Genomic DNA, 72089 nt, shown 5'->3' with positions numbered 1-72089 from the left:
GGAAGCTATTCCTGAGAAACAAAACACATGGCTGACTGTGGAAGCAGCAGGGCCTTGACAAGAAGGGAGGGGGTAGGAAGAACAATGGAATATGAAGTATTTTATATTTCTAGGTTCTTGAACCTTGTACATGTATTATAAGTTTCTCAGAAATGCCAAGACAGTACAAAAAATTTAAACCTCTAAAGAATAAAACTCACAGCGTTATTTCTACAAACTGAATGAAAGTCAAGTTTGTTTTATCAGATTATCTGGCTTCTCTAAAACATCTTCTCGGGCTTTTCCCACGCTACCCAGACAGTGGTCCATACGGCACTGTCTGGATTCTTGTCATAACGGGAAGTGAATCTTTTACACTATCCTGGGTCCTTGCTGTCCGGCAAATGAAGGATGACGGCATCACGTTCCTTGCAGCAGGGGCCCACTTAGGTAGCACGGACCTTTACTTCCCAACGGAGCAGTACATCTACAGAAGGAAAAGTGGTGGCGTCTACACTAGGAATCCGAAGAGAACCTGGGAGAAGCTTCTGTAGGCAGCTCATGCCATCGTTGCCACTGAAAACCCAGCTGCTGTCCCTGCTGCGTCTTCCAGGAACCCTCGCCAGCGAGCTGAGCTGCAGTTTGCTGCCACCGCTCCTCTGGTCAGCCGCTTCGCTCCTGGAGCCTCCACTAACCAGACCCAGGCAGCTTCCAGGAGCCAAGACTCCTGGTGGTTACGAGGCCAGGGCTGACCGCCAGCCTCTCCCAGAGGCATGTATGTGAACTTCTTACCATCAGTCTGTGTGACACGGAGTCTCCTCTGCACTCTGGAGATGACATCAAGTCGGTGGGTCTGACTTGGCGGATGCTCACCGGGGAAGTTCTGCCTGTGCGCGGCATCCTTTCCTGTGAACACTCTTGGGAGGTCATGCATGATCTCCACATCTGCAGATTCTGAAGAGATTAAAAGGGAAGAGCAGGTGGCAGCTGAGCAAGCTCTGACCAAGGAGGACTTCACCGTGAATGGGTCACTTCAGCACCTGAGTGCAACGCTACTGGATCTGAGGTGCTGGCCTAGTCCACAGGCGGGCAGGCGAGCTCGCTGCCTACTCCGCAGTTCCGCCGAAGGCTGGCCTGCAGCGCCCACTGCTCAGGCCACTGGATGGGTAGGCACAGCACTGGGTGGGCTTCAGCTGTTCTTTCACAGGCTCTTTTCTTGGGTGGGGGCTGTGCTGGGTCCTTGCTGCTGCACAGGTTTGCTCTGGTTGCGGTGAGTGGGGAGCACTCTGGTTGTGGTGCCTGGCCTTCTCGTTGCAGCAGCTTCTCTTGTTATGGAGCGTGGGCCCCAGGGCCCCCAGGCTTCAGTGGTAGCAGAGCATGGGATCAGGAGCTGTGGCCCTCAGGCTGTGGAGCACAGGCTTGATGGTTGGGGTTCACAGGCTTAGTTCCTCTGAAGGCATGTGGTATCTTCCTGGACCAGGGATTGAACTCATGTCTCCTGCATTGGCAGGATTCTTTACCATGAGCCATTATGGAAACCCCACAAACTCTTAAAATGGAAATTGGTTCACACAAAATAAGCAGTTTCTAAATAAATAAATATGTCTACTCATGAGAATGTTCTGTGACTTTTGCTGTTTTCCTTTCACATAAGAGGAAAATTTCATAATTCATTATGTTCTTCCCTCAAACAACATTTGCAACCGCTAATTTTATTAGCTAAGCTTGTCCAATTTTTAAAATACTTTTCTCCCACTTTCTCTTATGCACTGTACATTCATTATCAATTGAGATAATATTTTATCATTGTTCAGTCACTCAGTCACGTCCAACTCTTTCCGACCCCATGGACTGCAGCACACCAGGCTTCCCTGTCCTTCACCATCTCCCAGAGATTATATTTATACTTCATATGGATAGGAGGATAATCAGTTGGCTTCATCCTTGAATTATTTCTCTGAATCTGACATATTAATATGCTAGTAAGATATAAGACACTTGACTGACTTCAGCATAATAAAAAATAACAGAATCAGGTGACCATATCTGAAGACTGATTATAAAAGCAGCAGCCATGTTGATGAGGAGCAGTGACACACGGGGGGACATTTTATGTGGTGAGAGAGGGGCGCTGGCCTCAGGGATTTAAAGGGCTGCTTGGAAACAGAGTGGAACTCGGCTCAGTGGATGGACCTCCTGGGAGTCACTTCCCAGGGACACATAAGACAGAGTCCTGAGCATCCTGAGTGCCCACAAGTGGTCTGAAGCAGTGGCCAGGGCACCCCTCTGTGTATCAGTGGAGATGGTAGCTGTATTGTGTGTCTGTACGAGTCTGTATAAGGTGACCCTGCATGCAGAAAAGCAAATTTGACTAAATGGCAGATGGCCTCAGCTCTAATAGTAAGATCTTTTCTTAAATCAATTTCTTTCTCCTCTCAGCTTCTCCGTCTGAAAGGAGTTACTCTTCATGAGACCCATTCTCTTTTAATTCCCTTCTTCAAAGCCTCAGATTTTGTAGCTTTTTTTCAGTAAGTATCTTTCCGTGTTTATTCCTCAGACAAGACAAGCAAGAGTAAATGTTTCTTATTGGACTTTAAAGATAAACAAGTACTTTTAAAATCAGACTTTCCAAACGTTCTAAATTCATTCATGTTCTCACTTTAGTGTCTTCAATTCTAAGCCTGTAATGAGCGTTTTTACTTCATTCAGACACAGCTCTGGGGAGTGAATTGGTGGCGGGACTCCACAGACCCCTGGAATTTTGAACTCTCGACAGTTAGATCTCCCTTTACAGAAGTGTTAGCAGCCAATGGAGCAAGGTGCATCTAGTGCCAGATTACAGGGCTGACAGGGGGGAAAAGACAGTTTATTGATGGTAGAAAAGATCTGCCTTCTGACAAGCAGCCGCTGCTCACGGTGAGGCAAACTGGAAGTGCCTGCAGACCCAGAGACCCGTGGGGAGGGAGCGGGAAGCTTCAGCCTCATCCATTATCAGTGCAGCCTTCAGAAAGGGGTCCTTCCTTGACCTGACTCGTGCTTCTTGTTTCTTTAACTCCCTGTGCTTCGGGGCTGCTCTGCTGAGTTGGACTCCCCTTTGCTTTTCCTAGATCTCCTTGGGGCCTTCTCACAAGGCCCGGCAGCAGGCAGGAAGCAGAGGCACCATTGGGCAGGTCTGCTCCTGTAACTCCTCTGGCAGCCCTGCGGCTGGGACAGCATGCTGAGCGTCCACCTTCCCTCTCATGGGACCAGAGGTCGGAATGGGGAAGAGGGAAGGGCTGCCTTTGCTTTCTTTCACTCCCAGGCCAGGAGCTCTTCACCTGAGGGATTTGGAGAGCCCAGGGAGCCTGTGCCCTCCCTGAAGTGATGCATAAAATGTGTCTGTGCACCAGCTTTTGTTCAGATAAGAGTAAATGCCCTGGATTTACCCCTTCAGAATATTTTATCTTTGTTCCTAGTCTGTACAGATCCTGTGCTTTGAAGCACAACACCGCTACAGTGATTTCATCACACTTCCACTGCTGCCGGTCCCTAGTAAACCTAGCTTTCAGAATCAAGAGAAGCTGGTGGCTGACAAGGCTTAAAAACATCCTTTGAAGTTTCTAGAATCAAGAGCACCTGACTGTACTCTACTGGAACATTTTAACGTCTAGTAGTTTGTTTTTCGCTTGTGAGCAGCTAGGTCAAATTGTTTCCAAACAAGAAAACCGAACTAAAGTCTATGTGTCTGACCAGGGTCACAGGACACAAACTGCTTTAGGGCGGGTCCCCGGTCGGCCTGAGATTCTGTCATTACCAGGAATCAAAGTAGCAAAGAGCATCTGTGACACAAACCCTAAAGTGTTTTATTACCGGATAATTTGAGTTGGGACGGTTCCCTAGAGAAGAGAATGGCAACTCACTCCAGTGTTCTTGCCTGGAGAATTCCATGGGCAGAGGAGCCTGGCGGGCTACAGCCTAAGGGATCGCAGAGTCGGACAGGACTGAGTGACTTTCACTTTCTGTTTTCAGTTTGGATCTACGTAGAGGTAAAGTCTTTTCTGTGGATATTTGTAAATGCTTCCTGCAGATCCAGTTATATGGCTTTGTGTTCTTCTGGAATTGCTCCCATGACATTGATCTGGACTTCACACACTTATGTACCAAATTACTCTGTTTTCTGTACAATGGTGGTAAAACAGTTAAAAAGCAAGTAAACAAGCCAAAGCCCGGGAACTGTTTCAAACAGGCTGAAAGCGCCACCTACTGTGCAGTCTGCAGAGGTGCCCGAGGAATGTAGTCTGAGCCTTATGGACTGAGAGCCACAGGAACTAGGATATTAAGGTAACTTAGACTCACATCTGACTACACTTCCTACTTATATGCTATTTATAACGAGTATGTAGTTATATTTACGCTCTCTCCTGAGCATTCTCAATCTTTGGTTACAGAAAGTAAGATATTGAAAATCACTGAGCTGTGGCAGATGTAAGAAACAGTATCAGGCTTTCATATGCTTTCCACGGGTCCCGATTATCCCACACCAAAATGCCTTGAGAGTTCTGGAGCAAAACTGCTCTTTGCCACTTTTATTCCTAGGAACGACTGAGGCCCAGAGCTCCCTGAGTGGCCCCTCCTGCAGGGGACTGAACTGTATTTATTTTACATGTTTAAGAGATGACAGCAAAAGAGAAAGCTCTAAAATGGCAAAAGCTTTCAGGTACACCAAAAGGGTGGTTTTTAATGTTGGTTTGAGTGTTTTGTTTTTACTGGAACAATCCATTATGGAACAGGCCAAAATAAGTTTAGAGAATAACATTTTCTACCTCTGAGAGCTGCTAATTAAAACTTGTCTTCACTATGGGCCTGGCATCAATTCAGACGTGCCTTGGACAGGTGACTGACTTCCAGGCTGCCTTAAACCCAGCCAGTGTTCAGGGAATGACCCAGTGACTGGAGGGGACAGCAGTGTGCAGCCAGCATTTCACTGTTTGTGCTGCTCATGTGCTCTTTCTGTCTCTAGCCCTTCAGCAGATATTCACTCTCTTCTATGCAGCTTATCATTTGTTTGACTCTGAAATACATTGATTCAGTTTTTATGATAAGCTGGTTCTGTACAATCATATGTACTGTTTATTTAAATGCAAACAATATACACTCTCGTTCAAGTTCCTCCTGAGTTAAAAGTACACCCAAAAAGAAACTGGATAATTTAGAGTAAAAGTAGAATTTCTCTTTCATCCTTATCAAAGTATCTGTGGTTCACTTGTATATATTCCTCCAGCTTTTTAGAAAACATTTTCAAATATATATTTATTTACACGCAGATAATATAGGTTCATTTTTAGTTCAGTTAATCAAATAATGTGTGTTGTTTTACAACTTGCTTTTGTCATGTAACAGTATGACTTTGAGGTGTCACCATTTCCTGTTTGGAGCTTTTCCAGTGGTTTTCAATACGAATATGAAAATCTTTCTTTAGAACAACACGATTCTGCTATAAGCAAACTAGGTTCATCTAGCATCCACATTCGGGGAAATTCAGAAATGTCTTCAGTTGCCCTGCGCATCCCACCATCAGGAATGGAGGAAATTGGGAGCAAGAAAAGTCTCAGCAATGAACACCAGGCACCCCGTTAACCCAGCGCTAAAGGAGGAGGGCGGGGCGAGGACAGCTCACGGGCTGCGGGGAAGGTCTTGTGATGCCTGTGTCTCCAGCCTGGCCGGTAGCAGTCGAGAGAATCCAGGAAAGAGAGATGGTAGGAGAAAAGTGGAGGGCAGGAAACGGGCCTCCTGGAGGCAAAGCACACAGGTCGCAGCAGAGCCTGGGGAGGAAGAGCGGGTCCTCAGAGGAGCCAGTGGAGAGACTCCCGGAGGAGGCGCCCTCCCGCTCACCCCACCCCAGAAGGTGCCCACCGGCCAGGCCAGGTACGGGGTCGCATCCAGTCCCCTCACCTCAGGCTGGTCTCCGGAAGACACTTCTTGTTGCACTTGAGTGATTCAATTATGCCTCCCTGTAATTTCAGGTTGGGTCTTCTCTGCCTGCCTTCCCCTCACTTTTCACTCTGGCCTCAGTCTTCATTTTTTTCTGGCAAACAAAATGTGGTCAGCAGGCAGAGTTGACTGCATAAAAGGCAAAGGTCTGCCTCTGAGGAGTAATATATACTCATATCGCTATGCTAGTTTATTTATATTTATTAATTTAATTTAGTACAACATAATGCTACATAAATACATGCATATAATGTAAATAAATATTAAATGTTATGTACTATCATTATTTTAATATAATATGTATATATCCATGATATATGTTAATATTAATAATATATAGGCTGATTTAGTTAACGACACCCCTGGTGAGAAGACTAATGAAGACTAAAGAAGTCAGGAAAAAACAGAAATTTGAAGATCTTTGTGCAAACTCCATGCTCACGATGTAAATGGCGAGACGTGCATGAAGGTTCTTGGCCAGGGCTCCTCACAGGCTTCTCCAGGCCCCTGTTATGATCAGCAGTGAGAGAGGGAGTGAGGGTCCGGGCAAAGCCCCCAGGCCTAGGCCGGGCCAAGCCCCCGCCAGTCTCCTTCCTTCTGTCACCGTGCGTCACCTCCTCACTTACACTAGTGTAAACGAGTGTTATCACTTCTCCCACAGAATGAAGGGTGTGTGTTGCAGGAGAGCTGGAGCGAGCTCACTGGTGACACAAATCTTAAAACTGTAGAGAGAGGGAGTTGGAGGGAGGGAGACAGATAAGTAGACTTATGTGCCCTGGCTTTAGACTGTAGTGTGAAATTAATGATATTAAAACTGCTTAGCCTTTAGCTTGTATTTTTGTCAGTGCCTGTATTAAACAATTGATCAGTCACCTAAATATCATAGACTCTAAATCATAAACTAGGATTTAAAAATACTGTAGTTTTCTGTGTTACCAAAATGCACTTTTGAAGCCAATGTTCAGATCATCCAGTGTCTTCTCTTTGTGTTTGGTCACACGTTCTCTCTTTTAACTTTTGCTTTGTATTTGGGGTGTAGCCCCTTAACAAACAGTGTTGTGACAGTTTCAAGTGACACCAAGGGGAACAGTTCACCCAAACACACACATGCATCCTTTCTCCCCCAAATTCCCCTCCCTTCGAGGCTGCTACATAGCATTGACATCCATGTGCCAGACTTGACTCCTTGTTGATTCCTAACCAAAGCGGACATTTGTTGCTTCATCAGAGACTCTGTCAGAATCTTTCCCAGAGGTTAGTGAGGAGTTTCCTGGAAAACACTCAGCCCACCCCCTGTTGCCAGAGGAAGAGTGTTTATATACGGGCGTTAGTTTTGGGAGAACTTGGTGAACTGGACCAGCTCGTACAGAGATGGAAACAGCTTGTCACCATCAACATTGTCACCACTCCCCAGTAGGTTCAGCCTCCCCCGAATGCACCCTGAGTCCTGACTGCTGAGCAGGCTAAGCCCGCTCTCAGCCCCCAGCACCTCCTCCCGCAGGGCCCGGCCCGCAGGAGTCGGAGGGACTGACCGCTCGTCCCCTCCTACCCCTACTCAGGGGCCTGCCTGAGCCAGCTCCCTGCTCTGGCTCAAGGAGGAAGAAGGCCCAGCAGCAGCCCCAAAAGAAGCACACAGGGGCCCCTGCATTCCCAGGAGTGCGGGCTCATCATTTAGGGCCGAGGGGACACGGGGGCGGGAGTAGCTTCAGCCCTGGACACTGTGGGAGCCTGCCCGCTGAACAGACTCAGGGACTCTCTGTTGGCCATGGGATCTGAGGAACAGGAGAGATTTGGATGGACTGGGCTAGCTGGGAGGGTTTGCCATGGTCTAAAGCACAGGCTGTGTCTCTCTGGGCTGAAAATGTTAACTGCTGAGCACTAGCTCCCATCAAAAGAGGGTATTGGTTAGAGGTGTCCTGAGATGTAAGAGCTTCTTAGGGAGACAAGAGGAGATACTAGGAGGATGTGAAATGCCTTGTAGAGCCTGAACCACATGCCCAGCCTTCTGACCCCAGTTTTGGGAGGTAACAGTTTCTTATGCATGTCCCTGGTGGTTCAGATGGTAAAGAATACACCTGTAATGTAGGAGACCTGGGTTCCATCTCTGAGTCGAGAAGATCCCCTGGAGAAGGAAATGACAACCCACTCCAGTATTCTTACCTGGAAAATCCCATGGACAAAGGAGCCTGGTGGGCTGCAGTCCATGGGGTCACAGGGACATGATTGAGAGACTAACACCCTTTCAGGTGAGGGCAGCTGGTTTGCTTGTGCCTGATCAGGGAGGGGCACAGGTGAGTGTTGCCTCTGACCAGTGAAAGAGGCTTTGGGCCTAGAAAAGGAAACAGCAGTCTCAGAGGCCCTTGCTGAGTCATCTAACTTTGGGGAAAACAAAACCAAACTTTAAGTCCCGCCCTGATGCTCCAGGCTGGTTGCATCCACCTGGGACTTGTCACCCCTTGTCCAGAGGATTTATCACCCTCTGCCCAGCTACAAATGCCATCTCAACTAAAGAATCCCGCCTAACTAACATTTCCCTTATCGCTTCCACAAACCTCCCTTTAAATATGAAGCCTCCCTGATCCCTCTCATGCTCAGCCTGGTCGTTAGGCAGTCTGCTGCCCCTCCTTGCCTGAATAAAGGTCACCTACTTCTGTTTAGGTCCTCTCTCCTTTTCTGCCACAGCGCAATCTATACATGACAACAGCACTGTCGGAGAGAAGAGGGCAAACAGGTGCCCCCTAGAAGTCAAGACACAGGCTGCTTAGTCAGCAAGCCAGCTGTGAGGGGTGGAGTGGGCACCCTGTGGGGCCTCTCCCGCTGTCCCCGGGTGCCCTGCAGTTCCAAGCTTTGGCCTGAAAGCGTCATAGAGAAGGACCCTTTGTATCCTACCTATTAGGAGTTAACCACTAAAGGAATGTTGCCTATAAGCTTGTACATAAAGTCCCCTCTCTGGGAGCCCTGCATCCCAGGTAATGAGCACCAAGGTAAAATAATAACTTTGTTTAACTCACAGGAAACTTCCTGCCCAGACTCACCTGTGAATCATGGCAGGGAGGCAGACATTAACACATGCCCTCTCAAGCCTGATCAGAATGAGGAAATATTTGACTTTCCTCCCTCACCACTTTTGAGAATTAATATAAAAGAAGCCTGAATTCTAACTCAGGCAAGATGGGTCCTGGGACAAGAGTCCTGGGTTTCTGAATAAAGTCCCTGTTCCTTGCCCCAAGAACTCACCTCTCAATTTATTGGCCTGTGGTGAGGTGAGCAGGACAACCTTGGACTCAGTCACAGAAGAGCTGACAGTCTTGCTCCTTTGGGGGAAGATTTCCATGTTCATTCATTTAGTCATTTATCAGGGAGAAGGCAATGGCACCCCACTCCAGTACTCTTGCCTGGAAAATCCCATGGACGGAGGAGCCTGGTGGGCTGCTGTCTATGGGGTCTCACAGAGTCAGAGATGACTGAAGCGACTTAGCAGCAGCAGCAGCAGCAGCAGCAGTCATTTATCATGTATTTGAGTCCTGCTCAGAGCCAGGCCCTGCCGAACTCACCCTTGGAGACCCAGCTCAGACCTCACCGGGTCCACGACGCCTTTCTTGATCCCATGCTCTGCCCGCACCATTTTCTGCCTCACCCAGGACCCCTCAAGTCTTTAAGCATGCTGCGATGAGCTCTCCAGCTTGTGAGCCCTGTGAGGACCTCAAACAGATGCAGAACAGGGCTCAGAAAATGTGAAGATGATCAATAATCAAGTCAAAACGCTGGTCAAACACAAACCAGGCTTAGGTCACATTCACCAAAGGTCATCTTTTCTCCCTCCTTCCAGAGCCAGAGTTTCAGGGCGACCTTTACCAGGAGCCCAAGGATCTTCTCTGACACTAACCTCATCCAAAACGTTAACAGTCTGGGTGGATTTTATTTTCAATTTTATTTCTTTTTACACTTGAAGTCACTTCGTGACTATTCCACTGAATACTGAGTAACTTAATGATCACTTCTGTTGTATCTGGGCCAAGAAAGCCCAAACGGGGGTAGGATACTGCGGAGGAGAAGGTCAGGGGAAGGGGGCGGGGGTTGTGTAACAGCAGAGGCAGGCAGCGCCCACCCCGTCCTCACTGCCCCACCCTAGGGGTAGGATGCTGAGGAGGAGAAGGTCAGGGGAAGGGGGGGTGTAACAGCAGAGGCAGGCAGCGCCCACCCCAGTCCTCACTGCCCTGCCCCACCCCCTTTGTACTTAACCAACCTGACTGTGATTACCGGGGTCCAGATGTCTCCTTGCTAGATGTTCTGTCCTTTAGAGCCAGCTGTAGAGGTCACAAGAAAAACCTAAGTTCTGGGGCCCTGAGTGATCCAGGAGCAGTCACCTGTGCCTTCAGAGGGTCAGTTTCTGACACACAGTGATGCTCTTTCAGAGTCAGGCGTGAGTTGGTGGCCAGCCCTGCTCACCATGAGATGCTGCAGCTCTTGCCCTGCCCTGAAACCCTTCCCTGCAGCCTGGCTGTTTTCAGGGAACACCTGGATAAAACAGGCATGAGCGAGTAGGAGAGAGTGGGCGCTTCAGGGGCAGAAGAGATACAGAGACCCTGGATTTCACTCTGGCCACTTCCAACTGGTCCCAGCCTAATGCCACTTGTCATACACCCTGAGTGGACACGATCTCCTGGGAGCTCAGAAGACTCTACTGAGAGCTGGGATGTGGAGCTCTGCAGGATGGGGCTGGGATAGCCCCCCACATGAGGCTGGGGCTCTGGGGCTCTGAAGCTGGCCCGGGGAGTGGCCTGGCGGGTTTGCACTGTAGACTGTCAGGTGTCTAGCTGAAGCTGCTGACATCCGTGGTCACAGCTCCCTCAGCCATCTGACCGTTTCTCATCCCAGCAGTTTAGCAGGGCTGATCTGGCAGGCACGCGACTGAGACAGGAGTTCAGCATGGCCGCCTCCTCTGCCCGTCTCTGCTCTCCTCTCTCCTGGTCTCTCTCTCCTTCACCACCTCTCTTCTTAGGCCATTGTGGGGAGGCCCTCGTGGAGTCCTGGTCGGGTGGGTGGCATGGAGGGTCCCGAGAAGGGGTGTCGTGGCTGGGCTGGTTACTCTGTGCTCACCGGTGGCTCAGGGTCGGTGAGACAAAGAGGTTCCCTGCACAAAGATGGTTCCTAGTGACGTGGACTGAGCGACAATGGTAATTTTATATTCTGTGAGTTTTTCACAATTAAAAATAAAAGAACTCGTGTGTGTGTGTGTGTGTATTATAATGACCTAGAAAGGAAAATTTTCAGGTCAAACAGAGGAATGAATCGTGTGCTAAACCATAGATGAGTCTCAAAGACATAGCACCATGTGTAAGAAACCAGCATACGTGGCCACAGTTGTACAAATCCATGTACTTTAAATATGCAGAATAGGCAAGTCATTAGGGTCAAAAAGCACACAGACAATTGCCAAAAGCTGGGGGAAGGCGGAAGGGGAAGTGCCTGTTTAGTGGGTAGTGGCTTTCTCTCTGAGGAGATGAAGTAGATTTAGATAGCGGTGATAGATGCACAGCTTTGCACACAGATGATGAATCATTTGGAGAAGGAAATGGCAATCCATTGCAGCGAGTTGTACATTTTACGGAGTAAATTTTATGATATGTGAATTAGATTCCAACTTAAACATTGTTATTGATAAAGGACTGTTTTTTTTAAAGAATTCACACAAGAAACACATCTTATCCTGAGTTTTGTTTGGTTCTTACCCTTCTAACGTCTGTAGGCAAACAAACATCTGGACAGGGATGAGGATTCAGGTTTCCTCCTTCAGGGACTGACTTCTCTGAGCTTCCCTTCATCACCAAACAACGAGGATCCTCAGCCTCTGCAGCAGCTGCTTTCCATGTTCCTACCATCCCCTCTCCTTCTCCTCCCCCTTCTCTGACAGGCTTCCTCCCTCCAGCTCTGCCTCCTGAGTTCAGTCTAGGCTCCTCCCAGAGGGCGCTCTTGCTGGGCTCCTGACCCCCTTCTGATTGCAGCCTCTCCGCCCTCCTGTTCGCTTTCTCCCTGTGATACCTGATCTGCCTTAACTGCAGTTCTGAACATGTCCCTTCTCTACTCACAGCATCTGAGTGGCTCCCACTTCCCAGGAAGGATAGTGGCATCTCAGGCCAGGCTCTAAATGCCTTTCACTCTCTCTCCCCTGCCCCCTTCCTCTGCCAGCCCTCACCCCCTGCGTCCACCCCACAGTCCACACCAACTTTGACATCATCCAGGAGTTGAGATGAACGCTCTGCCTTCACAGCTGCCTTGCTGGGGGAACGAGGTCTCTGTTGCACCCATGACTGGCCCCAGCTCTGGATACCTGGCTGCTGAACTGCATGCCTCTGAGGCCTTGGCTTGAAAACCATCTGCTCTGCTGAATTTCCTGACTCCCTCGGGCTGTGTCGTAACTCCTTGTCTTTCTTCTGGTCCTGTGTGCCTTTTCTTGGTGAGCATGTGCTACATGGTGGGGCACTTATGTCTTGTCCGATGCCCCTCTTAGGCCCAGGGCTTCCTGAGGACATGAATCCAAGCCCCGCGACTCTCCACGACTCTCTGAGGCCCGGAGGTGCTCACTGCTCACGTGCACGGTGGCTGAAGGCTGTGGCTCCCCCGTCAGGCTTGCAGAGCCATCTGGCTCTCATCTCAGGCACTGTCCGTGCTGTGGGGGAGCAGCTTTCACTCCAAGAAAGCCCCCCACCCTCTTGTTGCAGAGACAGGCTCTGGGAGGCCCGGGCGTCAGGGGTTGTGGCTCCGGGCTCTACAGGAGCAATGGTCGTGGTGCGCGGACTTAGCTGCTCCACAGCGTGTGGGATCTTTCTGGATCGAACCTGTGTCTCTTGCGTTGGCAGGCAGATTCTTTACCACTGAGTCAGCAGGGATGCCTGAGATTACACATTTCTGACTTCTGCCAATTTTGCTGAGGCCAAAGGACCATTGAAGAATCAAGAAACACCCAAGAGCAGCCAGGCTGATCGTCTTACACACGTGGAAGCCGACACCAGCGGAGCGCATAGATGGTGTCCCTCGGCATGTAGCGAAGGTCCAGCTGGGGTCCTCACTCCACGCCCAGGGTCTCTCCTGAGCCCACCGCTTCCTCCCCCAGTTCAGAGGAGAACAGGAGGACCCACACCAGTCCTCTCACGGGCTGTGACCCTCGGGAGGCGTGGCTGAGGGTCTGGGGGTCAGACAGAGCCTTTATCAGAGGGGCTGAGAGGGGCAGGAGCTCGGCCGGCTCCTCTCCTGTGGCCCAGCTGCGTCTTCTGCAGACCCACTTTCTACTCCTCATGGTGACCAAAAATTTATAGCTTCCCAAGGAGGGCCCTTCCATATTTTAACAAGTGTAGTGAAGGGTCCTTCCTGTCATTGTATATTTTATTTGCCACCAGAGCTTTGAACAAGCAGTGACACACTCCATCAAGCCCTCATGTAATTGTAGACACTTCCAAGGAGGGTTCAAGATAAAACTTAAAAAAAAAAAAAAAAAAAAAAGCTCCTAGGCAATTGAACCACTTGAGCTGTGACATAAAATCATTTCCTTTAATCTAGTTTATTCACTGTGGATCAGATCAGATCAGTCGCTCAGTCGTGTCTGACTCTTTGCGACCCCATGAATCACAGCACACCAGACCTCCCTGTCCATCACCAACACCCGGAGTTCACTCAGACTCACGTCCATCGAGTCAGTGATGCCATCCAGACATCTCATCCTCTGTCTTCCCCTTCTCCTCCTGCCCCCAATCCCTCCCAGCATCAGAGTCTTTTCCAATGAGTCAACTCTTCGCATGAGGTGGCCAAAGTACTGGAGTTTCAGCTTTAGCATCATTCCTTCCAAAGAAATCCCAGGGCTGATCTCCTTCAGAATGGACTGGTTGGATCTCCTTGCAGTCCAAGGGACTCTCAAGAGTCTTATCCAACACCACAGTTCAAAAGCATCAATTCTTCAGTGCTCAGCCTTCTTCACAGTCCAACTCTCACATCCATACATGACCACAGGAAAAACCATAACCTTGACTAGATGAACCTTTGTTGGCAAAGTAATGTCTCTGCTTTTCAATATGCTATCCAGGTTGGTCATAACTTTCCTTCCAAGGAGTAAGTGTCTTTTAATTTCATGGCCGCAGTCACCATCTGCAGTGATTTTGGAGCCCCCCAAAATAAAGTCTGACACTGTTTCCACTGTTTCCCCATCTATTTCCCATGAAGTGATGGGACCAGATGCCATGATCTTCGTTTTCTGAATGTTGAGCTTTAAGCCAACTTTTTCACTCTCCACTTTCACTTTCATCAAGAGGCTTTTTAGTTCCTCTTCACTTTCTGCCATAAGGGTGGTGTCATCTGCATATCTGAGGTGATTGATATTTCTCCCGGCAATCTTGATTCCAGCTTGTGTTTCTTCCAGTCCAGCATTTCTCATGATGTACTCTGCATGTAAGTTAAATAAACAGGGTGACAATATACAGTCTTGATGTACTCCTTTTCCTATTTGGAACCAGTCTGTTGTTCCATGTCCAGTTCTAACTGTTGCTTCTTGGCCTGCATACAAATTTCTCAAGAGGCAGGTCAGGTGGTCTGGTATTCCCATCTCTTTCAGAATTTTCCACAGTTTATTGTGATCCACACATTGTGGATAGCACTCCAAAATAATACTTTATTTTTTAATTTTTAATTATTATTATTATTTTTTACTTTACAATATTGTATTGGTTTTGCCATACATCAACATGCATCTGCCACTGTACACGTGTTCCCCATCCTGAACCCCCCTCCCACCTCCCTCTCCATACCATCCCTCTGGGTCATCCCAGTGCACCAGCCCCAAGCTTCCTGTATCCTGCATCGAACCTGGACTGGTGATTCATTTCTTATATGATATTACACATGTTTTAATGTCATTCTCCCAAATCATTCCCCCCCTCCCTCCCCACAGAGTCCAAAAGACTGTTCTATACATCTGTGTCTCTTTTGCTGTCTCACATACAGGGTTGTCATTACCATTTTCTAAATTCTATATATATGTGTTAGTATACTGTATTGGTGTTTTTCTTTCTGGCTTACTTCACTCTGTATAATAGGCTCCAGGTTCATCCACATCATTAGAACTGATTCAAATGTATTCTTTTTGATGGCTGAGTAATACTCCATTGTATATATAATACTTTAAAAGTCATAATGGTCTTTTGACCTTTATTTCTGAAGGTCTTTGCTGGTGGGCCCCATTTGTCCGAGGAGATCAGTATATGAACATGAAACAGTATCATTTCCAGTCTGATGAAAGTTGCCATTTTCCTCTTCTCTGCAAGGGAAACACCACCTCAGCTCACCCCGCAGCTATTTCACTGTCAGGAATGGAGGTCAAAAAAGCCCCTGTGCTGTACTCATAAGTATAACTGGATCCCTGAGAAACCAGCCCAGCTAATCTCCACCCTCAGGAGCTTTAACACCTTGCTACTCAAAATGCAGCCAGGGGTCTGCAGGAATTGGCATTTCCTGGGAGCTGTGAGAAATGCAGAGCCCCAGGCCTATCCCATCGCTGCATCCAAGGCCATAAGTATCCTTTACATCACTGAGAGGAGGGAAGACTGCAGACCCTGAGGCAAAGCTCAGTGCTTCATCTTTCTCAGCAATTGTGAGAGCGCATACCGTCCTTCCACCATTTTCTTTGTTTTAATTGATGCATAGTTGACATATCCCTTCATATTCATTTTGGGTGGGCAACATAATGACTCAATATCTGTATGTATTGTGAAATCATCACCATAATGAGTCCATCGCACGTCCACCATCTCACATTTTTACATCTTGTGTGTGTGTGTGACGAGGACTTTTTAGATCTACTCTTTAAGCAACTTTCAAATATACAAAATAATTTTTGAAAATAGTATCATTAGCTGTAGCTGCCATGCTGCACATGATGATCCCATGAGTTATTTTCTGTAATTGGAAGTTTGTGCCTTTTGACGACCTTCACCTACTTCACACCCCCCACAGCCCACCTTCTGCAAACACCAAGCTGTGCCCTGTGTTGAGGACCTTGGTGCTTTGCTTTTTATTTTGTTTATTTATTTATTTAAGATGCCACATGTAAGTGAGCGCACCCTTTTTCTGTGCACCTGTAAGACTAGTGCAAGTCTTAGTAGGTCCTGGATCTGTTACCCTCTCAACATTCCATGTGGCATCTTGGGCTGCTGCGTGAGAAAGATCATTCAGTGGATGGTAAACTCGGTAAGATGGGAATGTGATCTCTTACCGCCTGTCTTGGGGCAGATTCTCCCAGCCCTGGTGTGTGGCTCTGGGGCACTTCCACTCCACATCAGTAAAGTGTGTGATCATTCAGTGATGACTCTGTTTCCAACAATCGTGATAATGGACATCACCTTTGATAAACGCTTCATTAATTAAAGCAACTGCTGTTTGGAAACACAAGTCCAGGCTTGAATCTCTCCCTTTGAAATATCAAACATTTGGCAGGAAAACAACTCCCTAGGAGACTTACCCCCAGATTTTAGTCACAGAGTCAGCAAACCATGAAAATTTCACATGTTCTATAGGCCTTTACAGAAGGTTGCTTTTACGTTAATTAAACCACAGGAGTGGGGTTGAACCTGCCCTAATCCTAGATGATGCAGAACTGACTTCTGTAACTCAGGAAACATTAATTATGCTCTTGGAATCTATGCACAGATAGGAATGACAATTCACTCATATAAAAAGCTGCACGCAAAGATCTTAACCTTTTCTCAAATTTTAATTGCAGGTATGGCTGGCAGAGTTTTGCCCTGAATATTTCCCATTTCAGAGATTGTTAAAAACTTTGATAAAGTGAAATTCCCATGGGGCCCTTGTGTTTCTAGAGTACAAGTTTCAACCTGCTTGATTAGTCCCCCCAGAGGGACCTGGGGTGAGGGAATTAAAGCCAGTTGATCATCAATCACTTTCCAGTGTCAGTATTTACCAGAAGATAAAAACTGCCATAAGTTACCTTCTCCATTTTCCAAGCATGGCTAGTTCCCAGATCTTCAGAGACGACACTTGGTTCTTTGACTTACAGTGCTTTAGTACTCAGGAAACTATGTGGCCAAGTGCATGACTATGTGATTGTGGTGGCTGTTCTCTGAACTGTGTAACTGGAGAAAGATCACAGAAATTATGCAGATTATTGTATGTGTGTACCAAGCAGCTGTCACTTTTAACTCTTTTATCCACAGCCTAATCTTGAATCTCAAGTTCAGTACAACTAATGTTCAACCAAATATCTAGGAGCAAATGGAACAGGCTGGGGGTAAGCCTAAAGATTAATACATGTCAGAGCTGATGTACGTTAGGGATTACCTCGTCCAGTCTCCAAATCCTCGGGAGATGTGTGGCATCGCCAGATCATTGCAGAGCCAGGCCCTTTCCAGCACACCCCCTTCACTCATCCTTCAACCATCCATTCAACAGTGACCGACAATCAACTTGTGTCAGGAGCCAGGAAAAAACTATGAGCAAGACACAGCCCTGTCCTCACAGAGTTTTCAGTCCAGCAGGAGATTACCTAAGAACTGGCAATCTGATGAATGTTACAGAGGGTGAATGCAGGTGCTCTGGGAGCTGATGGAAGGGTTAGGGAAGACTCCCCTGAACAAGGAGTATTGGACATCAAGATGAAATGATGAGGAGTTGGTGGAACAGGGGTAGGGAGAAGAGCTCCCCAGGCGGGAGGAATAGCATATATAAAGCAATGACTCAGGGGGAAACATATGGTGCCAGGCACTAAAAGAAGTCCAGGGTGGTGGGGAGATTAGAGTGAGGAGGAACACTGGGATCATTCATGGAAGGTCCTGGAATCTTGGTTCTGATGATCTTTCAATAGAAACACTTCAAGCCAGGAGGGAATGGAAAGACATACTTAAAGTGATGAAAGAAAATAACCTACAGCCCAGATTACTGTACCCAGCAAAGATCTCATTCAAATATGTAGGAGAAATCAAAAGCTTTACAGACAAGCAAAAGCTGAGAGAATTCAGCACCACCAAACCAGCTCTCCAACAAATACTCAAGGATATTCTCTAGACAGGAAACACAAAAAGGGTTTATAAACTCAAACCCAAAACAATAAAGTAAATGGCAACGGGATCATACTTATCAATAATTACCTTAAACGTAAATGGGTTGAATGCCCCAACCAAAAGACGAAGACTGGCTGAATGGATACAAAAGCAAGACCCTTAGATATGTTGTCTACAAGAGACCCACCTCAAAACAGGGGACACATACAGACTGAAAGTGAAGGGCTGGAAAAAGATTTTCCATGCAAGTAGAGGCCAAAAGAAAGCAGGAGTAGCAATATTCATATCAGACAAAATAGACTATAAAACAAAGACTGTGAAAGAGACAAAGAAAGTCACTACATAATGATCAAAGGATCAATCCAAGAAGAATATGTAACAATTATAAATATATATGCACCCAACATAGGAGCACCACAATATGTAAGACAAATGCTAACAAGGATGAAAGGGAAAATTAACAATAACACAATAATAGTGGGAGACTTTAATACCCCACTCACACCTATGGATAGATCAACTAAACAGAAAATTAACAAGGAAACACAAAGTTTAAATGATACAATAGACCAGTTAGACCCAACTGATATATATAGGACATTTCACCCCAAAACAATGAATTTCACCTTTTTCTCAAGTGCACATGGAACATTCTCCAGGAAAGATCACATCCTGGGCCATAAATCTAGCCTTGGTAAATTCAAAAAAATTGAAATAATTCCAAGCATCTTTTCTGACCACAATGCAGTAAGATTAGATCTCAATTATGGGAGAAAAACTATTAAAAATTCCAATATATGGAGGCTAAACAACACGCTGCTGAATAACCAACAAATCACAGAAGAAATCAAAATTTGCATAGAAATGAATGAAAATGAAAACACAACAACCCAAAACCTGTGGGACACTGTAAAAGCAGTCCTAAGGGGAAAGTCCATAGCAATACAGGCATACCTCAAGAAACAAGAAAAAAGTCAAATAAATAACCTAACTCTACACCTAAAGCAACTAGAAAAGGAAGAAATGAAGAACCCCAGGGTTAGTAGAAGGAAAGAAATCTTAAAAATTAAGGCAGAAATAAATGCAAAAGAAACAAAAGAGACCATAGCAAAAATCAACAAAGCCAAAAGCTGGTTCTTTGAAAGGACAAATAAAATTGACAAACCATTAACCAGACTCATCAAGAAACAAAGGGAGAAAAATCAAATCAATAAAATTAGAAATGAAAATGGAGAGATCACAACAGACAACACAGAAATGCAAAGGATCATAAGAGACTACTATCAACAATTATATGCCAATAAAATGGACAACGTGGAAGAAATGGACAAATTCTTAGAAAAGTACAACTTTCCAAAACTGGACCAGGAAGAAATAGAAAATCTTAACAGACCCATCACAAGCACAGAAATGGAAACTGTAATCAGAAATCTCCCAGCAAACAAAAGCCCAGGTCCAGATGGCTTCACAGCTGAATTCTACCAAAAATTTAGAGAAGAGCTAACACCTATACTACTCAAACTCTTCCAGAAAATTGCAGAGGAAGGTAAACTTCCAAACTCATTCTATGAGGCCACCATCACCCTAATACCAAAACCTGACAAAGATGCTACAAAAAAAGAAAACTACAGGCCAATATCACTGATGAACATAGATGCAAAAATCCTTAACAAAATTTTAGCAATCAGAATCCAACAACACATTAAAAAGATCATACGCCATGACCAAGTGGGCTTTATCCCAGGGATGCAAGGATTCTTCAATATCCACAAATCAATCAATGTAATACACCACATTAACAAATTGAAAAATAAAAACCATATGATTATCTCAATAGATGCAGAGAAAGCCTTTGACAAAATTCAACATCCATTTATGATAAAAACTCTCCAGAAAGCAGGAATAGAAGGAACATACCTCAACATAATAAAAGTATATATGACAAACCCACAGCAAACATTATCCTCAATGGTGAAAAATTGAAAGCATTTCCTCCAAAGTCAGGAACAAGACAAGGGTGCCCACTTTCACCATTACTATTCAACATAGTTTTGGCAGTTTTGGCCACAGCAGTCATAGCAGAAAAAGAAATAAAAGGAATCCAAATTGGAAAAGAAGAAGTAAAACTCTCACTGTTTGCAGATGACATGATCCTCTACATAGAAAACCCTAACGACTCCACCAGAAAATTACTAGAACTAATCAATGAATATAGTAAAGTTGCAGGATATAAAATCAACACACAGAAATCCCTTGCATTCCTATACACTAATAATGAGAAAACAAAAAGAGAAATTAAGGAAACAATTCCATTCACCATTGCAATGAAAAGAATATAATACTTAGGAATATATCTACCTAAAGAAACTAAAGACCTATATATAGAAAACTATAAAACACTGGTGAAAGAAATCAAAAAGGACACTAATAGATGGAGAAATTTCCATGTTCATGGATTGGAAGAATCAATATAGTGAAAATGAGTATACTACCCAAAGAAATTTATAGATTCAATGCAATCCCTATCAAGCTACCAACAGTATTCTTCACAGAGCTAGAACAAATAATTTCACAATTTGTATGGAAATACAAAAAACCTCGAATAGCCAAAGCAATCTTGAGAAAGAAGAATGGAACTGGAGGAATCATCCTGCCTGACTTCAGGCTCTACTACAAAGCCACAGTCATCAAGACAGTATGGTACTGGCACAAAGACAGAAATATCGATCAATGGAGCAAAATAGAAAGCCCAGAGATAAATCCACGCACCTATGGACACCTTATCTTTGACAAAGGAGGCAAGAATATACAGTGGATTAAAGACAATCTCTTTAACAAGTGGTGCTGGGAAAACTGGTCAACGACTTGTAAAATAATGAAACTAGAACAATTTCTAACACCATACACAAAAATAAATTCAAAATGGATTAAAGATCTAAGTGTAAGACCAGAAACTATAAAACTCCTAGAGGAGAACATAGGCAAAACACTCTCCGACATACATCACAGCAGGATCCTCTATGACCCACCTCCCAGAATATTGGAAATAAAAGCAAAAATAAACAAATGGGACCTAATTAAACTTAAAAGCTTCTGCACAACAAAGGAAACTATAAGCAAGGTGAAAAGACAGCCTTCAGAATGGGAGAAAATAATAGCAAATGAAGCAACGGCAAACAACTAACCACAAAAATATACAAGCAACTCCTACAGCTCAACTCCAGAAAAATAAATGATCCAATCAAAAAATGGGCCAAAGAACTAACTAGACATTTCTCCAAAGGAGACATACAGATGGCTAACAAACACATGAAAAGATGCTCAACATCATTCATTATCAGAGAAATGCAAATCAAAAACCACTATGAGGTACCCTTTCATGCCAGTCAGAATGGCTGCGATCCAAAGTCTACAAGCAATAAATGCTGGAGAGGGTGTGGAGAAAAGGGAACCCTCTTACACTGTCAGTGGGAATGCAAACTAGTACAGCCACTATGGAGAACAGTGTGGAGATTCCTTTAAAAACTGGAAATAGAACTGCCTTATGACCCAGAAACCCCACTGCTGGGCATACACACTGAGGAAACCAGAATTGAAAGAGACACGTGTACCCCAATGCTCATCGCAGCATTGTTTATAATAGCCAGGACATGGAAGCAACCTAGATGTCCATCAGCAGATGAATGGATAAGAAAGCTGTGGTAGATATACACAATGGAGTATTACTCAGCCATTAAAAAGAATACATTTGAATCAGTTCTAATGAGGTGGATGAAACTGGAGCCTATTATACAGAGTGAAGTAAGCCAGAAAGAAAAACACCAATACAGTATACTAACACTTACATATGGAATTTAGAAAGATGGTAACAATAACCCTGTATGCGAGACAGCAAAAGAGACACAGATGTATATAACAGTCTTTTGGACTCTGTGGGAGAGGGAGAAGGTGGGATGATTTGGGAGAATGGCATTGACACATGTATAATATCATATATGAAATGAGTCACCAGTCCAGGTTCGATGCACAATACTGGATGCTTGGGGCTGGTGCACTGGCACGACCCAGAGGGATGGTACAGGGAGGGAGGAGGGTTCAGGATGGGGAACACGTGTATACCTGTGGCAGATTCATTTGATATATGGAAAACCAATACAATATTGTAAAGTTAAAAAATAAAAGAGAAAAAAAGAAATTTGTGTAAATGTAGAAATCCCTTGTAATTTCCATAACATAGTGTTTACTTCTGGATTATTTTTATTAAAGAAAACAAATGAGCAGATTGTATTTAAAAAAAAAGAAAGAAAGAAACTGGGTATAGTAGGAACCCTGGGCTTCTGTTTAAAAAAATCTAGTAACAGTCAGGTCAGTCTGTAACCTTGTAGGTAGGTCCTAGGAATGAGACTCAGGCCAAAGCTTCCTGCCGCCTCCCCTCACTGAGAGTTGGTGACCAGTCAGCCCTTCTCTCTGTGTTCTGCCCAGTGGGTGTCAAGGTCTGCAGGCCCCATGGGCCAATCTTCCACCTGGCTTGGCTCTTCTTGGCCATCCCAGATTCACAAGTGCCCATGTGGTACAGGGACCAAGAAGCTGATGTCATTACCTGCTGTGAGTCATAGCCCTGAGACCCTGGCTAATTTGCGTTTGCTTCTGGTGACAAGGGCACCTGCCTGTCCCTGAATAGAGGGGCTGGCCATGCTGCCCTGGTCAGCTTCCTGCACAGACAGCTTCCTGTCGTTTCACCTTGACTCTGCCTGTCCCTTTGTCTTATTGGGACGTCCTGCCTTTCACAGCCACTGCTGTTCCTCACCCTGAATGAGGAAGTAGGTAAGTTCTTATGACCCCGAGAATCCCTGGGTGGTGAGTTATGTGGCCAGCCCTGGCCTTCACACCCCAGGATGATCACCGACCTAGCCCACACTGAATGCAGTCGATTCATTCTGCCTGAGAGAGAGGAGGAGAGGGTGGACTTGAGGTGGGTCCTGAAGGTATTTACTGAGTCAGAGATGCTGAGATCAGGTTTTGCTGATGGGGAGTCTGAATCATCATTGAAAGACGGCAAACTTCGCCAGCAGTCTGGGGGCTCAGGAAGCCCGGCCAGCCTGCGGGCCCTCTGCTGCCCCTGAATGAGCCCGCAGACAGCCACTCCGGGGTCCATGGGCTGGTCTCCTCGTGGGGTTTTCTGGTGGTTTTGGTTCATTGCTCCCCTCACATCTCCTTGGACTATTCAGCAGAAGTGATGTGTGCCTGTTCCCTGAGATGCTAAACACACTGGGAATTCCTCCTTTTCTGTGACCTGAAGTTTTGTAAGCATCCTAAATATCTAACAGAACCAGGCACAAAATGTGAGAAGAAGAATGAAAATAAAGAGAAATGAAACGTCATTCTTTTTTTTTTTTTTTTTTTTTTGCTGGACTCAGTCTTTTAAAAATTTAACTGATTGATTTCTTTTGGCTGCACCGGGCCGTCACTGCCGCACACCCGCTGTCTGCAGTGTGACCTGCAGAGGCTCCTCTACTGCGGCGCCTGGCTTCTCACTGTGGCGGCTTCCCTTGCTGTGGAGCACCCGCTCCAGGGTGCGCACACTTCAGTAGTCGGGGTGCACAGGCTTCGTTGCTCTGTGGCTTGTGGGATCCCCCAGACCAGAGATCAAAGCTGTGTCCCCTGCATTGGCAGGTGGATTCTTAACCACTGCACGTCCAGGGAAGTCCCCGGACTCAATCTTTCGAAAGAACTGCATTTAGTTTCAGAACGGAAGTATAGCAGTGCCAAACAAGGTCAATGGTGGTTGGGGGATCTTTCAAGAACTACTCTAAAGGAAGTCCTAGGATGGCTGGGAAGAGCCCTCGTGGTGAAATAAATGAAACAAGAAGCCAGACCCAGAATTAGAGCTGCTGGGGACAGAATGGGGCGGTGCTGGGCCTCTGGGCACACTCTTCTCTTTCACATCAGCTGCTGCCCACAGAAGTCATTTAGGACAATAGCCCTGAGCAGGGGAGACTTGGCAGATGAGTTGGGGAGGGAACGCAACTTCTCACCACATTAGCGACAGCTTCTCATTCTCCTGGGGCCACTAGATCATCTGAGGTATTTATTTCGAGGGCGAACTTATGGCTGAGGCCCGAGCTCTCTTATGAAGACAAGAGAGTAGGTGGGACTTGTATTCAGAGGAAGCACACCCTTCTGGGAAAATGGGAAACCTAGAGATGAGCAGGGTGAAATGAAACAAATGATTATATTTCTTATCTTTTTAGAAGATGGAGAGTGTCAACTAAATGTCAGAATATGTTTTGAGTGAGCACACAAATTTGTTCGATGAAGAAAGTAATTATTTTAATTTTCCTTCCTTAGAGACAAATACCTTCCTATACAAAAATTATGAAATGAAGAATGTTTCTGCCAATAATATTTAGCAGGAAAGAAATCCATGTAGTATTTCATCATGCCTCTGAAGGTGTCAACTAGATTTCACCCCAAAGTAAACCTCCTCTGCATTTGATGAGTGTGTCTGCCCTGTGGGACTGTGACACCCACCGGGGGACTCATGATGTATGTGCTCCTGCTTCTTTCCTGTGCAAGGGGGTTTAAGAGCTTATCTGTGTGACCAGAGTGCCTGACCTTCCACCAAGACATGACCCCTTAGATTGTTTCACCCACCACTGAAAAGGTTCACAGTGGCTTTGCCACATATCTGAGGCCTTGACAGAAGTAAGGTTAGGGCTCCAAAGCTGCCTCATTCCCACATGGGGAGGACTCAAGATGACTGAAGGCACTTGCATCCAGAGGGTCAAGGGAGGGAACAGCAGGAAGGGTGGGGACTCTAAACGACTTCGGTGGGTATCAGAGAACAAAGCCTGATGCATTTGATGAAGAATTAGTTATGGAAATGTTTGAGAGTGGTATTTGTTCTGTGGAGTCAAGATTCCCCAACTGATCATTGTGAGGGTTTCCTGGGATTTGATGTAAATCATAGGAATTGAATATTAATTAAATAACTCTGAACAAGTAGGTCTAATCAGAGTATAACAGCTCATGACTTTCATTTTTTTTTTCTGTGTAAAATGGAAATATTACTACGTTGTTTATGTGGGGAGTAGCCCATAGTGCTTTGACCCCAGAGAGGAGGGTTCCCCATATCTCTGCATGCCTGTGGTTTGGTAGGAGGGGTCACCCCCAGATGAGTGGTTGGGGACTCATGCCTGGAATATCTAGCAGGGTTTAGAGGCTTTGATCTCATGATGGTTTCTGTTTCCTGAGCTTTATCTGGTCAGTTTCAACTGTCCTGCATGAGGATGCAGAGGAGGACAGTGGTGGCTGAGTTCTTGCCTTGAAACAATGAGAGGGACTTGCTCTAACTCCTGGTTTGATCTGTGTCTTGCCAAATTGTCCGGTTTCTCCTTTCAGCCTGGATCTTCTAACACCACCCAGGAAATACTAATGCCAGTAACATCCACCACTCTGTTAGGCGTATGGCAGCTCAGGGACTGATATGGAAACACCCTCTTTCTGTCATTCACACCCAGTGTTACAGCATCCGCAAAGGTTGTGGCTTTAGAGGAGAGATGGGAGAGGTTCTATTAAAAGAAAAAAAAAATACAACCTTCAGGCTCACTAGAGAAAAATCCCCTGACTTACCATGTGAATGGCTACAATGGCCTCAGGTATGCAGTGAGCATAGAGGATAGTGATGAGTGTGAAAGAAGTCTCCAAACCAGGAGAACAGGCATGTCGTCAGGTGAGCCCAGTGTGACAGAAGCTGGGGCAGAGGTGGTGATGGGCAAGAAGGAGTAATGAGGGATTATTTACTTTCCCTAATTTTAAAAAATATTAAGCTTTTATAGACTATATTTGAACATTTTGGTAGCTACAAAACAGATAAAATTTTCTCACTACCTTTTTCACAATAATTCAGTTTCTCTCTGTGTTCTTAATCTTTGTTCAAATTTGAAAATTGAATGCAATGTGTGTTGATTCTTATTTCTTAGCGGTGACTCTGCATTGAGGAGAGAGGGTAGAGTGGACCGAATAAAGTGCAGGGCGCTGGACAGCAAACTGCAGAGTAGGGCGCCCCAAGCCCGCACTCCCCACGGTGAAGTCAGCAAAGCAACCAGGGTCTGCCAGTGCAGAGGGCCCGAGAAGCAGCAACAACGATTTCTTTTCTGCTCCCACCATTGCCAGCCCTAGCAGGAGTCCAGATTAGCTACTGGGTTATGTGTGTGCCCCATGTTTGTACGTGGGTGTGTATGCGTGGGTGTGTGCGCGCATGTGTGTGTGTACTTTGTATTTCTTCCGGCCACATAAGTGAGCCTGGATGCTTCAAGTAAGCAATGTCCATGCCATGCAAACAGCATAGTGAAAAGGGTAGTGTCTTTGGGAGTTGAGTGTGCACACAGAGTTTGTATCATGGGTCCAGGTGCAAACTTCCGGTTGTTCCCGTGGTTCATACCTGTTTTGTGAGGGGAATGGTCTTCCCTTGGGATATCAGCTCAAAGCTTATGGAGAGAAGGACTGCACAGGTGTATGTTAGAGCCAGCAGCTCTGGGCATGGATGATTGGGCAAACCAAGTGAATTGCTACAGGCTCCTGATGTGAAGGAAGAGACTGTGGACATAGGGACCCCAGGCCTGCAGAGTCAGAGTTCTGATTGCCTGCAGGGGCTGTGGGTGTTAGTGGAGCAGAGAGGTGCAGGGGCTGAGATGCCAGCTGCCTGTCCCAAGACTATAGTAGGAGGAAGCAGAGAAGCACGTAGTGTGGCCCATCTTTGTTTCTGGCACGTCTTTCTGTCCAGACACCAGGCTACAGGGCAGACTTGATTCTTGCTCTTTAAAAGCGCTTTAGCTATTCTAACTCTTTATTTTTCTGCTTCATTTTTTAAAAAGGTATATATATATATACCACTGGAAGTGCTAAAACTTTCTGTTATCATTTGGCAGTTGGCCATCAACATCTTTCCAAGTCAATACCTATGGATCTAACTCATTTAAATAACAGCAATAAACCAAAAAGGAAATTGACAATCTTGTGTTATGTGAATGCACTGAAAATTTACTTAACTGGTTCCTTGCCGTGTTTTCTAAATATTCTGTTTTTACCTAATGCTGATATTAACATTCTTAATATACATGTAGTCACACAAACGTTCTCACACACCCATTTCTTGTCACCTGCCTTTGCTTGGTAAAGACTAAAAGGCCACTTACATAGTCAAGTTTTCAGTCGTTACCTTTATGGCTTCTGAGGCTTGTATTTTTATACTTGAGTAACATCTCAACTCTGAAATTACGGAATAAAATGTCTTCCGTGATTTTTTTCTGTTTTACTTTCACTGTTCCAGCTCACAGTTCACACAGCCCGGCCCCCTGCAGAATCTCCCTTGCTCGGGTTGGCCTGCGGCCCTGCAGTCTCGCGGGGAGGGCCTCTCCGCCGCGGCCTCCCGCTCTCCGCCCGCCCTCGTCTGCCGCCTGGGCCGCTCCGCGACGCCGCGTCGCGCTGTCCCAAGCGGAGAGCCCCCTCCGAGCAGAGGCCCCGGGCGAGCTCGGGCCTTAGGGCGGTCGGTGCCGCTGCGGCCTGCCGGCGACAGCGCCTCGTCCCGAGGACGCCCGTACCGGTTGTCGGGCGCCCCTGGCGGCAGCTTTCAGAGCGTTCCTTTCCTTCGGCGACCTTCAAAAGGGCTGCGATTCAGCCAGCAAATCCGGCAAAGAGCTCCAGAGGCCGGCATTACAAGCAGTAATAAACCCGGTGCTGCGGAGACCTGGGCACGCCTGCTTCTGCTGAAGATTGGATCCGCAGGGTTTCGGGTGGCGCCGCGCTCTGACGGAGAGGTGGCTGCTCGCTCGGGTCGACCAGCATCTCCCCGAGCCCCTCCATCGTTGGGGCCTCGGAGCGGGCAGGAAGAGGGTCTTCAGCGCCAGAGCGCCTGTGTTTCAACGACCAGGCTCCTGGACCACCGTTTCCGCAGTACCCTCGCTCTAGGCTACGGGGCTTGGCCAGCCCGCCGGAGTCCGTGCACGTAGAGCTCGTTACCGTGCGCGCCGGGGCCCCGTCTTCGGGCCTGGACGCGCCCTGCTCCCGCTTGACTCGAACGTGCAGGCTTGCGTGGTGAGAACGGGCCGTGTCTCTAGGAGCGGGAGGGCGGTCGGGACGTTTCCTCTGCCCGTGGTCAGCGCTTGGGCTATAGCTCGCGAATGAGAGTGACCGTGCCCCGAGCGGTGTCCTGAGGCCACATTGTCCAGTTTTCCGGTTTCGGCTGGGAGTGGTCGTGTGTCTCAGTCGGCGGACGGCGCTGGGTTCCCGCCAGCCGTCCCTGTATCCCGGCCTTCCTCCTCTGGAGTGGGGACGGGCCGAACGCGCGGGACAAGGTGGCGCTGGACGGAGCGCCCGGCCATCCCCGCGGCACCACAGTCCCCGTGCCCGGGGCCTCATGACCTGGAGTTCAGGTCCGCACCAGGGCCGGAAGCGGGGTAGCTGCTCCACGACAGCCACTGTCGTTTCTCCAAGCTCTGTGATCGTCCGCAGGCTGGGCTGCGTCTTCGTGGGGATCGCCTGTGGTCCCTTCTGTTCCCCTTGCGGCCTCGGCGGCTGTGTGGACCCCCCACACACGTGCCCCCTCACCGAGGGTCACATCAGGGAACGTGGCAGGCGAGCAAGGAGGTCGCCCAATGCGCGGCTCCAGTCCTGCCTGGGCTCGGCGGTCAGAAGCGCCAAATGTTTGAGACACAGAAAGCGTCCGGGGCCGTCCCGTGAGGGTCTTGGGGAGACGCGAGCCTGGCGCATCTTTAGTCTCAAAAGAGCCTCTTAACACGCGTGAAAGGGAGGACGCGGGAGCGAGAAATGCAACCTGCGGCGCACTCGGAGGGAACGAGTGCGGAGTGGTGATGCTGTGCCTTCTCCCCACTGCGATCCGGATTTGTCCCCGTGGCGTTCATGCTGTTTGGTTGTAGCTGGGCCGCCGACAGGTCGACCAGATGGCCAGACAACTTTGGTACTTTAAAATTTCCTACAGTGGGTTTTAGTAGAGAGAAGATAATGCCAACCCACTTCAATACTCTTGCCTGGAAAATCCCATGGGCGAAGGAGACTGGTAGGCTGCAGTTCAGGGTTCTCTAAGAGTCGGACACGACTGACTGCACTTTCACTTTTCATTTTCATGCGTTGGAGAAGGAAATGGCAACCCATTCCAGTGTTCTTGCCTGGAGAATCCCGGGGACGGGGGAGCCTGGTGGGCTGCCATCTATGGGGTCGCACAGAGTCGGACACAACTGAAGCGACTTAGGAGCAGCAGCAGCAGGAGGTTTTAGTAGATGGAAGTACTGAAATCTGTAATAATGGAAATTACTATTATCGTTGTTACTCGACGTTACTGTAATTATTACCGTTGTCTGTAATTATAAAGTTTATCCACAAACCAGCTGCTCAGTTGAAGATGACCAAAGAGGAGTTTCAGTATGTCTAAATATTTGTTTCAAAGCAGAGGGAACTCTACAACCCACGAGGCCATACCCCGCAGCAACCATTCTGGTAATCCACACCCCCAAACTCTGCTGCAATAGGCCTCAAGGCCCGGTCTGGGTCAGTGACTGTTTCCTTCTGTATCCTTTCCAGTTAGAAACAAATCAGTGGGAACAGGTTCCTCTAAGCAATCCCATGAGTGCCCCTCGTCCCATGAGCCTCCTTCCAGCTTTCTTACATGACAAGCTCTGAGCAGGACCTGCCTTCCTGTTTTGCTACCGCTCCTATGCGTACTCCTAGTCTCAGCCTAATGCAAGTGGTGCTGGCTGACCCCCTGCAGTGCAAATAGTAGCTGCTAAATTTACCTACTGATCTGTATTTTTAAATCTTCATAGACATGGTAATAGAAGCATAATATTGAGTCAGGAACATGTGTGACATTGTTAACGATCTCCTTACTATTTAGACATTACATGTAGGGATCCTTATAACTTTTCCATTCCAAAACTAAAGCTATTCAAGGAGGGGAGAGAGGCTCAAGAAGCAAGTGATATACATATATATAAATAATTATGGCTAATTTGCATGGTTGTATGGCAGAAACCAACATACAATGGTAAAACAATTTTCCACCAATTAAAAAAATTTTTGAGAAAGAACACTAAAGCTATTCGAATGCCTTTTGTATGCAAAGACATATTTCCACATTACTTTTTTCACTTTTTTAGTAGAATTCTAAAATCGGAATGACAAGAGGTTTATTGACATCTTTAAAAATTGCTTCCTAGAAACATATCCATTTATGTATGTGTGTACTGTGCACTAGCCTTCATTTAATTGCCATACTTTGAAAAAAATTAATGTGGAAGGAATTGTTTTATTTTTTGCTTGTGAGACCAATATTTTATGTTTTTGTGTTTTTATTCATTATGGAATCTCGCCTGTATGTCCTCAGATTGATATTCGATAAAGACTCAAAGGAATCATTAAGCAGTGGTGGAACTTTTTCTCTGGGTAGCTCCCTCCTTTTTGATGCTCTGCCACACAGATTATAGCCTCCCTGGCCTCCCAGCTCACCAGTGTTCTCAATTCAGATTTTTGCCAGAATGTTTATGGCTCCTCTGCCTGCAGCTGCAGCGTGAAAACCCCCTGAAGGCAGAGAGCTGCGGAGTCATCGGGTTGATGTGTGTGCTCACCTTCACTCGAGGAACCTAGTCCTGGAACCCTAACACTGCCTGCTGTTCAGGGTCTGAGAACCGTTTCCTATTTTGTTCAGCTTTCTAATTCCCAGTGGTAGGTGAGGAAGTCTAGACGCTGTTCCTCTTATCATTGCAGGAAGCGGAACCCTTTCCAGGGCCCTAGAGTGGGCTCACACGTGCTGACAAGGCAAGAGACTTGATTGGAAGGGGCACCCAGGAGGACAGCAGCAGGGTGAGGAAGCCCAGGGGACTTCTCTGCCATGTGACCTGCAGTCTCAGGTTTTATGGTGATGGGGTTGGTTTCCGGGTTGTCTCTGGCCAAGCATTCTGACTCAGGGTTCATTTCATGTATTTTGCTCAGCTTTCTAATTGCCAGTTAATACTGGTGAGAGAGTCCAGACACTCTTTGTATTTATTTGGAAGCAGAAATCACATTTTATTTTAAGAGAAAATTATACTTTTGCATCAATAATTTAAAATCACCTAACCACACATGCTTGAAGGTGTCTTTCGTTTCATATTCTTTGTTTTGCTCATGAACATGTTAAAATAAAATGAACTATCAGGAGACACACTTAGATGGTTTTTCCCACCCCCTAGAAGAACTTTATGCCAATAAATCCTGGGTAAGGTCTTAGAGTCTCTGAGTTTGAATCCTTCAGGTACTATCAAGTCACTGTGGCAATTTTTGCTCTGTTTTCATAAGACCTGTTAGTGTAATAAGTCACACTAAATTTTCCCACGGCTTATATTGTGGAGAATTATTTTTTCTCCCAAATCCCAGTGTCCATCTTCTTTTTCAGCCACTAGCAGTTCATTCTGCTCTAAAGTGTGCAGTTCACTGTCTCTGGATTGGCTTGAGGTGACCACCTGTGTGACACTTGGCAGCTCCCATCTCATTTCTAATCCATGAATTTGAATTAAAGGGACTTTAAGGCTCTTACATTCGTTACTCAATAAATACTTATCAACTGAGAATTGTAATCACTGGAGGCACATTAATAAGTGAACAGATAGGGACCCTGACTTCATGTGACTTTCTGGAGTATGCAGACTCTTATAAATAAAATTTTTAATTGGGGAAAATGTTTTGATTAGCATTATAAAGAAAAAACTGAGCTTTCCAGGTGACACAGTGGTAAAGAATCCACCTGCCAAGCAGGAGACATGCGTTCAATCTCTGGGTCAGGAAAATCCCCTGGAAAAGAAAATGGCAACCCACTCCAGTATTCCTGCCTGGGAAATCCCAGGGATAGAGGACCCTGGCAGGCTGCAGTCCCTGGGGTCGCAAGAGCCAGACATGACTTAGTGACTAAAAACAACACTTGATGGAAAACATCAGGGTCACGAGGGATGGTAAAGGGGAAACACCAGCATTAGACAGGCTGGTCCAAGAATGCCCATCCGAGAGGTTAATATCTGAGCTGCCATCCAGATGAGCAGAAAACAGCAGCCACTTTAAGCTCTAGGACAACGGCATTCTAGGAGAGGGAAGAGCAGGGACAAGGGCCCTGAGATGGGCACCAACTTGGAGGGTGGAAACACATGGGGGCTGAGTTGACATGAGTGAGTGCAAACGTGGTGAAGGGAAGGAGGGGCTGGGGGAGGAGGGGCGGGGAGAAGAGGGGCGGAGTCTGTGCTAGCTCAGTGCTGCCAGTCCCTGATCCCGGGATTTGATCCTGCTCTGAATACTTCTCACATAAATACAGAACACTGATGCCCCATCCCCACACAGATGGATGACACAGGTCCCTGGCAGTCAGACAGAGTGCATGCAGTAAGTCAAGGCACCAGCAAGATCACAGGATCTGAGATCAGCAGGAACCTTGATGGTACCAGAGAGCCTATTTTAAACTCAGGAGACTGAAGAGCAATTTTTGTAGTCTTGGCCAGTATGAACCAAAATGAATTTATTTCTACAGTTTGCAGAACTGTTGCCTCAAAAAAAAAAAGTTGGGATTTTCATAAAGTTTATGTAGAAAAGATACATAGAACCCATGCCTAGAAGTCCTACTTCCAAGGGAGAAAGCCACCGGGAAAACTGCTTGGAAAGGTTAAGGAATGTGACTTTTAATTATAAAAGAGAAAGACACTAAAATACAAGAAAAGTTCTGAGACAAAAAGGGTTAAACCAAACCTGGCAGGCTTTGTCCAGGTGAAAAGGTGGCTACCCAGCACACAGCACACTTCCTCACGTTGCTGGGATTATTCCTACCATGCTTTCCCATGACTGTAGCCTGCCAGGCTTCTCTGTGCATGGAATTCTCCAGGCAAGAATACTGGAGTGGGTTGCCATTTTCTTCTCCAGGGGATCTTCCTGACCCAAGGATCAAACCCGTGCCTCTGGCATTGCAGGCAGATTCTTTACGACCCGAACCACCAGGGAAGCCATTGCACTTTACATGGTGCCAATTTAAAATTCAGTTTAAGTAATTTTTTTCAGGTTAAGTGTTCCAAATAGCTCCCCCTTGATGTTATCTGCACACTGGCACATGTAGTCTGCAGGAACCCCCTCTTTCCTGAAGACCTGCAGTCACCACCCTTCTCCACACGTGTCTCCTATTACATCTGCCCACTGGTGTCATGGGCTCTCTGCCCGACGCTGCACAGAACTGTTGCCGGCGGGAGGGAGGGATCTCTTTTTAGGCAGGGAGTCATTCTGTCAGCCATCACCTAAACGTCATCGTCCTCCCATCTGAGATTGTATTTCTATGTTCCTTAAAAGAGCATTTTAACAAAATCTCAATTTGAACATGAGTGGGTTTTACCTGCCAAATTTTATCTGTCTTTCATTGTATACTATGGTCTGATTTTGCCCTTAGTCTCTCATGAAACAACTTGCCAGGACTTATGAATGACTTCTGATCCCTTTTCCATTTACCGCCACCCTTCTGTGGCACATGCTTCTGTGACATGTCCTTATTGCCATGACGCTCCCCTTCCTTTTGGAATGCCTGCTGTTGCCTTCCTGCCTCTCTGCTGCATCCTTGCCCGTGTGTGTCTCTCCCTGGCACTCACAGCAGGTTCACAGCAGACTCACTCACAGGCTGTTCCCTTTGGAGTCCCCACCTCCCATTTTAGCTGTGATATTTGGGGACAAATTCCCAACTATGTATCTCCAACCGAGACTCCTGCTCCCATGTCTGGGCTCTGTAGAATCTTCACCTGAATAATTACCATGGATCAAACATAATATACTTTCCTTCTCTGCAGTTACACCCCTTACGGACCCTCCCTCTCTCCTGGGCACCAGGCTCCCTGGTTCAGATCATCCATGACCCATTTCTCTACACTCAAGGAGTTATCTGGCCACGTTGGCTCCAGCTCTAAAGGGGTGAGTTGAGCAGTGATGGACCCAGAGAAGAGTGGAGACAACAGGCACGTACCTGGTGAGGTTGTAACTGCCCTGAGAATAAAGGGCAGTGCTGATGATAGAACAGACTGTAGAGGGTTTCTCAAGGTTAGAAAACGTTGGAAAGCAGTTTTAAACACAGGTGGGGGAGTGGTGTGATGGAGAAGTTGCAGTTTAAAGAGAAAGGCTCATTGCTGGCTCAGAAGGATCTTACTGGTAGCATCTTATCAAATGCTCTTTCTGTTACAAATATTCCAGGTTACAAATCCTTTGGAAATATATCCTACACATTTGCTAGCAGCAGAATAGCACAGGTCACAGTTCTCCATTGCAGCCTTGTTCGTAATATAAACAGAGTGCTGCATATCAGTGTTCATCCCACTGTGGATGGGCAAAGTGTATTAAATAGTACATCATCCATTCAGTGCACAGCTCTGCAGGAAATTATGTCCTGATAGAGGACAATTTCCAAGGCATTGTCAAATAAATAAAAGCAACATGTACAAAACACCATGCTTAATATACCACTATGTATGTTTTGAATTAGGGCATGAAGGAGAAATATATTTTCATGTTTGCTTATAAGGAACTCTAGAAGGATCCGTAAGAAACAAAATACACCTGTGGAGGCAGATGGCCCTGGACACACAGGCTAAATGACGGGAGGCACAGATTAAGGCAAAGTGTATTTTCAGTATCTTGAATCATGTGCCTGTATTATAACCTCTTTGGAATTTTCAGTAAATTGAATTTTTTAAAACCTCCAAAGAATAAAATGCATTTTACTCTTTTTATTTTACTATATTATTTTACTGTTTTTACCAACTGAATGACTTTCTGGTTATTTTACCATGGTTGTTGTTTGGCTTCTCTAAAATGTCTATTCATGAATTCTTTCTAGTGGTTTTGACATTTTTATTTTAACTGTGGTAAGAAACAAAAAGATTTTTCTCAACACCCTAGGTAGTTCGTCCTTCTTTTTTCCTCCTTTTGGATACTTTATATACTTTGTGAGTTTTGGCATCATTTTCATAACTTTTATTTGCAAGAAAGAGGATAAAGCTATGCTAGTTTGCTAGGGTTGCCAGAATAGAATATCACAGACTGAGACTGAAATAACAGAATTTCTCTAGACTATCCCATCTCACAGTGCTCAGCTGCTCAGAGCTCTCCCTTACTGTTCTGTTTTGTCTTATCAGCAGTTACGTTTCCTCTTTGTTACTGATTTTAGTTGTCTTTTTTCTTAGTCAATATAGCTAAAGATTTGTTACTTTTGTTGACCTATTTGAAGTAACTTTTGTTTAAAATTGATTTCTTTGGTTTTCCTCTTCTGAATATTTATTTGAGAGCTAATCTTTACTATTTTCACTCCTTCTTCCAGCTTTGAGTTTGGTCTGCTCTCCCTTTTCTGCCTAGGGTAAAGATAGGTTGCTTATTGAGCTTTCTTTCTAATGTATGCATTCACAGCTTTACATTTCATTGTTGGTGATGTTTTTGCAGAATCCCATACGTGCTGGTATGTTCTGTTTATAGTTTGATTTGTCTCCAGGTATTTTCTAAGTTCCTTTTTTAAATTATTTTTTGGCTTACTGGTTATTTAAGAGTGTGTTTAATCTTCACATACTTGTGGATTTTCCCACTTTTCCTTCCACTATTGATTTTTCGTTTCATCGCTTTGTGACAGGAAAAAGTTCCTTTGTATGATTTGAGTCTATTTAGAGTTGACTTATTTTCTGGCCCAACATATGGTCAATTTTGGAGAATGTTCCCCGTGCACTTGTGAAAAGTATGAAATCTATCTCTGCCCAGGTCACAGGTGCCCTAGCTGCACGGTTCTTAGGGGTCACCTCTCACTGTCGGGCGTGACTGTTGGGTCGGTCGGCCATTTTCATGCATTAGTCACACGGGGAGATCACTGGCACAAAAGGGACGCCTTTCTGTCAGCCGCTGACTCTCAGTACCCCATTCTATGGCAGATAGTCTAAGAGTGAGCTCTGGTACATCCCGAGCGCCTCTCTCAGACTCACCCCTTGGCTACATTCTCAGAAACTGGAAATTTTAGCCCTGCAAAAGGCCTGGCCCAAATACAAACTCAGTTCAGTTCAGTCGCTCAGTCGTGTCTGACTCTTTGTGACCCCATGGACTGCAGCACGCCAGGCCTCTCTGTCCATCACTGACTCCCGGAACTTGCTCAAATTCATGGCCATTGAGTTGGTGATGCCATCCAACCATCTCATCCTCTGTCATCCCCTTCTCCTCCTGCCCTCAATCTCTCCCAGCATCAGGGACTTTTCAAATGAGTCAGCTCTTCACATCAGGTGGCCAAAATATTGGAGTTTCAGCTTCAACATCAGTCCTTCCAATGAACACCAAGGACTGATCTCCTTTAGGATGGACTGGTTGGATCTCCTTGCAGTGCAAGGGACTCTCAAGAATCTTCTCCAACACCACAGTTCAAAAGCATCAATTCTTTTGTGCTAAGCTCTTTGTATAGTCCAACTCTCACATCCATACATGACTACTGGAAAAACCATAGCTTTAACTAGAAGGACTTTTGTTGGCAAAGTACTGTCTCTGCTTTTTATTTTTATTTTTTTTGAGATTAAACAGGCAAGTTTTATTATCAAATGTAACAATTCTACAAAAATTCAGTAGTATTGTAGTATTACTGCCTATCTTAAAGTCTTTCAGAGCTCTGGGCAAACAGCATCTTAAGGCAGCCAAGTATAAAGAACTATTTTTATGATCTTAAGTGCCAGTTATCCCCAATTTTCACACAACATGGTTTTTCTTATTTTTCCTACTGCAGTTAAATGGACATTACTGGTCAGTGAAGAGGGACTGTTTGGCTTTCCATTTAAGGTATTAATCAAAATAATGCAAAGTAAATAAAAATAGCAGCCACATAAATCTGTATGGCATTGCATTCAAGCTAAGGACATTAAGAGGAACTTAAAGGAACATGTGCACTTGGTTAATCAAATTCGGTTTTTCTCTTTGGAGTTACACGAGGCAGCAGTACTACATAGCTAGTGTCTAATATTGCACTTCTGGAGCATAAACACAGCTAAGCCACAGTGCCACACACCGACAGCAGCACCTGTTCTCATCACATCAGTGTTCACCTCTCAGTCTAGCATGCTGACTATAACCCTAGGCTTTTTAAAAGTTTTAATTATTCGACAGTTAAGGCATTAGAGAAAAAGGATTAAGGCTATCTTATTATATACAAGCATTCACTTCAGTTAGTATATTGCTTTCTAGAATACATTGTTCAAATATTCTCATTTGTGATATTAAAAACTATGGAATTTCTTATTAAAGTCCGAAGCATCAATAACGGGAAAAGTACAGTATAAAATAATACATACGAAGCCACAGTATTCAGTTACAGTTCAAACTAGAAATTAATAACTACACATAGCTGCTTCATTTTTGGTTTTATATTTTGGCCCCTAGTTCATTTTTATTTACAACTGATACCCACTGAGGAAAAAAATGCAACTTTTAAACTATGTATGTTTTGTGATGGGTGTGCCATTTCTTCTCACTTTTCCAAGGTGTTTTAAAAATAGTTTTTGGTGGCTTTTAACTGTAAGACATTGTGATGGCCAAGAGCCATTTCTTGCTGTAAGTCTGGGACTTACATACTCCAAGACCTTATTCTTACTTCAGAAGAGCACATGATTGTGCAGAAGATGGGAAGAAGAGTGGGAACACACAAAAATGGAGCTTCCATAAAAGAGTTCCTGGTGGAGATGGTAGATGTCAGTGGAGTATTTTTTCCCCCAAGACTTAAAACTTAGGAAACACCTATGATGCCATATTAGCTGGTAGTAGTGGAGACACCCGATTTCAAATTCACATTTTAAATGCCTGTTTGCAGTGAGCAAGGAGCCAAGCATGCTGCTTGCAATGAGAATTTGGCTTCACTGGCTCAAATTTTTCATTCCACCAAAAGATAGGGCATTCGCCCACCGTCCAATGATGTTTGCTGAAAATACTGCAGCCTGAGTGTAGACAAACTTCTCCTGAAGTTGCTGGAAGTTGTCTTATGTCTGAAGGTTTCAGGATTCCCATACATCTTTCAAACACTGGTAACCTTGGAAGAAGTTAAGAATTTCCTTAACTCCAGTATTGTAGGCCAGGCCCTGCATTCTGACCACCGTGCCAGGCTGTGGAGGGACACCGCTAAGATAAGCAGCTGTAGGGAAGTAGCCAAGACTATTGGGCGAACCTGGGGGGCTGGGGTAGTACGCCGTGTAGTTCATGAAGAGCTGGGTGCCCGCGGGGTAGTACGCTGTGGAGGGCTGCAGCGCTCGTGGGTTCAGGAGCACTGAGGGCTGGTAAATGGCAGCTTCAGTAGGAATAACTGCTGCGGGAGCTGGAAATGTGTAGGAGGGAGGGGACAGGCATGGTAACTTACATGGCGGTGGGGATAAGCCATTTCGATTTAAAGTGCCCCCCATTAACACAAAGTTCATCTCCTCAGCTGAACACTGAAAGACTTCAACATATCTGTCCTTCATGGTTTTTTTATGACACTTCTGTGCAGCCATAAATGCTCTGTCCGCAGACTTCATCTGGATAAAGGCATCTCCTGACGGGCGGCCCTGATGGTTCAATACCATGTGGACCCCATGAGTTCGGATATCGGTGGAAAACTCCCCCAGGAAGTCAAGGATATCCTCAATTGTGGCTGCATAGGGAAGACCTCGAAGGCGTATACAGTCTCTAATGTTTGTAGGGGGCACAAACTGCTGAGGTAGTACTGGAATAATGGGAGGGGTTGGAAGTGGAATGAGAGGAGCCGAGGAGAATCGATTCAGCACCTGCGGAACTTCAGCTGCTGTGCTCCTGAAGAGTTCGATGTATCTTTTACCCAACAAGTCTTTATGCTTCCTCAGTGCGTTCTGTGCGTATTCCTCGCAAGCGAAGAGGACAAAAGCATCCCCTGTGGGCCTACCATCCGGGTAGGGAACAAAGAGGATGCCTCCCTTCCCCCCAGTGATGGGGCAATGCTGTCCAAAGAAGGCCACCACTTCATCAGCCGTGGCCGTGAAGGGGAGCCCCCGCATGCGGACAATGACTTGGTTTTCCTTGGAGGGAAACTGGGCCACCTCATTGGATGTACCACCAGCAATTTTAAGAAAATCTTCACCTGTTGCTTTGTAAACCTCAATGTACCGGCTCCCCATGTGGTGCTTGTGTCTCTGCAGAGCTAGGTCTCTGTGCTCCTCGCTCACAAACCTAACCAGGGCTTCTCCGTTCCTCCGACCCTGGGCATTCAGACAAAGTGCTGCACCGCCCTTGGCAATATTGAGTCCTTTGAAGAATCTTGCAATATCTTGATCCGAAGACTGCCATGGTAAACCTCGTGCCCTGACTACTGTGTTGTCATCAATAAGTTCCATCTTGCTGCAAGTGCCACTTTCAAATTTGTAATTTACTCTCTCTGGATCTGAAAACCTGTGATTATAAGGGTCTGAAATCATTGCTAAGATTATATTTCCCATATCTTCAACTTGAGATGCTCCATACCGGGAGGCTGAACTATTCTTCTCAAAATTTAAACACTCTGTCATTGCTGCAACATCCAGTTTATCAATATCAGGTGAACCAGGGCAACACTTCTTGAATTCTTTTCGAAGATCAAAAAAGGAATAGAAGCATTCAGGCAATAATACATTCTTCTTAGAAGCCTCAGGATGCAGAATTTGCCTGACATGAAGCTGCCTGTCCGTACAGAGACAGAAGGAGGTTCCTACCCCAATATTCAGTTCATTGCTCACTGACTGGTTAAACTGTTGGAGCGCTTGGTCCAGCTGCGGCGCCGAGGACAGGCTCTCGGCGTCGAGCTTCGTTTCTTCTTTGCAGTCCTCCGTCAGCTCCAAGTGATCCGGTCTAACTAGTACTTCGTGCAACTGTCCCACCTTCTTGTTGGCCAGATCCACGACTTTCCATAAGAGCAGGATCAGCTCCTTCTCGTCCGAGCCCAGCTTGGCCCCGGTGGCCCCAGCCGTGATTCCGAAGAGCACCACCAAGTAATCCGGAGACGCCGTCATGACGATGGGTGGGGAGGGGGAGAAGGGGGGTCGGGAGGCGGCGAGGTGGGGCGGCCATGAGAACGAGGGGAAAACCTGTGCTAAAACCTCTCCGAAGGAAAAAAAAAAAGAAAGAGCGCCCACCCACCCCCCCTCCTCCTCCTCGCCGCCGCCGGTGCAAAAGGCGGTAACCAACCACCCCAGCCCTCACCTGGCCCGAGCTCCACGCCCTGGACAGGAAGGGGGGTGGGACTGTCTCTGCTTTTTAATATGCTGTCTAGATTGGTCATACTTTCCTTCCAAGGAGTAAGCATCTTTTAATTTCGTGGCTGCAATCACCATCTGCAGTGATTTGGGAACCCCCCAAAATAAGGTCAGCCACTGTTTCCACTGTTTCCCCATCTATTTGTTGAGCTATTTCAAATCCTGAAAGATGATGCTGTGAAAGTGCTGCACCAATATGTCAGCAAATTTGGAAAACTCAGCAGTGGCCACAGGACTGGAAAAGGTCAGTTCTCATTCCAATCCCTAAGAAAGGCAATGCCAAAGAATGTTCAAACTACCACACAATTGTACACATCTCACACACTAGTAAAGCAATGTTCAAAATTCTCCAAGCCACGCTTCAGCAATATGTGAACCTTGAACTTCCAGATATTTGAGGTGATTTTAGAAAAGGCAGAGGAACCAGAGATCAATTGCCAACATCTTCTGGATCATCAAAAAAGCAAGAGAGTTCCAGAAAAAAACATCTATTTCTGCTTTATTGACTATGCCAAAGCCTTTGACTGTGTGGATCACAACAAACTGTGGAAAATTCTGAAAGAGATGGGAATACCAGACCACCTGACCTGCCTCTTGAGAAACCTGTAGGAAGCAACAGTTAGAACTGGACATGGAACAACAGACTGGTTGCAAATAGGAAAAGGAGTACATCAAGGCTGTATATTGTCACCCTGCTTATTTAATTTATATGCAGAGTACATCATGAGAAATGCTGGGCTGGAAGAAGCACAAGCTGGAATCAAGATTGCCAGGAGAAATATCAATAACCTCGGATATTCAGATGACACCACCCTTATGGCAGAAAGTGAAGAGGAACTAAAGAGCCTCTTGATGAAAGTGAAAGAGGAGAGTGAAAAAGTTGGCTTAAAGCTCAACATTCAGAAAACTAAGATCATGGCATCCAGTCCCACTCAATGCATAGGTCTCCACTAATAATTCTTTCCTCAAAAGTTGTTCCTGCCCAACCTTGTGGAATTTCACCTGTGTGTGATCAGATGACAGAGACTCAGTGGGCTCATTAGGCACTTGGGATCATTCTTTCTGTCTGAGTAGCTCTCTCTTTTCGATGCCCTGCCCTGCACATATCACCTTCTGCACCTCCCTGGCTCACCTGTGTTCTCACATCAAGGCTTTGCTGGTCTGCATCTGGGTTCCCCTCCCTGTACCTGCAGCATGGAAATTGCCTGAAGGCAGACAGCCAGGAGTCTTCAGATGGGTTTGTGTATCCATCTTCACTCTAGGAAGCAGTTGTTTCCAGTATTTTGTTCAGCTTTCTAATTACCAGTGCCAGGTGAGGAAGTTCAGATACTGTTCCTCTTAAAGCTGGAAGTGGAAGTCACATTTTATTTTTACAGACACTCTTTGAATCAGTAATTCTAAATCAGTTAACCATATATGTTTGAAAGTATCTTTTGCTTCATTTTCTCTGTTTTGCCCTTGCAAATGTAAAAACAAAACCAAATATCAAGAGACACACTAAAACAGGTTTTGTTTTCTATTTTTCCTGGTTGAACTTTATGCCAACAAATCTTAGGTAAGGACTTAGGAAGCTGCAGTAAGTCAAGGCACCAGCAAGATCACAGGATCTGCAATCAACAGGGACCTTAATGGTACCAGAGAGCCTTTTCTTGCCATGCCATAGGAGGTGGATGCAGTAGTTGAGGGGCTGGAGGGGTCCCAGGACCTTAATGACACCAGTGAGCCAACTAAAACACAGGAGGCTGAGGCCAGGTACAGCACGTTTGGCCAATGTGAGCTGAAACATATTTAATTCTGAATTTCCAGAACCATAACCTCAAACAAAATGTTCACCTTCTTCTGATATTCACACGGAAAGATTGCACAGAATCTTTTGCCCAGAAATTCTACTTCCATGGAAGAAAGTACCAGAAAGATTGCTTGGAGAATTTAAGAGATGTGTGGGTTTTAGGTGGAGAAAGAGGAAGTGAGTAAATGGCAAGTGTGGTTCAGAAACGGAAAGGGGTCTGTGCAAACCCAGCAGGCTCTCTTTGGTGGAAGGCAGGCCGTGTGCTCACTGCTCCTTCCCCCTTTTGCTGAGATCACTTTTATCATGTTTTAGGTAGCTCCAATGAAAACTTCAAGTACAGGGGCTTCCCTGGTGGTCCAGTGGTTAAGAATCTACCTTGCAGTGCAGGGGACACCGGTTCAATCTCTGGTCCCCAGAAGATCCCACATGCCACAGAGAAATTAAGTCTGTACACCGCAAAGACTGAGCCCAGGCATCCTAGAGCCCAGGTCTCCACAGCAAGAGGAGCCACCAAAGCGGGAAGCCCAGCCACCCAACTAGAGCACAGGCCCTGTTCGCTACAAGTGGAGAGAGCCTGCAGGCAGCAAAGAACACCCAGGGCAGCCAAAAGGAAATAAAACTATATTTAAACAAAAACCCCTTCAAGTACAGTGACTCTCAATGGCTCAAGTAACTCCTGCTCAATGTTCTCAGCACACCGGCGTATGGGATCTACAGGACCCCCCTCCTCCCGTGAAGGCCCAGAGTCTCCGTCGACCACGTGTCTCCACCACTGTGCTGTGCCGTCTCCCTGTTCTCCTCTGCACAGAACTGCTTCTGATGGTGTCACTCTTTAGGCAGGGGAGTCATTCTTGTGAATCATCATCTAAGAATTAATATCATCTCACCTGCAATTTTATTTCTGTATTCCTTAAAAGCAGTTCCTTAAAACCCCAACTGTATTCCTTAAAAGAGTGTTTTAACACAATCTTGATTTGAACACCTATGTTTTTATTTATCAACTTTCATGTCTCCTTCACTGTGTCCTGTGCTCTGGCTCAGCCTCTCTCTTGGCCTCTGCTCCTGGCCTCTCAGGAAACAGCGTACAGGATGTATTAGTTGCATCCGCCCTCCCCTCTCACTGGCTCTTTTCCATCCTCCCTCATCTCCGTGACATGTGTAACTCTGTGCACATCACTATCACCATGACACCCTCCCTCCCTTGGGAAGCCTGTTATCACCTTCCTACTCCTTTCTCTGCTGCCCCGTGTGTGTCCCTGCCTGACACTCACAGCAGCCTCACAGCAGGCGCTCTCCCTCACTCTTCTCTCCAGAGCTCCTGCTGGAATTTCTGGACACCACCTCCCAAGTATTTACCTCTGACTCTGACTTCTCCTTCCCTGGTGGGCCCTGTAGCATCTTCCCCTGAATGAAGACCACAGATAAAACCTAAATTCTCCTTCTTCCCCAGCTACCTTAGACTCCCCTGTGGATGTCTCCTTCTCATCCAGGCTCAGTGATTCAGTATCATCCATGAACCACTTTTCTATACTCAACCATCTATCTGGCCATATTGATACCATCTCTAGGGGAGTGGGTGGAGCAATGATGGGCAATGTTGAGATGGCAGGTAGAGACCAGACCAGGCAATGAGGGCGTGAGAATGAAGGACAGTGCTAAGAAGAGGAGCAGATTATAGAGAAGTCACAAGGGCAGAAGAGGTTGGAGAATGTTTTTGAAAAAAGATCAGGGAGAAATCTGGGAGAGGAGAGGTTGAGTCTTAAGGAAAGAGAAATTATCATTGCATAGCTCCTCAGTGCGGTGGGGTAATGGGGTGAGGAATCCAGCAACGTGCTAGTTTACCAGCAACATCCTATCACATGCTGTATTTCAGTTAGAAGTACTTTAGGCTACAAATCCGTTAGATTTGTGAAATTCCTATTGCATTAGAAATTGATACATTTTCCTGCAATGGAATAAATTAGGCTAAGGTTATGCATTACATTGTATTTTGTGATGCCAAGATGTCATTTTATATTAGTGTTTTTCCAACGTGGACCAGTAAAGCGTATTATAGTACATCATCTATTCAGTGGACTGATTTGTGGAAAATAGTGTCCCAAGAGAGAATATTCCCAAGATATTGTCAGCTGAATATAAGCAAGATACCATAGAACATTGTGCACAGTGTGCAACCATGTATGGTTTTATATGTGGTTGTGCTCAGTCACTCAGTCACGTCCCACACTTTGTGACACTATGGACTGTAGCCCACCGGGCTCCTCTGCCCATCGCGATTCTCCAGGCAGGGATACCAGAGTGGGTTGCCATTTCCTGCTCCAGAGGATCTTCCAGACCCAGGGATTGAATCTGAGTCCCTTATGTCTCCTGCATAGGGAGGTGGGTTCTTTACCATTAGCACCACATGTGGAGTGAAGAAGAAATAGATATTCATAGTTGCTTGTGTATCCATAAAGTGACTTTCTGGCACGTCTCTCATGATCCAGGGGCTAAGACTCTGCACTCTCATTGTAGGGGCCTGAGTTCAATCCCTTGTCAGGAAACTAGAACCCACATGCCACAGATAAGAGTTCCCATCGAAAAGGTCCCACAGGCACAGCCAAATAAATACTTAGGAAAAAACAAATAAGCCTCCAGAAGCTATTCCTGAGAAACAAAACATGTGGCTGACTGTGGAAGCAGCAGGGCCTTGACAAGAAGGGAGGGGGTAGGAAGAACAATGTAATATGAAATATTTTTAGGTTCTTGAACCTTGTACATGTATTATAAGTTTCTCAGAAATGCCAAGACATTACGAAAAAATTTTAAACCTCTAAAAAATAAAACTCACAGCGTTATTTCTACAAACTGAATGAAAGTCAAGTTTGTTTTATCAGATTATCTGGCTTCTCTAACATATCTTCTCAGGCTTTTCCCATGCTACCCAGACAGTGGTCCATACGGCACTGTCTGGATTCTTGTCATAACCGGAAGTGAATCTTTTACACTATCCTGGGTCCTTGATGTCCGGCAAATGAAGGATGACGTCATCACGTTCCTTGCAGCAGGGGCCCACTTAGGTGGCACCGACCTTTACTTCCCAACGGAGCAGTACATCTACAGAAGGAAAAGTGGCGGCGTCTACACTAGGAATCCGAAGAGAACCTGGGAGAAGCTTCTGTAGGCAGCTCATGCCATCGTTGCCACTGAAAACCCAGCTGCTGTCCCTGCTGCGTCCTCCAGGAACCCTCGCCAGCGAGCTGAGCTGCAGTTTGCTGCCGGCGCTCCTCTGGTCAGCCGCTTAGCTCCTGGAGCCTCCACTAACCAGACCCAGGCAGCTTCCAGGAGCCAAGACTCCTGGTGGTTACGAGCCCTGGGCTGACCGCCAGCCTCTCCCAGAGGCATGTATGTGAACTTCTTACCATCGGTCTGTGTGACACGGACTCTCCTCTGCACTCTGGAGACGACCCATTCCCGGCAACCAGGGAGCTCCGTCCGTGGGTCTGACTCGGCGGATGCTCACCGGGGAAGTTCTGCCCGTGCGCGGCACCGTTTCCTGTGAACACTCTTGGGAGGTCGTGCCTGATCTCTACATCTGCAGATTCTGAAGAGATTAAAAGGGAAGAGCAGGTGCCAGCTGAGCAAGCTGTGACCAAGGAGGACTTCACCGTGAATGGGTCACTTCAGCAGCTGAGTGCAACGCTACTGGATCTGAGGTGCTGGCCTAGTCCACAGGCGGGCAGGCGAGCTTGCTGCCCACTCCACAGTTCCCCCTGAAGGCTGGCCTGCAGCGCCCACTGCTCAGGCCACTGGATGGGTAGGCACAGCACTGTGTGGGCTTCAGCTGTTCTTTCACAGGCTCTTTTCTTGGGTGGGGGCTGTGCTGGGTCCTTGCTGCTGCACAGGTGTGCTCTGGTTGCGGTGAACAGGGAGCACTCTGGTTGTGGTGCCTGGCCTTCTTGTTGCAGCGGCTTCTCTTGTTATGGAGCGTGGGCCCCAGGGCCCCCAGGCTTCAGTGGTGGCAGAGCGTGGGCTCAGTGGCTGTGGCCCCCAGGCTGTGGAGCACAGGCTCGATGGTTGTGGTGCATGGCCTTAGTTCCTCTGAGGCACGTGGGATCTTCCTGGACCAGGGATTGAACTCATGTCTCCTGCATTGGCAGGATTCTTTACCATGAGCCATTATGGAAACCCCACAAGCTCTTAAAATGGAAATTGGTTGACAGAAAATAAGCAGTTTCTAAATAAATAAATATATCTACTCATGAGAATGTTCTGTGACTTATGCTGTTTTCCTTTCACATAAGAGGAAAATTTCCTAATTCATAATTCGTTATGTTCTTCCCTCAAACAGCATTTGCAACTGCTAATTTTATTAGCTAAGCTTGATCCAGTTTTCAAAATACTTTTCTCCCACTTTCCCCTATGCACTGTACATTCTTTATCAATTGAGATAATATTTTATCATTGTTCAGTCACTTAGTCATGTCCAACTCTTTGCGACCCCATGGACTGCAGTACACCAGGCCCTCCTGTCCTTCACCAACTCTGAGAGATTATATTTATATACTTCATATGGATAGGAGGATAATCAGTTGATTTCATCCTTGAATTATTTCTCTGAATCTGACACATTAATATGCTAGTAAGATATACGACACTTGACTGATTTCAGCATAATAAAAAATAACAGAATCAGGTGACCATATCTGAAGACTGATTATAAAAGCAGCAGCCATGTTTATGAGGAGCAGTGACACACGGGGGGACATTTTATGTGGTGAGAGAGGGGCGCTGGCCTCAGGGATTTAAAGGGCTGCTTGAAAACAGACGAACTTGTCTCAGTGGATGGACCTCCTGGGAGTCACTTCACAGGGACACACAGGACAGAGTCCTGAGCATCCTGAGCATCCTGAGTGCCCACAAGGCGGTCTGAAGCGGTGGCCAGGGCACCCCTCTGCATATCAGTGGAGATGGTAGCTGTATTGTGTGTCTGTATAGTCTGTATAAGGTGACCCTGCATGCAGAAAAGCAAATTTGACTAAATGGCAGATGGCCTCAGCTCTAATAGTAAGATCTTTTCTTAAATCAATTTCTTTCTCCTCTCAGCTTCTCCATCTGAAAGGAGTTACTCTTCATGACCCACTCTCTTTTAATTCCCTTCTTAAAAGCCTCAAATTTTGTAGCTTTTTTTAAGTAAGTATTTTCCATGTTTATTCCTCAGACAAGATAAGCATGAGTAAAATTTTCTTATTGGACTTTAAAGATAAACAAATACTTTTAAAATCAGATGTTCCAAAATTCTACATTCATTCATGTTCTCACTTTAGTATCTTCAATCCTAAGCCTGTAATGAGTATTTTTACCTGACTCACCTGGAGAAATATCAGTAACCTCAGATACGCAGATGACACAACCCTTATGGCAGAAAGTGAAGAGGAACTAAAAAGCCTCTTGATGAAAGTGAAAGTGGAGAGTGAAAAAGTTGGCTTAAAGCTCAACATTCAGAAAATGAAGATCATGGCATCTGGTCCCATCACTTCATGGGAAATAGATGGGGAAACAGTGGAAACAGTGTCAGACTTTATTTTGAGGGGCTCCAAAATGACTGCAGATGGTGACTGCAGCCATGAAAGTAAAAGAGGCTTACTCCTTGGAAGGAAAGTTATAACCAACCTAGATAGCATGTTGAAAAGCAGAGACATTACTTTGCCAACAAAGGTCCGTGTAGTCAAGGCTACGGTTTTTCCAGTGGTCATGTATGGATGTGAGAGTTGGACTGTGAAGAAGGCTGAAGGCCGAAGAATTGATGCTTTTGAACTGTGGTGTTGGAGAAGACTCTTGAGAGTCCCTTGGACTGCAAGGAGATCCAAGCAGTCCATTCTGAAGAAGATCAGTCCTGGGTGTTCTTTGGAAGAAATGATGCTAAAGCTGAAACTCCAGTACTTTGGCCACCTCATGCGAAGAGTTGACTCATTGGAAAAGACTCTGATGCTGGGAGGGATTGGGAGCAGGAGGAAAAGGGGACGACAGAGGATGAGATGGCTGGATGGCATCACTGACTCGATGGACGTGAGTCTGAGTGATCTCTGGGAGTTGGTGATGGACAGGGAGGCCTGTCGTGCGGCAATTCATGGGATCGCAAAGAGTCGGACACGACTGAGCGACTGAACTGAACTGAACCTGATTCAAACTGAACCTGATTCTTTATCAATTGAGATAATATTTTATCATTGTTCAGTCACTCAGTCATGTCCAACTCTTTGCGACCCCATGGACTGCAGTACACCAGGCCCTCCTGTCCTTCGCCAACTCCAAGAGATTATATTTATATACTTCATATGGATAGGAGGATAATCAGTTGACATAACTCTGGGGGGTGAATTGGTGGCGGGACTCCACAGACCCCTGGAATTTTGAACTCTCAACAGTTAGATCTCCTTTTACGGAAGTGTTAGCAGCCAATGGAGCAAGGTGTATATAGTGCCAGATTACAGGGCTGACAGCAGGGAAAAGACATTTTATTGATGGTAGAAAAGATCTGCCTTCTGACAAGCAGCCGCCTCTCACAGTGAGGCAAACCGGAAGTGCCTGCAGAGGCAGAGCCGCGTGTGCAGGGAGAGTGATGCTTCAGCCACATCCGTTATCAGCACAGCCATCAGAAAGGGGTCGTTCCTTGACCTGACTCGTGCTTCCTGTTTCTTTAACTCCCTGTGCTTCGGGGCTGCTCTGCTGAGTTGGACTCCCCTTTGCTTTTCCTAGATCTCCTTGGGGCCTTCTCACAAGGCCCGGCAGCAGGCAGCAAGCAGTGGCACCATTGGGCAGGTCTGCTCCTGTAACTCCTCTGGCAGCCGTGCGGCTGGGACACCGCGCTGAGCGTCCACAGTCCCTTTCATGGGACCAGAGGTCAGAATGTGATGGGACCAGAGGTCGGAATGTGATGGGACCAGAGGTCGGAATGGGGAAGATGGAAGGGCTGCCTTTGCTTTCTTTCACTCCCGGGCCAGGAGCTCTTAACCTGAGGTATTTGGAGAGCCCAGGGAGCCTGTGGCCTCCCTGAAAGTGAAAGTGAAAGTGAAGTCTTTCAGTCGTGTCCGACTCTCTGCAACCCCGTGGGCTGTAGCCCACCAGGCTCCTCCGTCCATGGGATTCTCCAGGCAAGAATACTGGAGTGGGTTGCCATTTCCTTCTCCAGGGGATCTTCCCGACCCAGGGATTGAACCCAGGTCTCCCGCATTGCAGGCAGACACTTTAACCTCTGAGCCACCAGGGAAGCCCAAGTGATGCATAAAATGCGTCTGTGAACAAACTTTTGTTCAGATAAGAGTAAATGCCCTGGATTCACCCCTTCAGAATATTTTATCTTTGTTCCTAGTCTGTACAGATCCTGTGCTTTGAACCACAACACCGCTGCAGTGATTTCATCACACTTTCCCTGCTGCCAGTCCCTAGTAAACCCAGCTTTCAGAATCAAGAGAAGCTGATGGCTGACAAGGCTTAAAAACATCCTTTGAAGTTCCTAGAATCAAGAGCACCTGACTGTACTCTACTGGAACATTTTAAGGTACAGTAGTTTGCTTTTCGCTTGTGAGCAGCTAGGTCAAATTATTTCCAAACAAGAAAACCAAACTAAAGTCTATGTGCCTGACCAGGGTTACAGGACACAAACTACTTTAGGGCGGGTCCCAGGTCGGCCTGAGATTCTGTCATTACCAGGAATCAAAGTAGCAAAGAGCATCTGTGACACAAACCCTAAAGCGTTTTATTACTGGATAATTTGGGTTGGGACGGTTCCCTAGAGAAGAGAATGGCAACTCACTCCAGTCTTCTTGCCTGGAGAATTCCATGGGCAGAGGAGCCTGGCGGGCTACAGTCTAAGGGATCCCAGAGAGTCGGACAGGACTGAGTGACTTTCACTTTCTTTTTTCAGTTTGGATCTATGGAGAGGAAAAGTTTTTTCTGTGGATATTTGTAAATGCTTCCTGCAGATCGAGTTATATGGCTTTGTGTTCTTCTGAAATTGCTCCCATGACATTGATCGGGACTTCATACACTTAAGTACCAAATTACTCTGTTTTCTGTGCAATGGTGGTAAAACAACTTAAAAGCAAGTAAACAAGCCAAAGCCCGTGAATTGTGCTTCAAACAGGCTGAAAGTGCCACCTACTGTCCAATCTGTAGAGGTGCCCGAGGAATGTAGTCTGAGCATTATGGACTGAGAGCCACAGGAACTAGGATAATAAGGTAAGTTAAACTCACATCAGAGAAGGCAATGGCACCCCACTCCAGTACTATTGCCTGGAAAATCCCATGGATGGAGGAGCCTGGAAGGCTGCAGTCCATGGGGTCACTAAGAGTTGGACACGACTGAGCGACTTCACTTTCACTTTTCACTTTCATGCATTGGAGAAGGAAATGGCAACGCACTCCAGTGTTCTTGCCTGGAGAATCCCAGGGACAGCGGAGCCTGGTGGGCTGGCGTCTGTGGGGTCGCACAGAGTCGGACACGACTGAAGCGACTTAGTAGTAGTAGTAGTAGACTCACATCTGACTATACTTTCTACTTATAGGCTATTTATAAGGAGTTATGTAGTTATATGTACGCTCTCTCCTGAGCATTCTCAATCTTTGGTTACAGAAAGTAAGATATTGAAAATCACGGAGCTGTGGCAGATGTAAGAAACAGTATCAGGCTTTCATATGCTTTCCACGGGTCCCGATTATCCCACACCAAAATGCCTTGAGAGTTCTGGAGCAAAAATGCTCTTTGCCACTTTTATTCCTAGGAACGACTGAGGCCCAGAGCTCCCTGAGTGGCCGCTCCTGAGGGGACTTGACTGTATTTATTTTACATGATTAAAAGATGACAGCAAAAGAGAAAGCTCTAAAATGGCAAAAGCTTTCAGGTACACCAAAAAGGTGGTTTTTAATGTTGGTTTGAGTGTTTTGTTTTCAGTGGAACAATCCATTATAGAACAGGCCAAAATAAGTTTAGAGAATACAGTGTAAATTTTCTACCTCTGAGAGATACTATTTAAAACATGTTTTTACTAGGGGCCTGGCATAAATTCAGACTTGCCTTGGACAGGTGACTGACTTCCAGGCTGCCTTAAACCCAGCAAGTGTTCAGGGAATGACCCAGTGACTGGAGGGGACAGCAGCGTGCAGCCCGCGTTTCACTGTTTGTGCTGCTCGTGTGCTCTTTCTGTCTCTAGCCCTTCAGCAGATATTCACTCTTTTCTACGCAGCTTATCATTTGCTTGACTCTGAAATACATTGGTTCGGTTTTTATGATAAGCTGGTTCTGTACAATCATATGTAAAGTGTTTATTTAAATACAAAGAATATACACTCTTGTTCAAGTTCCTCCTGAGTTAAAAGTACACACACACACAAAAACTGGATAATTTAGAGTATAAGTAGAATTTCTTTCATCCTTATCAAAGTATCTGTGGTTCATTTGTATATATTCCTCCAGTTTTTTTTAAAAAACATTTTCAAATATATATTTATTTACACACAGATAATATAGGTTCATTTTTAGTTCAGTTAGACAAATAATGTGTGTGTTGTTTTATAACTTGCTTTTGTCATGTAATAGTATGACTTTGAGGTGTCACCATTTCCTGTTTGGGGGTTTTCCAGTGGTTTTCAATAGGAATATAAAAATCTTTCTTTAGAACAACATGATTCTGCTATAAGCAAACTAGGTTCATCTAGCATCCACATTCAGGGAAATTCAGAAATGGCTTTAGTTGCCCTGCGCATCCCACCATCAGGAAGGGAGGAAACTGCGAGCAAGGAAAGTCTCAGTAATGAACACCAGGCACCCCGTTAACCCAGCTGTAACGGAGGAGGGCGGGGCGAGGACAGCTCACGGGCTGCAGGGAAGGTCTTGGGATGCCTGTGTCTCCAGCCTGGCCGGTAGCAGCCCAGAGATTCCAGGAAAGAGAGATGGTAGGAGAACAGTGGAGGGCAGGAAACGGGCCTCCTGGCGGCAAAGCACACAGGTCGCAGCAGAGCCTGGGGAGGACTAGCGGGTCCGTGGAGGAGCCAGCGGAGAGACACCCGGAGGAGGCTCCCTCCCGCTCACCCCACCCCAGAAGGTGCCCATGGGCCAGGTGCGGGGTCCAATCCGCTCCCCTCACTAAGACTGTACACTTCAGCCTGGTCTCGGGAACACACTTCTTGTTTCACTTGAGTGATTAAATATGCCTCCCCTGTAATTTCAGGTTGGGTCTTCTCTGCCTGCCTTCCCCTCACTTTTCACTCTGGCCTCAGTCTTCATTTCTTTCTGGCAAACAAAATATGATCAGAAGGCAGAGTTGACTGCATAAAAGGCAAAGGTCTGCCTCTGAGGAGTAATATATACTCATATTGTTACATTAGTTTATTTGTATTTATTAATTTAATTTATTATAACATCAGTCAGTTCAGTTCAGTTCACTTCAGTCGCTCAGTCATGTCAGACTCTTTGCGACCCCATGAATCGCAGCACGCCAGGCCTCCCAGTCCATCACCAACTCCTGGAGTTCACTCAGACTCATGTCTATCGAGTCAGTGATGCCATCCAGCCATCTTATCCTCTGTTGTTCCCTTCTCCTCCTGCCCCCAATCCCTCCCAGCATCAGAGTCTTTTCCAATGAGTCAACTCTTCGCATGAGGTGGCCAAAGTACTGGAGTTTCAGCTTTAGCATCATTCCTTCCAAAGAAATCCCAGGGCTGATCTCCTCTATAATGGATCCTCTTGCAGTCCAAGGGACTCTCAAGAGTCTTCTCCAACACCACCAAGTTCAAAAGCATCAATTCTTCGGCACTCAGCCTTCTTCACAGTCCAACTCTCACATCCATACATGACCACAGGAAGAACCATAGCCTTGACTAGACGAACCTTTGTTGGCAAAGTAATGTCTCTGCTTTTCAATGTGCTATCTAGGTTGGTCATAACTTTTCTTCCAAGGAGTAAGCGTCTTTTAATTTCATGGCTGCAGTCACCATCTGCAGTAATTTTGGAGCCCCAAAAAGTAAAGTCTGATACTGTTTCCCCATCTATATCCCATGAAGTGATGGGACCAGATGCCATGATCTTTGTTTTCTGAATGTTGAGCTTTAAGCCAACTTTTTCACTCTCCTCTTTCACCTTCACCAGGAGGCTTTTTAGTTCCTCTTCACTTTCTGCCATAAGGGTGGTGTCATCTGCATATCTGAGGTTATTGATATTTCTCCCTGCATTCTGGAAGGCAATGACAAAGAATGCTCAAACTACTGCACAATTGCACTCGTCTCACACGCTAGTAACTGCTGCTGCTGCTGAGTCACTTCAGTCGTGTCCTACTCTGTGTGACCCCATAGACGGCAGCCCACCAGGCTCCCCCATCCCTGGATTCTCCAGGCAAGAACACTGGAGTGGGTTGCCATTTCCTTCTCCAATGCATGAAAGTGAAAAGTGAAAGTGAAGTCTCTCAGTCATGTCTGACTCTTAGTGACTCCATGGACTGCAGCCTACCAGGCTCTCCATTCATGAGATTTTCCAGGCAAGAGTATTAGAGTGGGGTGCCATCGCCTTCTCTGACACGATAGTAAAGTAATGCTCAAAATTCTCCAAGCCAGGCTTCAGCAATATGTGAACCATGAACTTCCAGATGTTCAAGCTGGCTTTAGAAAAGGCAGAGGAATCAGAGACCAAATTGCCAATATCCACTGGATCATCAAAAAAGCAAGAGAGTTCCAGAAAAACATCTATTTCTGCTTTATTGACTATGCCAAACCTTTTGACTGTATGGATCACAATAAACTGTGGAAAATTCTGAAAGAGATGGGAATACCAGACCACCTGACCTGCCTCTTGAGAAATTTGTATGCAGGTCAGGAAGCAACAGTTAGAACTGGACATGGAACAACAGACTGGTTCCAAATAAGAAAAGGAGTACGTTAAAGCTGTATATCATCACTCTGCTTATTTATTTAACTTATTATAACATAATACTACATAAATATATGCATCGCCAAGTCACTTCAGTTTTGTCTAACTCTGTATGACCCCATAGATGGCAGCCCACCAGGCTCCCCCGTCCCTGGGATTCTCCAGGCAAGAACACTGGAGTGGGTTGCCATTTCCTTCTCCAATGTATGAAAGTGGAAAGTGAAAGTGAAGTTGCTCAGTCGTGTCCGACTCTAGTGACCCCATGTATCGCAGCCTACCAGGCTCCTCCATCCATGGGATTTTCCAGGCAAAAGTACTGGAGTGGGGTGCCATTGCCTTCTCCAAAAATATGCATATATAATGTAAATAAATATAAAATGTTATGTACTATTATTATTTTAATATAATATTTATATATCAATGACATATGTTAATATTAATAATATATAGGCTGATTTAGTTAATGACACCCCTGGTGAGAAGACTAATGTAGACTAAAGAAGTCAGAAAAACACAGAAATTTTAAGATCTTTGCAAAAACTCCATGCTCATGATGTAAATGGTGAGACGTGCATGAAGGTTCTTGGCCAGGGCTCCTCACAGGCTTCTCCAGGCCCCTGTTATGGTCAGCAGCGAGAGAGGGACTGAGGGTCCAGGCAAAGCCCCCAGGCCGAGGCCGGGCTGAGCCCCCCACCAGTCTCCTTCCTTCTGTCACCATGCATCACCTTCTCACTTACACTAGTGTAAACGAGTGTTATCACTTCTCCCATAGAATGAAGGGTGTATGTTGCAGGAGAGCTGGAGTGAGCTCACTGGTGACACAAATCTTAAAACTATAGGGAGAGGTAGTTGGAGGGAGAAGACAGATAAGTAGACTTATGTGCCCTGGCTTTAGACTGTAGGGTGAAATTTATGATATTAAAACTGGTTAGCCTTCAGCTTGTATTTTTATCAGTGCCTGTATTAAACAATTGATGAGTCATCTAAATATCATAGGTTCTAAATCATAAACTAGGACTTTAAAATACTGTAGTTTTCTGTATTGACAAAATGCGCTTTTGAAGCCAATGTTCAGATCATCCAGTGTCTTCTTTTGGTGAGTGTTTGGTCACATGTTGTTCTCTTTTTTTTTTTTTTTTGTATTTTTTTACTTTGTATTTGGGGTATAGCCGGTTAACAAACAGTGTTGTGACAGTTTCGAGTGACACCAAGGGGAACAGTTCACCCACACACACACATGCGTCCTTTCTCCCCCAAACTCCCCTCCCTTCGAGGCTGCTCCCTAGCATTGACATCCATGTGTCAAACAGGGAGTCCTTGTTGATTCCTAACCAAAGCGGACATTTGTTGCATCATCAGAGACTCTGTCAGAATCTTTCCCAGAGGTTAGTGAGGAGTTTCCTGGAAAACACTCAGTCCACCCCCTGTTGCCAGAGGAAGTGTTTATATACGGGTGTTAGTTTTGGGAGAATTTGGTGAACTGGACCAGCTCGTACAGAGATGGAAACAGCTTGTCACCATCAACACTGTCACCATTCCCCAGTAGGTTCAGCCTCCCCCGAATGCGCCCTGAGTCCTGACCGCTGAGCAGGCCAAGCCCTCTCTCAGCCCCCAGCACCTCCTCCCGCAGGGCTGAGGCCCGCAGAAGAGGGAGGGACTGACCGCTCGTCCCCTCCTCCCCCTACTCATAGGCCTGCATGAGCCAGCTCCCTGCTCTGGTTGAAGGAGGAAGAAGGCCCAGCAGCAGCCCCAGAAGAAGACCACAGAGGACCCTCCATTCCCAGGAGTGCAGCCTCATCGTACAGGGCCGAGGAGACATGGGGGCAGGAGTAGCCTCAGTGCTGGACACTGTGGGAGCTTGTCTGCTGAACAGACTCAGGGACTGCCTGTTGGCCATGGGATCTGAGGAACAAGAGAGATTTGGATGGACTGGGGCTAGCTGGGAGGGTTTGCCATGGTCTAAAGCACAGGCTGTGTCTCTCTGGGCTGAAAATATTAACCACTGAGCACTAGCTCCCACCAAAAGAGGGTATTGGTTAGAGGTGTCCTGAGATGTAAGAGCTTCTTAGGGAGACAAGAGGAGATACTAGGAGGATGTGAAATGCCTTGTAGAGCCTGAACCATGCGCCCAGCCTTCTGACCCCAGTTTTGGAAGGTAGCAGTTTCTTATGCATGTTCCTGGTTGCTCAGATGGTAAAGAATACACCTGTAATGTAGGAGACCTGGGATCCATCTCTGAGTTGAGAAGATCCCCTGGAGAAGGAAAAGACAACCCACTCCAGTATTCTTACCTGGAAAATCCCATGGACAAAGGAGCCTGGTGGGCTACTGTCCATGGAGTCTCAGGGACATGATTGAGAGACTAACACCCTTTCAGGTGAGGGCAGCTGGTTTGCTTGGGCCTGATCAGGGAGGGGCACGGGTGAGTGTGGCTTCTGACAAGTGAAAGAGTCTTTGGGTCTAGAAAAGGAAACAGCCCTCAGAGGCCCTTGCTGAGTCATCTAACTTTGGGAAAACAAAACCAAACTTTAGGTCCCGCCCTGATGCTCCAGGCTGGTTGCATCCACCTGGGACTTATCACCCCTTGTCCAGAGGATTTATCACCCACTGCCCAACTACACACGCCATCTGAACTAAAGAATACCCAAAACATCCTGCCTGACTAACGTTTCCCTTATCGCTTCCACAAACCTCCCTTTAAATATGAAGCCTCCCTGATCCCTCTCAGGCTCAGCCTGGTCCTTAGGCTGACTGCCAACCCTCCTTGCCTGAATAAAGGTAAACTACTTCCATTGAGGTCATCTCTCCTTTTCTGCCTCAGCCCAATCTATACCTTACAACCAGCACTGTCCGAGAGAAGAGGGCAAACAGGTGCCCCCAGGGAGTCAAGACACAGGCTGCTTAGTTAGCAAGACAGCTGTGAGGGGTGGAGTGGGCACCACGCGGGGCCTCTCCTGCTGTCCCCGGGTGCCCTGCAGTTCCAAGCTTTGGCCTGAAAGGGTCATAGAGAAGGACCCTTTGTATCCTACCTATTAGGAGTTAACCACTAAAGGAATGTTGCCTATAAGCTTGTACATAAAGTCCCATCTCTGGGAGCCCTGCCTCCCAGGTAATGAGCACCCAGCTAAAATAATAACTTTGTTTAGCTCACAGGAAATTTCCTGACCAGGGTCACCTATGAATCACAACAGGGAGGCAGACATTAATACATCCCCTCTGGAGCCTGATCAGAATGAGGAAATATTTGACTTTCCTCCCCCACCACCTTTGAGAATTAAGATAAAAGAAGCCTGAATTCTAACTCAGGCAAGATGGGTCCTGGGACAAGAGTCCTCGGTTTCTGAATAAAGTCACTGTTCTTTGCCCCAAGAACTCATCTCTCAATTTATTGGCCTGTCGTGAGGTGAGCAGGACAAGCTTGGACTGAGTTACAGAAGAGCTGACAGTCTTGCTCTTTTGGGGGAAGATTTCCATTTTTATTCATTTCATCATTCATCGTGTATTTGAGTCCTGCTCAGAGCCAGGCCCTGCAGAACTCACCCTTGGAGACCCAGCTCAGACCTCACTGGGTCCATGATGCCTTCCTTGATCCCATGCTCTGCCCGCACCATTTTCTGCCTCACCCAGGACCCCTCAAGTCTTTACACACACTGCGATGAGCTCTCCAGCTTGTGAGCCCTTTGAAGACCTCAAACAGATGCAGAATGGGGCTCAGCAAATGTGATGATGACCAATAATCAAATCAATGAGCTGGTCAAACACAAACCAGGCTTAGGTCACATTCACCAAAGGTCATCTTTTCTCCCTCCTTCCAGAGCCAGAGTTTCAGGGGGACCTTTACCAGGAGCCCAAGGATCTTCTCTGACACTAACCTCATCCAAAACGTTAACAGTCTGGGTGAATTTTATTTTCAATTTTATTTCTTTTTACACTTGAAGTCACTTCGTGACTATTCCACTGAACACTGAGTAACTTAATGATCACTTCTGTTGTGTCTGGCCAAGAAAGCCCAATACGGGGGTAGGATGCTGCGGAGGAGAAGGTCAGGGGAGGGGGGGGTGTGAAACAGCAGAGGCAGGTGGCGCCCACCCCGTCCTCACTGCCCCACCCCGGGGGTAGGATGCTGAGGAGGAGAAGGTCAGGGGAGTTGGGGGAGGGGGGCAGCAGAGGCAGGCGGCCCCCACCCTGTCCTCACTGCCCCACCCCACCCCCTTTGTACTTAACCAACCTGACTGTGATTACCGGGGTCCAGATGTCTCCTTGCTAGATGTTCTGTCCTTTAGAGCTGGCTATAGAGGTCACAAGAAAAACCTAAGTTCTGGGGCCCCTGAGTGATCCAGGAGCAGTCACCTGTGCCTTCAGAGGGTCAGTTTCTGGCCCACAGTGATGCTTTCCCAGAGTCGGGCATGAGTTGGTGGCCGGCCCTGCTCACCATGAGACGCTGCAGCTCTTGCTGTGCCCTGAAACCCCTCCCTGCAGCCTGGCTGTGTTCAGGGAACACCTGGACAAAACAGGCATGAGCGAGTAGGAGAGAGTGGGCACTTCAGGGGCAGAAGAGATACAGAGAAACTGGATTTCATTCTGGCCACTTCCAACTTGTCCCAGCCCAATGCCACTTGTCATACACCCTGAGTGGACACGATCTCCTGGGAGCTCAGAAGACTCTCCTGAGAGCTGGGATGTGGCGCTGTGGAAGATGGGGCTGGGATAGCCCCCACACGAGGCTGAGGCTCTGGGGCTGTGAAGCTGGCCCGGGGAGTGGCGCTGGGCCTGGCAGGTTTGCACTGTGGACTGTCAGGTGTCTGGCTAAAGCTGCTGGCATCTGTGGTCACACCTCCCTCACCCACCTGACCGTTTCTGATCCCAGCAGTTGAGCAGGGCTGATCTGGTAGGCACGCAACTGAGTCAGCATGGCCAGCTCCTCTGCCCGCTTCTGCTTTCCTCTCTCCTGGTCTCTCTCCTTCACCACCTCTGCCCCCGCCATGTAGTTCTCTTCTTACGCTGCTGTGGGGAGGCCCGCGTGGAGTCCTGGTCCTGTGGGTGGCACAGAGGGTCCCGAGAAGGGGTGTCGTGGCTGGGCTGGTTGCTCTGTGCTCACCGGTGGCTCAGGGTCGGTGAGGCAAAGAGGCTCCCTGCACAAAGATGGTTCCTAGTGACGTGGGCTGAGTGACAATGGTAATTTTATATTCTGTGAGTTTTTCACAATTAAAAAGAAAAGAATTCCTGTGTGTGTGTGTGTATTATAATGACCTAGAAAGGAAAATTCTGAAGTCAAATAGAGCAATGAATCATGTGCTAAACATAGATGAGTCTCAAAGACATAGCACCAAGTGTAAGAAACCAGCATACGTGGCCACAGTTGTACAAATCCACGTACTTTAAATATGCAGAATAGGCAAATCATTAGGGTCACAAAACACACAGACAATTGCCAAAAGCTGGGGGAAGGCGGAGGGGGAAGTGCCTGTTTGGTGGGTAGTGGCTTTCTCTGTGAGGAGACGAAGTGCTCTGATTTAGATAGCGGTGATAGCGGCACAGCTTTGCACACAGATGATGAATCATTTGGAGAAGGAAATGGCAATCCATTCCAGTGAGTTGTACATTTTACAGAGTAAATAAAGGATTGTGGTTTTTTTTTTTTTTTTAAGAATTCAAACAAAAAATACATCTTATCCTGAGTTTTGTTTGGTTCTCACCCTTCTAACGTCTGTAGGCAAACATCTGGACAGGGATGAGGATTCAGGTTTCCTCCTTCAGGGACTGACTTCTCTGAGCTTCCCTTCATCACCAAACAATGAGGATCCTCAGCCTCTGCAGGAGCTGCTCTCCATGTTCCTACCTCCCCTCTCCTTCTCCTCCCCCTGCTCTGACAGGCTTCCTCCCTCCAGCTCTGCCTCCTGAGTTCAGTCTGGGCTCCTCTCACCAGGGCTCTTGCTGGGCTCCTGACCCCCCTCTGACTGCAGCCTCTCCGCCCTCCTGTTTGCTTTCTCCCTGTGATGCCTGATGTGCTTTAACTGCAGTTCTGAACATGTGCGTTCTCTACTCACAGCATCTGAGTGGCTCCCACTTCCCAGGAAGGATAGTGGCATCCCAGGCCAAGCTCTAAATGCCTTTCACTCTCTCTTCCCTGCCCCCTGCCTCTGCCAGCCCTCACCCCCTGCCTCCACCCCACAGTCCACACCCCCTTTGACATCATGCAGGAGTTGAGATGAACGCTCTGCCTTCACATCTGCCTTTATGGGGAAATGTGCTCTCTGTTGCACCCACCACTGGCCCCGGCTCTGGATTCCTGGCTGCTGAACTGCATTCCTCCGAGACCTTGGCTTGAAAACCATCTGCTCTGCTGATTTTCCTGACTCCCTCGGGCTGTGTCGTAACTCCTTGTCTTTCTTCTGGCCCTGTGTGCCTCTTCTCGGTGAGCACGTGCCACATGGTGGGGCACTTATGTCTTGTCTGATGCCCCTCTTAGGCCCAGGGCTTCCTGAGGACAGGAATCCAGGCCCCACGACTCTCCACGACTCTCTCAGGCCCCGAGGTGCTCACTGCTCACCTGCACGGTGACTGAAGGCTGTGGCTCCCCCGTCAGGCTTGCAGGGCCATCTGTGTCTCATCTCAGGCACTGTCTGTGCTGTGGGGAAGCAGCTTTCACTCCAAGAAAGCCCCCCGCGCTCTTGTTGCAGAGACAGGCTCTGGGAGGCCCGGGCCTCAGGGGTTGTGGCTCCGGGCTCTACAGGAGCAATGGTCGTGGTGCGCGGACTTAGCTGCTCCACGGCGTGTGGGATCTTTCTGGATCGAACCTGGGTCTCTTGCGTTGGCAGGCAGATTCTTTACCACTGAGTCACCAGGGATGCCTGAGATTACACATTTCTGATTTCTGCCAATATTGCTGAGGCCCAAGGACCGTTGAAGAATCAAGAAACACCCAAGAGCAGCCGGGCCACTCGTCTTACACACGTGGAAGCCGACACCAGCAGAACACGTAGATGGTGTCCCTCGGCGGGTGCCGCACCTCGGTCCGGGGCCCTCACTCCATGCCCAGGGTCTCTCCTGAGCCAACTGCTTCCTCCCCCAGGTCAGAGGAGAGCACCGGGACCCACGCCAGGCCTCTCAGGGTCTCTGAGCCCTGGGAAGCATGTCTGAGGGTCTGGGGGTCAGACAAAGCCTTCATCAGAGGGGCTGAGAGGCACAGGAGCTCGGCTGGCTCCTCTCCTGTGGCCCAGCGGCGTCTTCTGCAGGCTCACTTTCTACTCCTCACGGTGACCAAGAATGTATAGCTTCCCAAGGAGGTCCCTTCCATATTGTAACAAGTGTAGTAAAGGGTCCTTCCTGTCATTGTATATTTTATTTGCCACCAGAGCTTTGAACAAGCAGTGACACACTCCGTCAAGCCCTCATGTAATTGTAGACACTTCCAAGAAGGGTTCAAGATAAAACTTAAAAAAAAAAAAAAAAGCTCCTAGGCAATTGAACCATTTGAGCTGTGACATAAAATCATTTCCTTTAATCTAGTTTATTCATTGTGGATAGCACTTCAAAATAATATTTTATTTTTAAATTTTTTAATTATTATTATTATTATTTACTTTACAATATTATATTGGTTTTGCCCTACATCAACAGGCATCTGCCACGGGTGTACACATGTTCCCCATCCTGAACCCGCCTCCCACCTCCCTCCCCATACCATGCCTCTGGGTCATCCCAGTGCACCAGCCCCAAGCTTCCTGTATCCTGCACCAAACCTGGACTGGTGATTTGTTTCTTATATGATATTATACATGTTTTAATGCCATTCTCCCAAATCATCCCCCTCTCCCTCTCCCACAGAGTCCAAAAGACTGCTCTATACATCTGTGTCTCTTTTGCTATCTCGCATACAGGGTTGTCATTACCATCTTTCTAAATTCCATATATATGCATTAGTATACTGTATTGGTGTTTTTCTTTCTGGCTTACATCACTCTGTATAATAGGCTGCAATTTCATCCACCTCATTAGAACTGATTCCAATGTATTCTTTTTAATGGCTGAGTAATACTCCATTGTGTATATAATACTTTAAAAGTCATCATGGTCTTTTTGCCTTTATTTCTGAAGGTCTTTGCTGGTGAGCCCCATTTGTCTGAGGAGATCGGTATATGCACATGAAACAGCATCATTTCCAGTCTGATGAAAGTTGACATTTTCCTCTTCTCTACAAGGGAAACACCACCTCAGCTCACCCCGCAGCTATTTCACACTGTCAGGAATAGAGGCCAAAAAAGCCCCTGTGCTGTACTCATAAGTGTAACTGGATCCCTTATAAACCAGCCCAGCTAATCTCCACCCTCAGGAGCTTTAACACCTTGCTACTCAAAGTGCAGCCAGGGATCTGCAGGAATTGGCATTTCGTGGGAGCTTGTGAGAAATGTGGAGACCCCGGCCTATCCCATCTGCTGCATCCAAGGCTGTAAGTATCCTTTACGTCACTGAGAGAAGCGAAGACTGCAGACCCTTAGGCAAAGCTCAGTGCTTCATCTTTCTCAGCAATTGTGAGAGCGCATATCGTCCTTCCACCATTTCTTTTTTTTAACTGATGCATAGTTGACATATCCCTTCATATTCATTTTGGATGAGCAACATTAAGACTCAATATCTGTATGTACTGTGAAATCATCACCATGATGAGTCCATCTCATGTCCATTGTCTCACATTGTTACATCTTGTGTGTGTGGTGAGGACTTTTTAGACCCACTCTTTTAGCAACTTTCAAATATACAAAATAATTTATAAAATAGTATCATTAGCTGTAGCTGCCATGCTGCACATGATGATCCCATGAGTGACTTTTCTGTAATTGGGAATTTGTGCCTGTTGACCACCTTCACCTACTTCCCACCCCCACAGCCCACCTTCTGCAAACACCAAGCTGTGCCCTGGATTGAGGACCTTGGTGCTTTACTTTTTATTTTATATATTTATTTTTTTAAGATGCCACATGTAAGTGAGCTCACCCTTTTTCTGTGCACCTGTAGGACTAGTGCAGATCTTAGTAGGTCCTGGATCTGTTACCCTCTCAACATTCCATGTGGAATCTTGGGCTGCTGTGTAAGAATGATCATTCAGTGGATGGTAAACTCGGTAAGATGGGAATGTGATCTCCTCCCACCGCCTGTCATGGGGCAGATTCTCCCAGCCCTGGTGTGTGGCTCTGGGGCACTTCCACTCCACATCAGTAAAGTGTGTGGTCATTCAATCATCACTCTGTTTCCAACAATCGTGATAATGGACATCATGTTTGATAAACTCTTCATTAATTACAGCAACTGCTGTTTGGAAACACAAGTCCAGACTTGAATGTCTCCCTTTGAAATATCAAACATCTGGCAAGAAAACAACTCCCTAGGAGACTTTCCCCCAGATTTTAGTCACAGAGTCAGCAAACTATGAAAACTTCACATGTTCTATAGGCCTTTACAGAAGGTTGCTTTTACATTAATTAAACCACAGGAGTGGGTTTGAACCTGCCCTAATCCTAGATGATGCAGAGCTGACTTCTGTAACTCAGGAAACATTAATTATGCTCTTGGAATCTATGGACAGATAGGAATGAGAATTCACTCTTATAAAAAGCTGCAAACAAAGATCTTAACCCTTTCTCAAATTTTAATTGCAGGCATGGCTGGCAGAGTCTTGCCCCGTATATTTCCCATTTCAGAGATTGTTAAAAGCTTTGAATAAAGTGAAATTCCCATGGGGAGGACCCCTTGTGTTTCTAGAGTACAAGTTTCAACCTGCTTGATTAGTCCCCCCAGAGGGACCTGGGGTGAGGGAATTAAATCCAGTTGATCATCAATCACTTTCCAGTGTCAGTATTTACTGGAAGATAAAGACTGCCATAAGTTACCTTCTCCGTTGTCCAAGCATGGCTAGTTCCTAGACCTTCAGAGATAACACTTGGTTCTTTGGCTACAGTGCTTTAGTACCCAGGAAACTGTGGCCAAGTGCATGACTATGTGATTTTGGTGGCTGTTCTCTGACCTGTGTAACTGGAGAAAGATCACAGAAATTATGCAGATTATTGTATGTGTGTACCAAGCAGCTGTCACTTTTAACTCTTTCATCCACAGCCTAATCTTGAATCTCAAGTTCAGTACAACGAATGTTCAACCAAATATCTAGAAGCAAATGGAACAGGCTGGGGGTAAGCCTAAAGATTAATACACGTCAGAGCTGATGTATGTTAGCGATTACCTCGTCCAGTCTCCAAATCCTCGGAAGATACGTGGCATCTCCAGATCATCGCAGAGCCAGGCCCCTTCCAGCACACCTCCGTCACTCATCCTTCAACCATCCATTCAACAGTGACCGAGAATCAACTCGTGTCAGGAGCCAAGAAAGAACCGTGAGCAAGACACAGCCCTGCCCTCACAGATGAGCAAACCACAGCCCTGCTCTCGCAGAGTTTTCAGCCCAGGAGGAGATTACATGAGAACTGACAATCTGATGAATGTTACAGAGGGTGAATGCAGGTGCTCTGGGAGCTGATGCAAGGGTTAGGGAAGACTCCTCTGAACAAGGAGTATTGGACATCAAGATGAAATGATGGGGAGCTGGTGGAACAGGGGTAGGGAGAAGAGCTCCCCAGGCAGGAGGAACAGCACATATAAAGCAATGACTCGGGGGAAACGTATGGTGCCAGGCACTAAAAGAAGTCCAGGGTGGTGGGGAGATTAAAGTGAGGAGGAACACTGGGGTCATTCATGGAAGGTCCTGGAATCTTGGTTCTGGTGATCTTTCAATAGAAACTCTTCAAGCCAGGAGGGAATGGAAAGACATACTTAAAGTGATGAAAGAAAATAACCTACAGCCCAGATTACTGTATCCAGCAAGGATCTCATTCAAATATGAAGGAGAAATCAAAAGCTTTACAGACAAGCAAAAGCTGAGAGAATTCAGCACCACCAAACCAGCTCTCCTACAAATACTAAAGGATATTCTCTAGACAGGAAACACAAAAAGGGTGTATAAACTCGAACCCAAAACAATAAAGTAAATGGCAACGGTATCATACTTATCAATAATTACCTTAAATGTAAATGGGTTGAATGCCCCAACCAAAAGACAAAGACTGGCTGAATGGATACAAAAACAAGACCCCTATATATGTTGCCTACAAGAGACCCACCTCAAAACAGGGGACACATACAGACTGAAAGTGAAGGGCTGGAAAAAGATATTCCATGCAAATAGGGACCAAAAGAAAGCAGGAGTAGCAATACTCATATCAGATAAAACAGACTTTAAAAGAAAGGCTGTGAAAAGAGACAAAGAAGGTCACTACATAATGATCAAAGGATCAATCCAAGAAGAAGATATAACAATTATAAATATATATGCACCCAATATAGGAGCACTGCAATATGTAAGACAAATGCTAACAAGTATGGAAGGGGAAATTAACAATAACACAATAATAGTGAGAGACTTTAATACCCCACTCACACCTATGGATAGATCAACTAAACAGAAAATTAACAAGGAAACACAAACTTTAAATGATACAATCGACCAGTTAGACCCAATTGACATCTATAGGACATTTCACCCCAAAACAATTAATTTCACCTTTTTCTCAAGTGCACACGGAACATTCTCCAGGATAGATCACATCCTGGGCCATAAATCTAGCCTTGGTAAATTCAAAAAAAAATTGAAATCATTCCAAGCATCTTTTCTGAGCACAATGCAGTAAGATTAGATCTCAATTACAGGAGAAAAACTATTAAAAATTCCAACATACGGAGGCTGAACAACACGCTGCTGAATAACCAACAAATCACAGAAGAAATCAAAAAAGAAATCAAAATTTGCATAGAAATGAATGAAAATGAAAACACAACAACCCAAAACCTGTGGGACACTGTAAAAGCAGTCCTAAGGGGAAAGTCCATAGCAATACAGGCATACCTCAAGAAACAAGAAAAAAGTCAAATAAATAACCTAACTCTACACCTAAGGAGAAGGCAATGGTACCCCACTCCAGTACTCTTGCCTGGCAAATCCCATGGATGGAGGAGCCTGGTAGGCTGCAGTCCATGGGGTTCCTAAGAGTCAGACACGACTGAGTGATGAGTGACTTCACTTTCACTTTCCACTTTCATGCATTGGAGAAGGAAATGGCAACCCACTCCAGTGTTCTTGCCTGGAGAATCCCATGGACAGAGAAGCCTGGTAGGCTGCAGTCCGTGGGGTCACACAGAGTCAGACACCACTGAAGCAACTTGGCGGCGGCTACACCTAAAGCAACTAGAAAAGGAAGAAATGAAGAACCCCCGGGTTAGTAGAAGGAAAGAAATCTTTAAAATTGGGGCAGAAATAAATGCAAAAGAAACAAAAGAGACCATAGCAAAAATCAACAAAGCCAAAAGCTAGTTCTTTGAAAGGATAAATAAAATTGACAAACCATTAGCCAGACTCATCAAGAAACAAAGGGAGAAAAATCAAATCAATAAAATTAGAAATGAAAATGGAGCGAGCACAACAGACAACACAGAAATACAAAGGATCATAAGAGACGACTATCAGCAATTATAGGCTAATAAAATGGACAACGTGGAAGAAATGGACAAATTCTTAGAAAAGTACAACTTTCCAAAACTGGACCAGGAAGAAATAGAAAATCTTAACACAAGCACAGAAATTGAAACTGTAATCAGAAATCTTCCAGCAAACAAAAGCCCAGGTCCAGATGGCTTCACAGCTGAATTCCACCAAAAATTTAGAGAAGAGCTAATACCTATCCTACTCAAACTCTTCCAGAAAATTGCAGAGGAAGGTAAACTTCCAAACTCATTCTATGAGGCCACCATCACCCTAATACCAAAACCTGACAAAGATGCCACAAAAAAAGAAAACTACAGGCCAATATCACTGATGAACATACAGGCAAAAATCCTTAACAAAATTCTAGCAATCAGAATCCAACAACACATTAAAAAGATCATACACCATGACCAAGTGGGCTTTATCCCAGGGATGCAAGGATTCTTCAATATCTGCAAATCAATCAATGTAATACACCACATTAACAAATTGAAAAATAAAAACCATATTATTATCTCAATAGATGCAGAGAAAGCCTTTGACAAAATTCAACATCCATTTATGATAAAAAAAAAAAAAAAAACTCTCCAGAAAGCAGGAATAGAAGGAACATACCTCAACATAATAAAAGCTATATATGACAAACACACAGCAAACATTATCCTCAATGGTGAAAAATTGAAAGCATTTCCCCTAAAGTCAGGAACAAGACAAGGGTGCCCACTTTCACCATTACTATTCAACATAGTTTTAGAAGTTTTGTCCACAGCAATCAGAGCAGAAAAAAATAAATAAATAAAAGGAATCCAAATTGGAAAAGAAGAAGTAAAACTCTCACTGTTTGCAGATGACATGATCCTCTACATAGAAAACCCTAAAGACTCCACCAGAAAATTACTAGAACTAATCAATGAATATAGTAAAGTTGCAGGATATAAAGTCAACACACAGAAATCCCTTGCATTCCTATACACTAATAATGAGAAAATAGAAAGAGAAATTAAGGAAACAATTCCATTCACCATTGCAATGAAAAGAATAAAATACTTAGGAATATATCTACCTAAAGAAACTAAAGACCTATACATAGAAAACTAAAAAACACTGGTGAAAGAAATCAAAGAGGACACTAATAGATGGAGAAATATACCATGTTCATGGATTGGAAGAATCAATATAATGAAAATGAGTATACTACCCAAAGCAATTTATAGATTCAATGCAATCCCTATCAAGCTACCAACAGTATTCTTCACAGAGCTAGAACAAATAATTTCACAATTTGTGTGGAAATACAAAAAACCTCGAATAGCCAAAGCAATCTTGAGAAAGAAGAATGGAACTGGAGGAATCATCCTGCCTGACTTCAGGCTGTACTACAAAGCCATGGTCATCAAGACAGTATGGTACTGGCACAAAGACAGAAATGTCGATCAATGGAACAAAATAGAAAGCCCAGAGATAAATCCACACACCTATGGACACCTTATCTTTGACAAAGGAGGCAAGAATATACAAAGGATTAAAGACAATCTCTTTAACAAGTGGTGCTGGGAAAACTGGTCAAAGACTTGTAAAACAATGAAACTAGAACACTTTCTAACACCATACACAAAAATAAACTCAAAATGGATTAAAGATCTAAACGTAAGACCAGAAACTATTGGAGAAGGAAATGGAAACCCACTCCAGTGTTCTTGCCTGGAGAATCCCATGGACGGGGGAGCCTGGTGGGCTGCCATCTATGGGGTCACACAGAGTCGGACATGACTGAAGCGACTTAGCAGCAAAGGAGAACATAGGCAAAACACTCTCTGACATACATCACAGCAGGATCCTCTATGACCCACCTCCCAGAATATTGGAAATAAAAGCAAAAATAAACAAATGGGACCTAATTAAACTTAAAAGCTTCTGCACAACAAAGGAAACTATTAGCAAGGTGAAAAGACAGCCTTCAGAATGGGAGAAAATAATAGCAAATGAAGCAACTGACAAACGACTAATCTCAAAAATACACAAGCAACTCCTACAGCTCAATTCCAGAAAAATAAATGACCCAATCAAAAAATGGGCCAAAGAACTAAATAGACATTTCTCCAAAGAAGACATACAGATGGCTAACAAACACATGAAAAGATGCTCAACATCATTCATTATCAGAGAAATGCAAATCAAAACCACTATGAGGTACCATTTCATGCCAGTCAGAATGGCTGCGATCCAAAAGTCTACAAGCAATAAATGCTGGAGAGGGTGTGGAGAAAAGGGAACCCTCTTACACTGTTGGTGAGAATGCAAACTAGTACAGCCACTATGGAGAACAGTGTGGAGATTCCTTTAAAAACTGGAAATAGAACTGCCTTATGACCCAGCAATCCCACTGCTGGGCATACACACTGAGGAAACCAGAATTGAAAGAGACATGTGTACCCCAATGTTCATCGCAGCACTGTTTAAAATAGCCAGGATATGGAAGCAACCTAGATGTCCATCAGCAGATGAATGGATAAGAAAGCTGTGGTACATATACACAATGGAGTATTATTCAGCCATTAAAAAGAATACATTTGAATCAGTTCTAATGAGGTGATGAAACTGGAGCTTATTATACAGAGTGAAGTAAGCCAGAAAGAAAAACACCAATACAGTTTACTAATGCATATATATGGAATTTAGAAAGATGGTAACAATAACCCTGTATAGGAGACAGCAAAAGAGACACTGATGTATAGAACAGTCTTTTGGACTCTGTGGGAGAGGGATAGGGAGAAGGTGGGATGATTTGGGAGAATGGCATTGAAACATGTATAATATCATATATGAAACGAGTCGTCAGTCCAGGTTCGATGCATGATACTGGATGTTTGGGGCTGGTGTACTGCCACGACCCAGAGGGATGGTACGGGGAGGGAGGAGGGAGGAGGGCTCAGGATGGGGAACATGTTTATACCTGTGGTGGATTCATGTTAATATATGGCAAAACCAGTACAATATTGTAAAATTAAAAAATAAAATTTAAAAAAAAGGAAAGAAAAGAAATTTGTGTAAATGTAGAAATCCCCTGTAATTTCCATAACATAGCGTTTACTTCTGGATTATTTTTATTAAAGAAAACAACTGGGTATAGTAGGAACACTGGGCTTCTGTTTAAAAGAATCTAGTAATGGTCAGGTCAGTCTTTAACCTTGTAGGTAGGTCTTAGGAATGAGACTCAGGCAAAAGCTTCCTGCCACCTCCCCTCACTGAGAGTTGGTGACCGGTAAGCACTTTGTCTGTGTTCTGCCCAGTGGGTGTCAAGGTCTGCAGGCTCCATGGGCCGATCTTCCACCTGGCTTGGCTCTCCTTGGCCATCCCAGATTCACAAGTGCCCATCTGGTACAGGGATCAAGAAGCTGATGTCATTACCTGCTGTGAGTCACAGCCCTGGGACCCTGGCTGATTCGCATTTGCTTCTGGTGACAAGGGCGCCCGCCTGTCCCTGAACAGAGGAGCTGGCCATGCTGCCCTGGTCAGCTTCCCGCACAGACAGCCTCCTGTCACTTCACCTTGACTCTGCCTGTCCCTTTGCCTTATTGGGACGTCCTGCCTGTGACAGCCACTGCTGCTCCTCACCCTGAATGAGGAAGTAGGTAAGTTCTTATGACCCTGAGAATCCCTGGGTGGTCAGTTATGTGGCCAGCCCTGGCCTTAGCACCCCAGGATGATCCGCGACCTAGCCCACACTGCATTTGTTCTGCCTGAGAGACAGGATGAGAGGGCGGACTTGGAGTGGGTCCTGAAGGTATTTTCTGAGTCAGAGATGCTAAGATCAGGCCTGGTTTTCCTGATGGGGAGTCTGAATCATCATTGAAAGATGGCAACCTTCCCCAGCGGTCTGGGGGCTCAGGAAGCCCAGCCAGCCTGAGGGCCCTCTGCTGCCATGAGTGAGCCCACAGACAGCCGCTCTGGGGTCCATGGGCTGCTCTCCTCTTGGGGTTTTCTGGTGGTTTTGGTTCACTGCTCCCCTCACATATCCTTGGACTATTCAGCAGAAGTGATGTGTGCCTGTTCCCTGAGACGCTAAACACACTGGGAATTCCTCCTTTTCTGTGACCTGAAGTTTTGTAAGCATCCTAAATATCTAACAGAATCAGGTACAGAATGTCAGAAGAAGAATGAAAATAAAGAGAAATGAAATGTCATTCTTTTTGTTTTTTTGCTGGACTCAGTCTTTTACAAATTTAACTGATTGATTGATTTCTTTTGGCTGCACCGGGCCGTCACTGCCGCACACCCGCTGTCTGCAGTGTGACCTGCAGAGGCTCCTCTACTGCGGTGCCTGGCTTCTCACTGTGGCGGCTTCCCTTGCTGTGGAACACCCGCTCCAGGGTGCGCACACTTCAGTGGTCGGGGTGCACAGGCTTCGTTGCTCTGTGGCTTGTGGGATCTTCCCAGACCAGAGATCAAAGCTGTGTCCCCTGCATTGGCAGGTGGATTCTTAACCACTGCACGTCCAGGGAAGTCCCCGGACTCAATCTTTCTGAAAGAACTGAATTTAGTTTCAGGAGGGAAGTATAGCAGCCAAACAAGGTCAATGGTGGCTGGGGGATCTTTCAAGAACTACTCTAAAGGAAGTCCTAGGATGGCTGGAAAGAGCCCTCATGGTGAAATAAATGAAACAAGAAGCCAGACCCAGAATTAGAGCTGCTGGGGACAGAATGGGGCGGTGCTGGGCCTCTGGGCACACTCTTCTCTTTCACATCAGCTGCTGCCCACAGACATCATTTACGACAATAACCCCGAGCGGGGGGAGACTTGGCAGATGAGTTGGGGAGGGAACCCGAGGTTTCTCACCACACTGGGGACAGCTTCTCATTCTCCTGGGGCCACTAGGTCATCTGAGGTATTTATTTCAAAGACTGAACTTATGGCTGAGGCCTAAGCTCTCTTATGAAGACAAGAGAGTAGCTGGGACTTGTACTCAGAGGAAGCACACCCTTATGGGAAAATGGGAAACCTGGAGATGAGCAGGGTGAAATGAAACAAATGATCATATTTCTTATCTTTTTAGAAGATGGAGAGTGTCAACTAAATGTCAGAATATGTTTTGAGTGAGCACACAAATTTGTTCGATGAAGAAAGTAATTATTTTAATTTTCCTTCCTTAGAGATAAATACCTTCCTATACAAAAATTATAAAATGAAGAATGTTTCTGCCAATAATATTTAGTAGGACAGAAATCCATGTAGTATTTCACCATGACTCTGAAGGTGTCAACTAGATTTCACCCCAAAGTAAACTTCCTCTGCATTTGATGAGTGTGTCTGCCCTGTGGGACTGTGACACCCACCAGGGGACTCATGATGTATGTGCTCCTGCTTCTTTCCTGTGCAAGGGGGTTTAAGAGCTTATCTGTGTGACCAGAGTGCCTGACCTTCCACCAAGACATGACCCTTAAGGTTGTTTCACCCACCACTGAAAAGGTTCACAGTGGCTTGGCCACATATCTGACGCCATGAC

At 46.0% G+C, this 72089-nt stretch overlaps 1 protein-coding gene, 2 long non-coding RNA genes and 2 pseudogenes across 3 annotated transcripts; 4 read left to right on the top strand and 1 right to left on the bottom strand.

Moving 5' to 3' along the window:
• The first annotated feature begins 221 nt into the window (after positions 1-221).
• Positions 222-3560, top strand: LOC133245242 (small ribosomal subunit protein uS2-like; annotated as a pseudogene).
• A 26642-nt stretch (positions 3561-30202) lies between these two features.
• Positions 30203-36412, top strand: LOC133245022 (uncharacterized). The gene is made up of 3 exons (XR_009735594.1): positions 30203-30700; positions 30789-30884; positions 33866-36412. It is a non-coding gene; the product is annotated as an uncharacterized LOC133245022 (long non-coding RNA).
• Positions 36413-36606: 194 nt separating this feature from the next.
• Positions 36607-40208, bottom strand: LOC133245021 (epithelial splicing regulatory protein 1-like). Its single transcript, XM_061412962.1, has one exon. It carries the CDS (start codon positions 40067-40069, stop codon positions 38072-38074), a length of 1998 nt encoding a protein of 665 aa, XP_061268946.1. The 5' UTR covers positions 40070-40208; the 3' UTR covers positions 36607-38071.
• A 2699-nt stretch (positions 40209-42907) lies between these two features.
• LOC133245020 (small ribosomal subunit protein uS2-like) lies at positions 42908-46348 on the top strand (annotated as a pseudogene).
• Positions 46349-47338: 990 nt separating this feature from the next.
• LOC133245019 (uncharacterized) lies at positions 47339-50661 on the top strand. The gene is made up of 3 exons (XR_009735593.1): positions 47339-48983; positions 49453-49641; positions 50008-50661. It is a non-coding gene; the product is annotated as an uncharacterized LOC133245019 (long non-coding RNA).
• Positions 50662-72089: the final 21428 nt, after the last annotated feature.

The sequence above is a fragment of the Bos javanicus genome, chromosome 3 (genome assembly GCF_032452875.1).
Source record: "Bos javanicus breed banteng chromosome 3, ARS-OSU_banteng_1.0, whole genome shotgun sequence".
In the NCBI taxonomy this organism is placed as follows: Eukaryota; Metazoa; Chordata; class Mammalia; order Artiodactyla; family Bovidae; genus Bos; species Bos javanicus.
The sequence above is the reverse complement of the archived record's forward strand: the minus strand, read 5'-3'. Positions and strand labels throughout refer to the sequence as shown.

Bases quoted from the DNA above. Each gene is read 5' to 3' on its own strand.
- LOC133245021 (XM_061412962.1), bottom strand. From the start codon at position 40,069: ATGACGGCGTCTCCGGATTACTTGGTGGTGCTCTTCGGAATCACGGCT.